The sequence below is a fragment of the Arabidopsis lyrata genome, assembly GCF_000004255.2.
Source record: "Arabidopsis lyrata subsp. lyrata unplaced genomic scaffold ARALYscaffold_6, whole genome shotgun sequence".
Lineage (NCBI taxonomy): Eukaryota > Viridiplantae > Streptophyta > Magnoliopsida > Brassicales > Brassicaceae > Arabidopsis > Arabidopsis lyrata.
This window is the reverse complement of record NW_003302550.1, coordinates 12080017-12149592: the sequence shown is the minus strand read 5'-3', so window position 1 is coordinate 12149592 and position 69576 is coordinate 12080017. Positions and strand designations below refer to the sequence as shown.

The 69576-nt window shown below is 33.4% G+C and overlaps 11 protein-coding genes and 1 long non-coding RNA gene across 15 annotated transcripts; 6 read left to right on the top strand and 6 right to left on the bottom strand.

Moving 5' to 3' along the window:
* The first annotated feature begins 1950 nt into the window (after positions 1-1950).
* LOC9310384 (F-box protein At2g35280) lies at positions 1951-2861 on the top strand. Its single transcript, XM_021020229.1, is given in 2 exon segments — positions 1951-2743; positions 2746-2861. Coding segments are annotated over 2 exon segments (627 nt in total). The 5' UTR covers positions 1951-2232.
* Positions 2862-18791: 15930 nt separating this feature from the next.
* LOC9308298 (transcription factor MYB86) lies at positions 18792-20491 on the top strand. The gene is made up of 3 exons (XM_021020580.1): positions 18792-19170; positions 19274-19403; positions 19531-20491. Exons 1-3 carry the CDS (start codon positions 19038-19040, stop codon positions 20327-20329), a joined length of 1062 nt encoding a protein of 353 aa, XP_020876239.1. The 5' UTR covers positions 18792-19037; the 3' UTR covers positions 20330-20491.
* Positions 20492-27225: 6734 nt separating this feature from the next.
* On the top strand, positions 27226-28356 carry LOC110227727. The gene is made up of 2 exons (XR_002331417.1): positions 27226-27382; positions 27944-28356. It is a non-coding gene; the product is annotated as an uncharacterized LOC110227727 (long non-coding RNA).
* A 4025-nt stretch (positions 28357-32381) lies between these two features.
* On the bottom strand, positions 32382-35462 carry LOC9310383 (pectin acetylesterase 10). Its single transcript, XM_021020203.1, has 12 exons — positions 34778-35462; positions 34467-34549; positions 34246-34375; positions 34103-34176; positions 33895-33981; positions 33684-33808; positions 33526-33586; positions 33382-33435; positions 33210-33287; positions 33015-33120; positions 32773-32918; positions 32382-32662 (listed from the first exon to the last, which is right to left on the bottom strand). The coding sequence occupies exons 1-12, from the start codon at positions 34974-34976 to the stop codon at positions 32555-32557; spliced, it is 1251 nt and encodes a 416-aa protein (XP_020875862.1). The 5' UTR covers positions 34977-35462; the 3' UTR covers positions 32382-32554.
* A 2260-nt stretch (positions 35463-37722) lies between these two features.
* Positions 37723-41832, top strand: LOC9308296 (flap endonuclease 1). Of its 2 annotated transcripts, XM_021020878.1 has the most exons (18): positions 37723-37839; positions 37935-38051; positions 38139-38197; positions 38298-38357; positions 38463-38516; positions 38631-38679; positions 38772-38819; positions 38935-39000; positions 39122-39172; positions 39312-39431; positions 39512-39596; positions 39706-39787; positions 40127-40241; positions 40330-40386; positions 40479-40525; positions 40608-40662; positions 41036-41219; positions 41434-41802. In XM_021020878.1, the coding sequence occupies exons 1-17, from the start codon at positions 37828-37830 to the stop codon at positions 41210-41212; spliced, it is 1254 nt and encodes a 417-aa protein (XP_020876537.1). In that variant the 5' UTR covers positions 37723-37827; the 3' UTR covers positions 41213-41219; positions 41434-41802. The 2 variants fall into 2 exon arrangements, with proteins under 2 accessions (XP_020876537.1, XP_020876539.1); XM_021020880.1 differs by lacking the exon at positions 41036-41219 and having other exon boundaries at positions 41434-41832.
* On the bottom strand, positions 41795-42634 carry LOC9310382 (heavy metal-associated isoprenylated plant protein 2). Its single transcript, XM_002872180.2, has 3 exons — positions 42459-42634; positions 42297-42372; positions 41795-42207 (listed from the first exon to the last, which is right to left on the bottom strand). The coding sequence occupies exons 1-3, from the start codon at positions 42468-42470 to the stop codon at positions 41951-41953; spliced, it is 345 nt and encodes a 114-aa protein (XP_002872226.1). The 5' UTR covers positions 42471-42634; the 3' UTR covers positions 41795-41950.
* A 1024-nt stretch (positions 42635-43658) lies between these two features.
* Positions 43659-45086, top strand: LOC9308295 (probable germin-like protein subfamily 2 member 5). Its single transcript, XM_002874268.2, has 2 exons — positions 43659-43833; positions 44417-45086. Exons 1-2 carry the CDS (start codon positions 43728-43730, stop codon positions 44950-44952), a joined length of 642 nt encoding a protein of 213 aa, XP_002874314.1. The 5' UTR covers positions 43659-43727; the 3' UTR covers positions 44953-45086.
* LOC9308294 (glutamate--tRNA ligase, cytoplasmic) lies at positions 44994-47824 on the bottom strand. Its single transcript, XM_021020877.1, has 6 exons — positions 47573-47824; positions 47402-47501; positions 47153-47306; positions 45988-47075; positions 45440-45907; positions 44994-45358 (listed from the first exon to the last, which is right to left on the bottom strand). The coding sequence occupies exons 1-6, from the start codon at positions 47710-47712 to the stop codon at positions 45149-45151; spliced, it is 2160 nt and encodes a 719-aa protein (XP_020876536.1). The 5' UTR covers positions 47713-47824; the 3' UTR covers positions 44994-45148.
* A 171-nt stretch (positions 47825-47995) lies between these two features.
* On the bottom strand, positions 47996-50142 carry LOC9308292. 2 transcript variants are annotated; one of them, XM_002872177.2, is made up of 3 exons: positions 49598-50142; positions 48741-49061; positions 47996-48638 (listed from the first exon to the last, which is right to left on the bottom strand). In XM_002872177.2, exon 1 carries the CDS (start codon positions 50009-50011, stop codon positions 49604-49606), a length of 408 nt encoding a protein of 135 aa, XP_002872223.1. In that variant the 5' UTR covers positions 50012-50142; the 3' UTR covers positions 47996-48638; positions 48741-49061; positions 49598-49603. The 2 variants fall into 2 exon arrangements, with proteins under 2 accessions (XP_002872223.1, XP_020876540.1); XM_021020881.1 differs by having other exon boundaries at positions 48741-50142.
* Positions 50143-51974: 1832 nt separating this feature from the next.
* On the bottom strand, positions 51975-53971 carry LOC9308291. Its single transcript, XM_021020528.1, has 3 exons — positions 53845-53971; positions 53497-53751; positions 51975-52669 (listed from the first exon to the last, which is right to left on the bottom strand). Exons 1-3 carry the CDS (start codon positions 53923-53925, stop codon positions 52169-52171), a joined length of 837 nt encoding a protein of 278 aa, XP_020876187.1. The 5' UTR covers positions 53926-53971; the 3' UTR covers positions 51975-52168.
* Positions 53972-59150: 5179 nt separating this feature from the next.
* LOC110227154 lies at positions 59151-60860 on the top strand. Its single transcript, XM_021020514.1, has one exon. It carries the CDS (start codon positions 59151-59153, stop codon positions 60858-60860), a length of 1710 nt encoding a protein of 569 aa, XP_020876173.1.
* Positions 60861-66253: 5393 nt separating this feature from the next.
* On the bottom strand, positions 66254-68081 carry LOC9310381. Of its 2 annotated transcripts, XM_021023335.1 has the most exons (7): positions 67899-68081; positions 67457-67498; positions 67341-67377; positions 66929-67245; positions 66760-66825; positions 66534-66670; positions 66254-66434 (listed from the first exon to the last, which is right to left on the bottom strand). In XM_021023335.1, exons 2-7 carry the CDS (start codon positions 67463-67465, stop codon positions 66428-66430), a joined length of 573 nt encoding a protein of 190 aa, XP_020878994.1. In that variant the 5' UTR covers positions 67466-67498; positions 67899-68081; the 3' UTR covers positions 66254-66427. The 2 variants fall into 2 exon arrangements, with proteins under 2 accessions (XP_020878994.1, XP_020878995.1); XM_021023336.1 differs by lacking the exon at positions 66760-66825.
* Positions 68082-69576: the final 1495 nt, after the last annotated feature.

Below are 69576 nucleotides of genomic sequence, written 5' to 3'. Positions count from 1 at the left end.
TCTTAAAACCCTTGTAAATCCTCTGAAACTCTTTTAAAATCCTTGTAAATCCTATTAAAAGTTTAAAACCCTTTGAAAACCCTTTAAATCCTTTTCAGAACCTTTTAAAATCCTTGTAAATCTTTTTAAAACCCTTTCTCGCAAAAATTCATGGGATCACGTTTCCTGCAAAAAAAAATGTGGCGGAAAATTTTTTGTCGGAAATTTTTTTGGCTGAAAATTTCAAAATTTTCATTTTATTGACTTAAATAATTTTCAAATTGGGGTAAAATGGTCAATATATTAAAAGAGGACAAATGAAAATGATTAGAAAAGGGACTTTTTTGCAAAAGAGTATTCAAAAAAAGGTATTTATAACAATTTCTCAAGTTATATAGCAGTTTAAGGGTCTGACTGGTTTAAACGCAGCGGTTGCGGTTGCGGTTGCGGGAGTTTGCGGAAGCGGGCGGTTGCGGTTTCAAGCGTTACCAAGCGTTTTGAACGACTGGTTTAGCGTTTGAAAATGGATGCATTTGCGGAAGTTTTATGACTGGTAAACCAGCGGGTGCGGTAGCAGTTAAATAAAAAATGACTAAAAAAATAAAAAATATTACAAAAAAAAAGAAATAAAAACACCAATATATTATTATGATAATATTAGAAAAATTGAACATGCTTAATAATTAAAACCATAAATAAAGTACTAAATAATTATTCAAAAATAAAAATTTTTTATAATAAGATAGTACTTTATGCTGGGTCGTTAACACCAAAAATTGTATCAAGTAATGGGACAAACTGTAAATAACGTTGAATTCAATCCAAAAGCAAGTAATTTTCTATTCGAGAAAACCAATCGAAACATATATTCAATCCAAAAGAAAAGCCATATATAATGAAAGAAAAAAATATTCAAATTGATTTTCATCAGTTTGGGTGGAAGACATTGAGAAAATAAGGTTTTAGAATATTGATTAGGGTTTCTGATGAGAACGTGATACAAAGATGAAAGATATATATAAGATTAATATATTTTATAATAATTATAAGTAAACGTTTGATTTTTTTTTTTTTTTTTTTTTTTTTTTTTTAAATCCAACCGCTACCGCCCGCAACCGCAAACGCTTGCGGGAAGGAGCTTTTGAAATTCAGCGATTTCGAGCGGTTTGAAGCGGTACGGAGCGGTTTCTATGATTGGTACCAACCGCTAACAACCGCAACCGACCGCTAGCAACCGCTAGGAGGGTGCTAGCGGGAGAACCAATCAAGCCCTAAGAGTACATTAAAACCTCTATAAATTAACAATTTTGGGATACCATGATATTTTGTTAATTTATAGTGATATTAGTTTATTTAGAAATTCATAATTATTATTTATCGTATAAATTGATAAATATTATAAATTTTATAGAGAGATTTGGTTTACTTTATAAATTTCTAAAAAAAATATGAAATTGATGTTTTGGATCTTAAATTATGGACTTTTGATTTGATATTTAGAAAAACGTTTTTTCAGCCATAAGTTACAAAGATTATAAGGAAATTCACTTATACAAACGATATACATAAATTCAAATTTCTGATCAATGACTTCGTGTCTCATATTTTAACATCATAAAAGACTATCAAATTGAAAATTATCCATATTCACAAAAATTATGGAAAAAGTTAGTTATTTTTATTAAGTAATCATAAAATATAATACAACACATTATACTAAAGGCACAAAAAAAACAAAAGCCTAACAAAAACAAAAACTAACATTGTTTTATATAATAAAAGTTAGAGACAATCTCTAACAAAAACTTAATTCTTAGAAAACTAATTATATCATGCATTAGTATATTCTATTTTATATATATATATATATATATATACATATATATTATTTATATGATTATTAATTTATGATATTATTGAGATTTTAAAAAAATATATTATCTTATCGAATTTGATTAATTATTACACTGGCCCAACTCGGGACTGACAAAATTTATTATTTAATTTTGTTTATTAATTTATCGAGTATTAATTTATAGAGGTTCTAATGTATTAACAATTATGACTTTTGACAGTGGAGAACATGGCCATTAGATCCAAAAATAAATTATGCACTAAAACATTACTTAAAACAGTTAATTTGGACGTTTCATGAAAATGAAAGATGGCTCACATATGTGATACATGTATTTAAATCATTGAAATAAAAAAATATCACAATTTGCAATCTTACTATAGTTCGATTTATAAAATATGGATCCAAACAAAGTTGAAATAAGTCAACTTGAAATGCTTCCTCGAGATCTGTTGGGCATCATAGTTTCAAAAGTGGCTTCTACCTCCGCCGAAGATTACCACAACTGCAAAGAATTAGGCGCATCGGCTAACGACGAGCGTGTGCTCAAAACACTCGACTTCGCTCCATTGGTGAAAAAACCGTTATAATCAATCAAATACCTTCTCCTCATGAAAAAATGTCTTGCAAACAACAATCCATATGCTAACTGTATTAAAAGTGTAATACGATCCTTCCTCTTTAATGACTCTATCGTAGGTCTCTACTATTTGGGCGTGGCAGCAAATTCAGGGAAGATAGAAGCAGTCTACTTGTATGCCATATTATTACTCAGCGCGGGAAGAACCGAAGAAGGGAAAAACTATCTCAGCCAGCTAAAATGGACCGAAGGCACAAGCATGGTTGACAATTGCTGGAAAAACATCAAAGCCACATTACATGGGATTAGAGTTGCAAGAAAGAGAAAGTACTAATTCATATCACTTCAACAAAATGAAAGCAACAAGCTTATGTCAGAGACCTCGACAACAAATGTGCGCAAAGTTTCTACTACAACCAAATGTATAAGTTTATCTTCGTGGTATAACTTAAACATTGTATCTAAAAGTTGGAACTTCAGCTTTTAAATTTCTCTAAGATGTTTATATAGCTGTGGACTATCACAGTGTCAAAGCAAAGTTGTTTTTTTAATATTTCTTTTCATTAGTTTTTCTATTCCTTCATGTTGTAAGGAAGTTTCTTAATCTAATAAATTCCAACTCTTACATTATTTAACCTACACATTACTATTGAATCAAATTTTAAGAACCTGGAAATGGTGAGGACATTGCTGTAGGGAGTTTCCAAAGAGCCTACCCAAAAAAATCTGAGGACAATGGGAAATTTAAACTAAAAGATTTTTTCTTTTCTAAATTAAGATTTCTACAAGTAGCTATCATATATAATACTGTAAAAATAGTGACGCTTGGAACGAAACTAATATTACATTATGTGGTTTCGGGTCTGGGAAGATTACAGACTTTGGTTCAAAACATCCTGACAAAAAAAAAATACTGTTAAAATGAGTAACTCAAAAAAAACTTGGAAAATGTGTTCATTTATTTCCATTACATACAACATATCGACCGGACTAAAGTAAAGACAAAAAAATACCTAAACTTTTTTTGTTGCGAGAAAAATATACAGATTAATTTATTTATGTAATAAAAGGCAATACTTTTTTTTTGTTCTGATTCCACTCTTAGTCGTAACGGTTATCAAAAGCGTTAATAAAATTGTAAACATTGTTACTTTTTCCACTTTTTTCCCACGTGATAAATAAAGATGGTTAGAAAACCGATTTTACGCCATTTGTAAACTCAAAATAATTTAGGATCTACCTAGAAACAATGCAGTTAGAAGAAGATAAATGTATTGGAAGTTGTAACCAAAAGATGAGATTCAACATTACAAAGAAAAAATGAAGTTCTTCTTAATTGGTTTAACTTATTATTGTTTGCATCGGATATAAATAGATTCTCAATCGATTTTGAATTTACAAAAATAGTAAAAATCGGTTTTTTTAGCCATCTTTATTTATCATGTGCCAAGTGAAAAAAGTAATTTTTGGTTGAACATGCTGGGACGGCGACTATTCGCTGGCTCTCGAGACCACGTGACTCCATCAGATCGTAAAGCTCATTGGGCCTAATATGTAAAGCTAATTATTGGGCTCTGTTTACCTGTTAAAGCTTAATGTGATTACCGATTAGCATAGGCTAGGTTTTAGATGAACAATATCTAGCCTTTTAGAGCCTCTATTGGAGTTTAAATATGTATGGGTCTAAATGGTTAGTCAATAATAAAATTAATAGCGTAAAGAGAGGCCCAAATAGTGTTTATTTTGCACATTAAAAATTTCGATGAAGATAAATTTTGAGGGGGTTCAAACTATTTTAAATGCATGATGTAAATTTATATTTACTTAAACATATATTTAATGTGTTAAAAGCTTAATTTAAAAAATTAGAGATCCAAATTATATATATATCCTTATTTAATAAATCACAAGTCACTTCTCTAATAACTGCACCCTTATCTTTCAACCACGTGTGTTAAGTCTTAAATTATGTACTTTCACTTTTTTCTTTTTTTACACTAATTTACGATTAAAATCAAAATTGACTTTTCCCCATCACCCCTCCCCCCCTACTACCACCCACGATCTCTTGCTTCCCCTAAAAAAAAAAAAAACTTCCACATCTTTTTTTTTTTTAAATTCTGTTTTCCTGCAACTTTTCTCGAAATAAATTTTTTTTTTGAAAGTTCAAAGATTTTGTTTCCTTCTAATTTACACAATAACTAGGTTTCTCATCCCGACTATGAAATTAGTTCTCTTTTACCTTGCAATATATCTTCAATAGAGAAACTAATGCTATTTTCGCCCGTGCAGAGCACGGTTCAAACACTAGTATATAAATAAAATAGGAAATTTTTTCTCATCACAACTATATTCGAATGCTATACTTGGCCATAATTAACTATTACATGTTTGTCAAAAAAATAAAATAATAATGAAAATCTTCAAATTATTTTTTTGATGCAATATATAATCACAAACTAATTTTTTAAAAGCAAAAACGACTTGCAAATCTTGTTTCTCTTTGGTCTGAACCATTGGTCTAATGCTTTCCCATTCTTAAACACAAGTTATATGTGGTTGACAAAAAAACACAAGTATATTATATGTATGAATTTATTAAAGTTAATAAATGAAATTAGAAACAAAGCATCAAATAATAATCTGACACGTATTACATACGCATCATATTGGAAGATAATTAAAGGAAAGGAAAAGAGGGATTAGATCGGAGAAAGGAGAGTGTGATCCCTATAATTGAGACATAGACTTGCATCAAAAAAAAAAAAGAGTGACTGATGGAAAGGTTTAAGAAAGTGAAGATGCGAAAAAAAAGTATTGATTAGTGAATAGAGTGGCTAATCAAAGATTGACTATTATTTTTCCTATTTCCCTCCACTTAATTAATTACCAAACACATCATGGCTCATGTTTTTCAACCAGACAAAATACCTTTTCATAATTGCTCTAAATATCTTTAACTCCTTTACAGTTTTTCTTTTTGTAGGGCAATTAGTTTTCCAGGGAATACCGACTGCAACAATTAGTCAATTAAGTAATTAACCAAACTGTCGAAACTTGGTAAACTAGTGGTACTTTCCACCGTTGTGAATTTTACTATAATGGTACTTTCCACCGTTGTGAATTTTACTATAATCAAATTTTCGAATTTACAAAAAAAAAAAAAAAAGTATACTTTTGTTCAAAAAGGAAAAACAGTAATAGACCATAAAGTAAAGGAAAAAAAACTGAAGGAAGATGAATGCATACCTAACATATATTAACGAACATTTTAAATTATATCGTATTTTCACTTCTACTAAAAACATTCATATATGAGTTCCATGATTCTAAGAATATGGATAGAAATATGAACTCGATTAGAAAAGAAACATTAAAAGAAAAAGATGTGGAAATTGAGTTAAGGTCCTACTCAATGTAATTATGCATGAGTAGGATCATGGGTCATACTTTTCAACTAGACAAAATCCCTTTTTATTATTACTTCTTTTTATCTTTTGAAAATCCATGTCACCTCCTTAACTATCTTTCAAACTTTACTTTATTTTAATTGTTGCCGTTAAAACTCAAAACTGCTATTTAAACTTCTAATCATTGCTTTTGCTTTGCTTAGAACTAAAGAATGATATATACCATCACATAGACATAAAATCTCCCTGAATAAGATGATAGCTTGAAAAGAAAAAATGTAGTATTTTCCACAATTATTTTGTTGAAATAATAATGCATATTTACACCTAATACCAAAGTTATAAAAAAAAATAGAAAACAATATCAGAATAATTATTGTTCTATCTTTTGGACACGTTTGGACGTTTTTATTAGTTGCATGAATATTTCCCATAAAATATATTTTATCTGTAAATCTAATTTATCAAATTAATCTTATGAGATTGAGGTTTAAGATTTTTTATTTTAGCGTTTAGTTTTTGATAAGGGGTCCGATTGGTTACCAAAAGATGTACAAGTTTTTTAGCTGTTAGCTGGAGATGTAAGATTTATCGGAATAGTGCAAAACTGTAAAAAAAAGCTGTACAAAAAAGCTGAGAGTCAAACTTTTAATAACGTTTTTGATAAAGCTTTTGTGATTGATAAGTATCAAAGTTGTACACTCTGTACTGCTTTTATAATGGGTTACCATTTAAACCCAAGATTTCATGCGATAAATTAGACAAAAACGTACTAACATTAAAAAAAATAATGTATCGCAGAGAAAATCTGAAGTCAATTGTTGATTGCATTTGATTAAAGGAAATCTTATATATATTAAAAATATAATATCTAGTTGCAATCCGAATTTTAAATTTGAATTTAATTTGTTATAATTATTTAAAAGCTGCCAGATAAAAAAAAAAAAAAAACTATGTTAATGACATGAATTGTTTTTCACTAAAAAAACATAACTTGAAATCATTTTAAGGATTCCGTTAACGTGGACCCAATTTTCCAAAAGTTACGAGAATTGCCTCAAGTAAAAGGCGAATACCTTTTCTTATAAATAAAATATTAAATTGTTGATAAAAAAGAATAAAAATAATAATGAACTCTATAGAATGGTTTTCTTAGAGGGATATTATAATTACTAACTACTCCATCCGTCAAAATTTAAGATGTTTTGGAGAAACTTTTTTGTTTTAAAATATAAGTCGTTTTCAAGTTTCCATGCAAATTATGCAGTCTCTTTTATGAGTCGCTGAACTTTTAAAAAGTAGATCTTCTTAATCGGCGTGCTTTTAACTAAAACGCTTTATATTTTGAAACGGAGAATATTGATTAACGTTGGTGATTAAAAAACGATTATCACTAATCGTGTTTAATTGCAATTTTGATTTCAGCGACGTCCTCATGTAAATCAGTAAATGAAATGATGACACTGACTTCTGTTAATTTCTCTCCGTCGGCGAATGCCTCCATCTTTGTCTTGACGACGTGGCATAACATCAGCTTTATAAATTACAAATAGTTTGTTGTGGTACGATAGAAACTTCAAAGATTTGGAAGCTTAGAAAAAACACGTGTTTATTGGTTTGTCTTAAGCATGATTTAACCATAGTGCTTCTCAGGGCCGGCCCATAGTTAAAGTCCATGAAGCAAAGGATTTAGGCATCAAATAATTATAAGTAGATTTAAGGGCATCAATTTTTAAAATGTTACTGTGGTCTAGTGGTTAGTTTGAAGTCTTTTGTTGTATAGGTCACGGTTTCGAATCCCAAACATGTTGAAACTTGTATTTTTTTTTTATAACAGTTTTTCTTAATGGGCCAAATTTTTTTTTGCTTTAGGCACTCAAATAGTTTGTACCGGCCTGCTTCTTATAATATAACTCAATTTCATGGACCACTTTGCATGTGAATTAGAGCTTAATTCATTTTCCGGTACCACTTCCAATCTATGTTTGTGAGCAATTGTAATTACTAAGTTCGATATCTTAAGAAACAAATGTATATATAGTATACCATAAATATATGTTTTTGTTTTAAGTTTTTCACATTCATGGGTTATTTATTGGTTTTGCCAAAAAAAGAAGAAGTTATTTATTGGTTATTTTCTTTATTGATTTATGAATGTTTTAAATTATGATTCATTAGCAATTCTCATTTTAATTTAACTATTATAGTTTTTTTAATTACTTTAATGCATTTTGTCTATTTTCTTAAAAATATTTGTAATTGTTACTGCACCCGTTACAATTTGGAAAATTTATTTTCGCCAATATATTCATTTCAGATATTATACCAGTCATAAAAACCATTTAACCTCAACCGTAAATTTTTTTACGTATAAACGAGTTAAACCCATAATATATTTGTGAATTAAATGTGGGGATTAATAGGTTTTTAATTACTTCAAAATTATTTGAATATAAATAGTCTATTAACACGCTTTTTGTTGTAAACCACATTACGGATGGACTCCATAACCGTGGCCCATGTCCATGTTCTAGAAGGCCCATTTCCACGTTCTAGAAGGCCCATGTCTATCTTTTAGAAGATTCGCCCAATGACGGTTTATGTTAGTCTTAGTGGGCTTTGGGCTTTAGGGTTTCCTAGTCCAATTGGGATTTGTCTCCCTTATTATGTATATATATATAAGTTGTAACCTCATTCATTAATCAAGAGAATACACGAGATTTATAACACGTTATCAGCACGATAGCTTCTAAATCCCTTAGCTAAAGATCTGACACATAAACCCTAATCTCACGATCTCTCTATCTCCATCAAACCCCTAAAACGTAAAGAAATCTGTCTCGGAACTTCAAAGAGGTCGTTCTCTCAAATCGTGAGGACCCAGAAAACGAGCAAGACATCAAATCGAAGCCCTCGCCGAGACAAATCCATCAGTGCAAACGGCTTGTCGATCTGACCACTGACGCGCCCTCACGCACAGATACAGTGTGCGCCGATTTGTTTTGAAAACCCTAGCTCGTCCGTCCGTTTGCTTTCTCCTTTGCTCGGCGATTCCTTCCAAGGACCATACGCTCGTGACAAGTTGATAACCGAGGTCTTTAGCTCCCGGTTCTAGTCCGTACAACCCCATAAGGTGAAAGGTAACATCAAAACCCTAAAGCTAAAGAACCAACAATCGAACTTGAAAGTTAAGCAAAGAGAAACTCTAAAAACGAACCTTACTTGATAAGCGATTGTTATTTCCTTGGATGATCCGATTGCTTGACTCGTTTAAGTTGCTAGAAAAGTTATTATTGCTTAATCTCAAACTCGCAAACTCGAAAACACTTAGCCATGGCCGAAACTTTTAAAACCCTAAATCGAATTGGAAACCTAAAACCCTAAAATATAATCGATTGGTTAAGGTTGTTAGGTTGTTTAGTTTGTTTGTTTCTATGATTGCTTCATGCTCAAATTGTTAGAAATCCAAATCCTTAAAACCGCATGAATCCCTAAACCCTAGAAACCTAGAAAAGGAAATTTCCTATTGTAAATAGGAAAATCCTAAAAACCCTAATTCCTATTCTAAATAGGAAACCCCCTAAATCCTATTGTAAATAGGAAATTATAAAAAAAAACACTAGATCCTAATTAAAATAGGAAATCTTAAAACCCTAAAATCCTAATCAAAATAGGAAATCTTAAATCCTAAAGAAAATAGGAAAACCCTAAATCCTAATTAGGAAATCTTTAAAAGAAGAAATTTAATCCTAAAGAGGAAAGTCAAATCCCTAAGTAAATCGATTCATGGTTCGGTCTCAAATACCGCATGACACTAACGATTACATGATTTTGACCCAAAACTTTTCCTTGTAGATGTTGAATTACAACTTGTATTTTACTGCCCTAAATCTCTTAGGAGATAATTATTTAAAATGGGCAATAGATACTAAGATTATCCTAAAAGTCAAAAGGACTTGGTGAATGTATCTAATAAGGCAATAATGCCAAGAGAGAAAGATAGATACAAGGCAATATTAGCCACCATCTTATTGAGAGTCTCATAATCCAGGACTATAAGTCTGTGGATGAGTCTATTGCTAGTTGAGCAAAATAATGACTTACTGAAGGGAAAAAGTAAATTAAGACCTCATAGATTGACCCCATTACCTGATGCCAATAAGGCCGCAGAGGTTAAGAAAGAATCCAAAGAATCTAACCACGCCTAAAGTAATAGACCACACGGCCGTAGCCGTAGTGGATGGAAAGGACGTGGTTGTGGCCACTATAACTCATCCGGCCGTGGGAACAACTATAACCGTGGATGTAGACCCAATTCCGGCCGTGGTCGAGGACGAGGACGATGTGGTATTTCCAAACCATAACACTCGACCTAATGAGTATGCCATAGATGTGGAGTGGGGAACCATTGGGCTAAGATATGTATGACTTCCAAACATCGTTGTGACCTCTATCAAGAGAGTGTGAAAAGGAAGAATCCTAAAGCCCATTTGGTATATAAAGATGGTGAACATGATCAAGATGATCTAATGGAGTATGAAACTCCTGATTGCCTAAAAGAATCAAGTTGATAAATCTGACTTCGACATCAAAACCTCTATGTTTTTCTTTGCATTTTATGTGTTCATTGATTGTTATTTACTTGAATTTATATTATATTACTTTATGTTTAAAACATGATTCTTGTCCATATAAGAAATGGCCGAGGACAAAAACATACTTGTGGTGGATAGTGGAGCCACACAATTTTAAAAGACAAGAGATATTTTCCTAAATCTCATAATGAAAAATGCCAATATTAACACCATAGCGGGTATAGCTAGTCTTATTGAGGGCTACGGCCAAGCCCATATCTTATCACCAAATGGCACGCATCTTGAACTAAGTGATGCCTTATATTCACCCAGCTCAAAGAGGAGCTTATTGAGTTTCAAAGAAATAAGATTGAATGGTTTCCATATTGAAACAAAGGGTGAAGGGAACAAAGAATTCCTAAATATAATTGAGATCACCAAAGGACATAAGAAAGTCCTAGAGACTATACCCGCATTATCCACTGGCCTCTACTATGCTAAAATCGATATGATCGAAGCTAATATGGCAATGAACAAAGAGTTCATCAAGAAATTCACTTAATGGCATGACCGGCTTGGCCATCCGGGTCATAGTATGATGCGTAAACTAATAACTAATTCAAAGGGGCACATCTTAAAAGAGAAAAGAGTTATCCCTAAGAATCTCACGTGTGAAGCATGTTCACAAGGAAAACTCATTATAAGGCCATCGCCGGCAAAGATAAATAAAGAGACATTAATTTTCTGGAAAGGATACAAGGGGATATATGTGCACCAATACACCCACCATGTGGGACATTTAGATATTTCATGGTCCTCATTGATGCATAGACAAGATAGTCGCATGGTTCGGTCTTAAATACCGCATGGACTAGTCTAAAATCGATTGCATGATTCGGTCTTAAATACCGCATGGCCCAGATCATAAGACTGAGAGCCCACTTTCCAGATTTTCCGCTTAAGACTATACGTCTAGATAATGATGGTGAATTCATGTCCCAAGCGTTTAATGACTATTGTATGTCCATGGGGGTAAGTGTGGAACATCCCGTGACACATGTACATACTTAGAACGGATTAGCGGAATCCTTCATTAAACGAATTTAATTGATAGCTCGACCATTACTCATGAGGTCGAAGCTTCCAGTAGCCGCTTGGGGACATGCTGTTTTACATGCATCAGAGCTTATACGCATAAATCCATCTAGTGAACATAAATATTCGCCATCCCAATTATTAACGGGTCATGAGCCAGACATATCCCATCTAAAGACATTCGGGTGTGCCGTATATGTACCGATTGCTCCACCACATAGAACAAAGATGGGACCTAAAAGGAGGATGGGAATATATGTTGGATTTGATTCTCCCACCATTATTAAGTATCTAAAGCCAACCATGGGTGATCTATTTAAGGCTAGATACGCAGATTGTTATTTTAATGAATCCGAATTTCCTACTATAGGTGGAGAGACGAACAAGTTGGTCAAAGAAATATCATGGAATCAACCATCCTTAAATTGGCAAGATCCTCGGACTCTGATGTGTGATTCAAAGGTCCATAAGATAATAAATTTGCAAAAGCTAGCTAATGAATTGCCAGATTCCTTTGATGACCCAAAGAGAGTTATAAAAGCGTACATACCAGCTTGTAATGCACCAGTACGTATTGATGTTCACAAGGAACACAATCAAGTTGCTACAGAGTCTAGACAACGTAAGAAATGTGGTAGACCAATAAGTTCCAATGATAAAAACCCTCGGAAATTAAAGAAAGGTGCAATAGGAATCCGAGGTTACTAAGGAAACCATCCCAGACATGGAGATAAGGCCGGCCGGCTCTAAGGTACAGGTACCATATAATGTAGCTTGGGACGCCAAGCTGCAAAGTATTAAAGGTCCTGACCATAATAAATCTCAAGTCAATTATATCATGTCTGGAACATAATGGAACATATAAGAAATGTCGACATAAGATGATTTTGCATGCAAGGTAGCACTTGAATTTATGAATATAAATGAGGATCAGGAGCCCACGTCTATACTAGAGTGCACTCAAAGACTTGATTGATTAAATGGTACAAGACCATAAAACGTGGAGCTAAGAATCATTAAGAAAAGGAATGAGTTTGGTCCGACCTTAAGGACACCATTCGATGTAAAAACCAGTAGGACACAAATGGGTCTTTGTGAAGAAGATAAATGAGAATAATGAAATCGTGAGATATAAGGCACGGCTTATAGCACAAGGATTCTCACAAAGACCGGGGATAGATTATGAAGAAACATACTCCCCTGTGGTGGATGCTAAGACATTTAAATTTTGCTAAGTCTGGCTATATAAAAGAGAAAGACTTGATTTGCGGCTAATGGATGTAATGCCTGCATATTTATATAAGTCCACTGGATAATATATGTGAGATTACCAGAGGGTATTGAGCTCAAAGATAAGAAAGATTCTCGAGAATATTACTGTATAAGGCTGGACAAATCCTTTCATGAACTTAGACCAAATGGGCGTATGGAATGTTATAAATGATCCCATTAGTCCATGTATTTTCATAAAGAGGTTTGCAAACAAAGGATTTGTAATCATAGCAGTGTATATGAATAATTTAAACCTCTAGGTAATCGACCAAACAGTTGAGTATATCTAAAAGAAAGACCTAGGCAATAATTAAGTTCTGTTTGAGATTACAACCTGAGTACATGAATAATGGAATCCTTGTGCATCAAAAGGCATATACTGAAAAGTACTCAAGGATATTTAATAAGGACCAGGCCCGCCCATTGACCAGGCCCAATGGTGGTGAGAAGCCTTGGATTGGATAGTGATCCATTTGGTCCAAAGAAGGACAAGGAAGAAGTTCTCGATCCTGAAGTGCCATACCTCAGTGTCATAGGAGCGTTAATGTACTTGGCTAGCCACACTAGACCAGGCATATGTTTTGCCGTGAACCTCCTTTATCTAAATTTAGTTCATGATCAATCCAAAGGCACTGGAAAGGTTTGAAGGAAGGTTTTGTTAAATTTTAAAGTTTATTCTTCCTACTTTGTTTATTTGGGTTTATTCTATACTAATCTAACCAAAAAAGGTCTAGTTTGCCTTGGTTTAGTTTGTTTTGCTGATGCAGGTAAGATCAGATTATGGCATGGTCAATAAATAGGAACTACGTGTGGCTTGATCCCTTCCAAGGGTACGTAGGCAGCCTTCTTCAAGGCGCATCTACTACAACATCAAAGACCATCATATGTGAAGACAACATAGCCATGTATCGCTCAGCTCAAGGCTGGCTACATCAAGGGAGATCGGACGAAGCACATCTTACCAAAGTTCTTCTTCACGCATGACCTACAAAAGGATGGTGAAGTTCAAGTGGTGCAAGTTCGTTCAAGCAACAACTCAGCCGATCTCTTCAGCGTGCTGTACTCTTTTTCCTTCACCGTGGTTTTGTCCCAATGGGTTTTCCTGGTAAGGTTTTAATGAGGCTACATCCCCAAGCGCATTACAAAGATCCTTTGGCATCTACACGGTTATGTCATCCAAGGGGGAGTGTTGTAAACCACATTACGGATGGACTCCATAACCGTGGCCCATGTCCATGTTCTAGAAGGCCAATTTCCACGTTCTAGAAGGCCCATGTCTATCTTCTAGAAGATTCGTCCAATGACGGTTTATGTTAGTCTTAGTGGGCTTTGGACTTTAGGGTTTCCTTGTCCAATTAGGATTTGTCTCCCTTATTATGTATATATATAAGTTGTAACCTCATTCATTAATCAAGAGAATACACGAGATTTATAACACTTTTCTATATATAATATTGGTATCTTCACACTTTTGATATGACATTATAACATGTATTTTAGGAATGCGGACTATTTATTAGCTCATTCATCTGTAACCGATTTTCATGGACTAACAATGCAAACACAAAGTGTGAAGATAGCATATGCTCCTATTGTTTGCTGGTTGTTGGATTAAAGGTTCCTAACTCATAAACTATAGTTTATTACTAGTTTTGTAGTTGAAACGGCTTCGTTGATTACGTGAATGTTCTTATTATTATTTTTGTGTGCAAATTTGTGAATGTTATTCTTCTACAATTAATTCAAGAAGAAAGACATGGATCATAAAAAAAACTTGGAAAATGGAAAAAAAAAAGAGTTTAAAATGAGTTAATGACTATTTCGGATTGCTAATTTAGATTAAAAAGATATTGGATGATGAATAATATGATCAAATTTAACAAATACTTGTAATTCATTTCCAAAAATAAATTGTCTCTACATTTTTAATTTATAAAGCTCATAGTAATAACTTAAACTGGAAGAATCCAGTTCTATTTATATATACCTAACTTTATTAGTTATAAACATAATATACTTCTTCACAATCTATATATATTATTCTTGTGACCAAATCATGAAAATTCAGTTTTTGTCCCACTTTTGCAATCATCATTCTACTACAAAATGATGCTCTCTTACTTTAGTTTCGGCCTTTTTTATTCGTCCTCAGTTTCTCCATTCATTGTTTGTTTGTTTGTTTTAACTAATTTATAAGTTTTCGAGAACAAGCTACTAAATTCATTGACATGTTGGTTTTGAAGATTAAATTTACTTTTATAGTACATTATATTGTTAACAATTATTATTTTGACTTTGCATCGAAATCGTCCTCTCTTTTCTTGCCACTATCGGACATTGAGCTCTTTCATTTTGCAGCTATAAAATTTTGCAACCATTGAAATGTTAGAAATACATAACGATTTAATTTACATTATGAATACAATAAAAGAAACAACATATGGATAGAATCGATAGATGTACAAGAATGTTATAAGTTAGGATTTGATATTCCAAATTCAAACCCTTCAAAAAACAAATTAAAAATAAATAAAACTACAAATTATAGTGATTCATTCGACCACTGCAGATGGGATTATTGTCTAAAATGCCTTTTTTAAAAAAAAAACTTACGAAAATGCCCTTTTTGAATAGTTTACGGATTTTGCTATTTTTAACACTTAAAAATGTACGTATTTATGATTTTTTTTGCAAAAATACATACTTTATACCAAATACTAAACCCTAAGAACAAATGGAACCGACTAAACCCAAACATAACGAGTGAAACGCATGTTAAATCATATTTTTGGGGTCCGAAAAAGGACAAAATCCACAAAGTATTCAAAAAAGGACATAATCCACAAATGCCATTATAAAAAAAAGGCAAAATCCGTAATTAATTCCACTACAGATTAACTAAAATCGAAACATATAAGAGCATGTGCAGTGGGAGTCTCTCACTAAAGTCTCTCGGGTAAAAGAAAAATAATAAAATAATAAAAAATATTATTTAATTATGAGGGTCTCTCCAAAAAATTGAAAAAGTCTCTCAAAGTCTCTCACTTGAGAGATTCTCACCACCTTTTTTAGAGACTCTCACAATTAAATAATAGTTTGTATTATTTTATTAATTTTTTTTATCCGAGAGATTTTGGTGAGAGATTACCACTGTCAATGCTCTAAAGGCTACATTTTTCTCTCTCTCTCACTCTTGACAATAAAACTGCAACAGTGATTTAAATAAAGAACATAAACTTTATATTCCACAACTCAACATTATATAGTAATAATATAATTTTTCTACTAAAGATTATGAACAATTATAGCCCAAAGAGTTTACGGATACAAATCCTAGTATTTTGATACATTATTGTCAATGATAAGATGCATATCAATGCATTGCATTGAGTCTACAACGTAACAACTTTTTCCTCCTAACAAAATGCATGATTAATTTACAGCTCATTTTCTAGTAATGACACTAATTTGAACGATATAGCCAAACCATTGGACCAAATTAATGGCCAAACATTTGATCTAAAATATCTCTTTTAATCTTTTCTTCCTTTTGTCTTCTTGTTTCTATAGCTATTGCCTATTGATCTTTCATTTCGAATAATAGTACTCTCAACAAGACTTTGAAAGAGGCAAGTCCTACTCTCATGAACATGGCTTCTCGAAGATAAAACCAAAGTCAATGTCAGCCTCTCTCCAACTTGAAAATTTTAAATGCTCAATCATTTGAAAGGCGGCGAGTCTTTTGTATTTCCATTATAAACTATACAAAAACATCACCGTGACTTTCTAATTTTCTATGCACCTAAAAACATTTAGCTTATACCAATATATATATATACTTTTTACAACCTTTAAGTCCAATTTCGACTACGCAAAGATGATTTTATTGAATTGGAAAACGACAGAAGAGGTTGGCATCGGCTAAATAGTTGCATGTTATAAAAATATAAGTGGATGACTTTCTCATTACAGTTTTTTTTTTTTATGACGCCTAATTTGATTTTATCCACTGCAGTTAGTTTCTTATAAGTTCATAATTAACTTCATATAGTATATATATACGTCAATATGTGTATATTATAATTGTTCGTTCTTCCTTTACTTGTCCTACTATTTTTTTTTATGAAATGGTAATATTCAAAAGTATACCATTTATTCTATACAATTATACATCTCAGGATTCAATGAAAATTAATAATATGTTATACAATATGTTAAAAATGTAAAAATAGACGCTAAAATACATGTAAATGATATGCATAAGACAAAATCACTTTTCAATTAAAAATAAAATAAGTATATCATTCGTGACGCAACTCATCACGCTATTATTAAAATTGAGGTAATCTATGAGATTTCTTCCTGTAACAACAATATGTCAAAGGAGACAAGCCAGTTGTATATACAAAGGATCGAGTGCTTTTTCCCGTTGTATAATGATATTCTTCAATTATGCTAATCTTTGTATAATTTCTTAAGACTCGAATTAAGCTAGTAGCTTTATAGAAATAAAATATATTTGTTGTAAACTAGTCATCATGATAGTATTAAATAAATAAATAAAACTCCATTCCTATGATACGATAATAATGAGAACGCATCTCCTATCATAATATGTCCGTTCTAAAAATTCTCGCCTACTCCAATTACTCTCCGCTTAATCGCTAGGTCCACCATCTCCGTCTCGATTAATGACTAATCCCTTAAAAAAATCAGTCATCCGATTACTCTCTGTCTAATCCGATTAATTACCGCCTAATCCAATTATTTTCCGCATTTTCTTATATATCCCAATTATTTTTTATTGCAAATACGATAATACGTTTCTAAACACTTATTTTTTGTTCTCGTGTAGAAACATGCTAGAAATTTTTTTTTTTTTTTGAAACATGCTATTTAATCAAACTTAACTATGTTTTTTTCGTTTACACGTTAGACTAGCCTCGTCGATGTGAGATCAAAGAAAGCTTACTAGTTACAAGTCCGTAACTATTAAAATTAATGTCTTTATAAATAAGAATATTGGTGGTTACGCGACCAAATTATTGCATAGTGGAAACATTGAAGGCTATCTTTCCACCATCACTTAGCGTACTTGAATTGAAGAACTCTTTACATTCTCAGCATATCAAGGTGTCTCCTTTGAGATTAAAAAAAAATAGGAAAAATAAATTAAAAAGTACTAAAAATATTAATTTCGTTTACAAACAAAAAAGTATTAAAATTCCGTCGACATTTTGGGGGGGACAATATTTTAGTCTCGTACAATGCTTTCATGGAAATGAGTTTGTTGTTGACCGATGGCTTCCCTCTATTTTTCTTTTTATCTTTTATTACTAATTAGGAAACTCCGAATTATGGTCATAATTTTCTTTGGTTTTTGAAACTAAGTTTTACTATTCTCTCTTTTATTTTATTTCATAAGACATTTTGTTTAAAAGCACGCATATTAAAAAAATCTTTAAAATAGCATTTAATATTTTAATTAAAACAATTCAATCAATCATAGACAATACTGCATAACGTAAATAATTAAAAATATTAAATATATTTAAATTTTGCATAAAAACCTACAAAACTTCTAATAAAATATGGAACAACAAAAAAAAAGGTAGAACTTATATATATTTAGGCTAGATGGAGTATTAACTAGTAATATTTATAGTCGATGTATCATACCTTAATCATATTCTCTCCAAAACGTAGCAAATAATTCAACTAGAATATATTGTCCCTGAATTAAGTTTCCCCTTTTCCTCTTATATGTTAACCATCATGTTATTTTTCTCGGTTTTAATAACCATAATATTTTATACTTTTAAAAAAAAATGAAATAAATTCAGACTACAATAATGATTCTTCTTTTTCATTGTAGATAAATTTCTTAAAAGTTGACTATGTTATGTCAGTATATGTCACGTTTTTTATATATCTTTCGAGAAAAAAAAAAAGTAAAAATAGTTTATAAGTGTTACCACTAAAGTATTAACTCTTTCTATTTTGTAAAGGAATCAAATAGTTATTTACTATGTTTTTAGTTCATCTCTTGATTTTTCTGTATAGGGTGGTCCCATAAAAGGTATCAATTAATTCACCCAACGATTATAAAACAAAAGTGTTTACACCAGAATATCGCCAATCATAGTTTCTCTCATTTTATAATAATTCTCCATCTTCTTCCTTCATCTTCAAGTTTATAGAACCTTCACAAATCATAAAACTCTCTCTAACTCTCTGCAACAATCTATACTTTCATTACTCATATAAAAAAAATGGGAAGACATTCTTGTTGTTTTAAGCAGAAGCTACGAAAAGGCCTTTGGTCTCCCGAGGAAGATGAGAAACTTCTCAATTATATCACTAGACATGGTCATGGCTGTTGGAGTTCTGTCCCTAAACTCGCAGGTTCGGTCTCCATGTACTTTTAATCATATAAAGTTGAAAAAATTGTACAAATATCGTTTATAATGTTTTTAATATGCATTGGTGGATATATATGATCAAATAGGTTTGCAAAGATGTGGAAAGAGTTGTAGACTTAGGTGGATAAATTATTTGAGACCAGATTTAAAGAGAGGAGCTTTCTCGCAAGACGAAGAAAGCTTAATCATTGAGCTCCATGCTGCATTAGGCAACAGGTTAATTAATTTGCGACACATTATATTTTTTTTTGGTAATTGCGACACATTATATTTATATATATAGTTTCTGACTTTATAATGTAATAGTTGAAAATTGTTTTCTTAATTCATATTGAATATGTAGGTGGTCTCAAATCGCAACGCGGTTACCGGGAAGAACAGACAACGAGATCAAAAACTTTTGGAACTCATGTCTTAAGAAGAAGCTGAGAAGAAAAGGCATTGACCCAACAACACATAAACCCCTAATAACAAGCGAGCTTCAATCTCTTAACGTCATAGATCAGAAACTGACGTCATCAGAATTAGTAAAGTCAACGGGTTCGATAAACAACCTACATGATCAGTCAATGGTCGTCTCATCGCAACCAGGTCCATGGTGGTTCCCGGCGACTACAACGACGACTAATCAAAACGCTGCGTTTTGCTTTAGTTCAAGTAATACTACTCCAACGGTTTCAGACCAAATCGTATCTTTACTCTCTTCAATGTCCACGTCATCATCTCCGACACCAATGACTACAAACTTCAATCCTGCTCCAAACAACTGGGAACAACTCAACTACTGCAACACAGTTCCATCTCAGACCAACAGTATCTATAGTGCCTTCTTTGGTAATCAATACACAGAAGCTAGCCAAAACATGAACAATAGTAATATTACTCCATTAGTACTGGATCATCATCAAGACACGAAGTCATGGGCATCAGAGATTCTTCATTACACAGAACATAACCAAAGCTCAGAAATTGGTTTAGAAGCAGAAGTGAAGCCAGACATTGCCAAGTACTACTGGAGATCAGCATCGTCCTCCTCATCACCAAACCTAGAAGCTGCAACATTACTACATGATGCTAACGTGGAAGTGTACGGTAAAAATCTACAAAAACTTAATAGCATGGTGTTTGATCAAAGCCTTTAGATTAACATATGTTTTAGAGAGTTTCTATTTCTATATTCACATTCATAGACCTGAGTTTATTGATTGATCCATACATATATAATGTTCTGCTTGTGTGTAAAGTATGTATATGGTTTTTGGTTTGTGTAAATTTTCTGTTCGTGTGAATTTTTTTGGTGCTAAGATGTACTTTTTTTCATCTCCTTGCTTATGACTTAGACCTTAATAGAGTTTCATATTTTTTTATTTACTTACATCTATATTTTTACTTAGGGAAAACGATATCACTGATCAAAATATTAAATAACAAGAAAATAAAATAAACATGCATGTCTCGGTCGTGGTGGATGGTCTTTTTTTTTGTTTTAAGGAGAGGTTAATAGATCCTAAGTTGGAGTGGAGACTTCTTCCTGGAAAGTGATTTCGGACAAAGAGATGCATGCGTGAACAATGAACCGAAAGAACCATAATTTTTTTTATATTAAAACATATGTAGGTCTCAAATATAATATAATATTCAAATTCTGGTAGATTTTTGGATTACATGTATACCGATCATGTTAGTATTTCAAAAAATTATGAATAGTTTATGAATATTATAAAAATTAATAATTTTTTTTTTTTTACAATATTCTCTAATTAGAGTCGTTGTTCTAAAAATCCCGCGTACCTCTGATTACTTTCCGTTTAATCGCTAGGTTCACCATATCCGCCTCGATTTAATGACTAATTTCTTAAAGTAATCAATACCTGATTACTCTCCGTCTAATCCGATTATTTTCTACCTAATCCAATTACTCTCCGTCTAATCTTACATATTCCGATTATTTTTAGATTGCAAATATAAAACAAATTTTATTTTTGTTATTCAAATATTTGAATTGGAAATTTCTGGTATTTTACAATAACTTGTGTTCAAATTTTAATAAAATCATAATTTTTTTTAACAAAAATCAGAAAAATTTGTCTCAAAAATACATTTTTATGTGTTTACTGCAATTTTAAAAATAATATTAGATTAATATATTTTAAAAATATTAAAATAACCGTAAAACTAGTTTCCGATTTTAATCCGATTTTTCGATTAATAGTTAGGCTCATACCGAACAACCAACTAGCGCATATTGATTTTTCAAACAAGGATTAGAGCATATGCATGTTTATAAAACTATGAATTTTTTTATACCATAACCTGAACTTGCTGTAGTTCCACTCGTTGTAAGCATAATCATCTCTTATAATTTATTAATATTATTTTAAGAAATTAAACCAGTTGTACGTCTTCAGAAATTGAAGTCAGTAAATGTTATATTTTTCCTATAGAATTTTCTTGATTCAACCTGTTAAGCTATTTCCACTGAATCATGAGTGAATTTGTTGCAAAACGTTTCAACCATATGTATCAAGTCATATTAACAGATCATTTTAGTATAATTTCCAGGTAACTGATTAAATTACTGAAAATTATAAATAAATTTTCCTTATAATCTTAATATTACTAAACTTCATAAAATAATATCTATATAACTAAGTACATTACAGTTGAAATTATTTTTGGTATTAATATTGTTCATACTTGTTTTGAAGTCAGGGATATCATCTATATATCAACTAGATAATTTACCAACAAAAAAAACAAAATATCTATCAACTATATAGATAAATTTACAAAAAGGACAATTCATCTTAGAATGGAAGTCCATCGCTGTCCCCTTTGATACTCATTGTTTTTACATCTCAGACATCGATCTCCCACAGTTTGAAAATGACAGATGAAAATTGGAAGATGTAATATTCAAAATGAGGAGTGAGCATGTGAAAAGACCAATATATTCGTGAGTTCAAGTTTTAATGCTTGAAAGAAGATTAATTCTAGATGTGCTGGTTTCTAGAATTTTAAACTAATTAAACAACAACAAAGAAAAATTGAATTTATTTATTTAGTTATATCTGATTTTTTTTTTTTTCGTTTAATTGTTTGCATACCTTTTTTTTTTTTGCAGCAATAGTTTTCATTCCTTAATTTATCAGAAAATAATGATATATTACAACTATGATCAACTTACAACAAATAAATTTTAGGATCACATAGTGATGATAGTCCAATGGTTAAGTTGATCGTCTATTGGTATATATCATTGATCTTTTTGATACACTATTTTTTTTCTTCTAACTTCTAGGAAAACTAACATACTGTAATAAGCAATTACAAGCTCCACATATTGATCCTAAATTTCGGTTTATGATCATCGTTTGCCATAACAAGAAATAATTCATGCGTATAGAAGAAGGGACCCTTGACCTTGTAAGATGGTGAACGACGAAATTCGAAGGTGGTGTAGTCTTCTGACAATATCCCAATATGTTTCACACGAGTGCAGCTTTTGAGTTGTTTTTTTTCCTTTGAGGTGGACCAAAATTAAAGTTCTATGCTTGCAGAAGCAGGGCCCCTTGTTGCTGACTTCTATAGGGTTGATATAAGGAAAAAAGATACCGAGCTACACGAAGTATAACGAAATACATGGCTACACATGCCAAGTTTAGAAATGTACAATCAACTACACGAACTAAATATATTGCATGCCCACATATACCAACTATATGATGACATGTGATCAACATCACGAACATTTTATTCTGGTACACCAATCATTAAAATCCGGCGATGACCATCGTTGATCGGTATTACAACAAAAATATTCAAAAAAATTATTTTTATTTGTTTTAAAATTCTATTGAATCTTTTATGGTACTGTATAATTAAAGAAGAAATCCCATTCTATATTCAACATAAAGAAATTTTGTATTAATACATTGATTATTATAATTAGTTAGTTTTCTCAATTTCAAAACTAAAATAAAAGTGAAATACAAATAATTAAGCGAATTACTTATTTTTACATTGTCAATAAAAGCCATGCAAGGGATAAGAAAAGCCAGCAAATGTTTTTATTTAAAAAAATAAATAACTCGAACAATTTTACATTTATCGATTTTAGTAAGGACAAATTATGATCCCATGTTACATGTAGGAATATGGATTTTTGGTCATGATCATGGACATATGTAGGCCTGGGCATAAAACCCGAAATCTGAAAACATATCCGAAACCGATCCGAAAAATCCGGAACCAAACCCAAACCGAATTGTCACAAAATCCGAACGGATAATGAATTCTCCTATCCGAATTACCCGAACCGAACCCGATCCGAACCGAAAACCGAAAGGATATCCGAAAACCGGAAATAAAAATTATATATCCAAAAATATTAGTTATATTTAGTTGTAATTTTATAGCAAATAACAAAAATATCCTAAATATCCTAGATTTGGGAAAAATTTTAGTTATATTTGTTAAAATTATACATATTTTAGCAAAATTTAACCAAATTTTAGTAAGATTAAACAAATTTTTATTAAGATTGAACTATTTTAAAGTTTTTTTTTCCCGAAAACCGATCCGAATCCGACACCTATCCGAACCGAAACCGAACCGATGACTCATAAAATCCGAACGGATAATAAATTCTCCTACCCAAATTATCCGAATCCGAATATATCCGAACCGAAACCGAACTGAAAAATCATAAAATCCGAACGGATAATAAACTCTCATACCCGAATTATCCGAATCCGAATATATCCGATCCGAATCCGATTTGAAATCCGAATGCCCAGACCTAGACATATGGATGTGAGTTACCGAGCCTGATGAAAATGATGTGAACAACTATATGGTTTTTCGTAAGCCAAAACCAAAATGCGAGATATATATACTATAGTGATCATATGTATTGTTCATTTTTTATCATACATTTCCGTACTTGTGTTTTTTTTTTCTATCTTCTTCGACATTTTTTATTTTGTACATTGTTCATTGGTACTTTGGAATCAACATGTCAAGTGATCATATGTAAAACGTTATTATTTTTCAAATATTTAACATTTTACCCAAAAAGAAAGAATTACGAGACGAAAAAGTAACTTATTGTGTCGGCTATCATTAGATAGACAGACGCTTATATGGCTTCTCTTGATCTCTTTATGATAAGGAAATACCTATATTTTCGGTCCGACTCTAGTCTTCAAATTTAATTATGATGCTATCTTTTAATTATAATCAATTCATTAATGTTTCTTTCAAATCAATTAAAGTTTGAAAATGATTAGAATGAATGGTGGTAATATAATGTAATATAATGTGTGGTGAGCATCTACATCTAAAGTGATAAGAAAATACAATTTTTGTAAAGATGGTTTAAAATCTACACATGTGACTAATATTCTTACATTAATTCTCATACGTACCAATTCCATATATTAAAGGGATCGGAGAAACTATAATTAAAAAATAGCAGAAAATGATCGCAATTACTATCATGAAAATGTAATAATCATATATCACAACTATTTTAGTTTGTGACCAAAAAACAAGATTTGTGACCAAAACCTATTTGCTGTTAACAATATAAAAACTAAATTTTTTTGATAAAAACGATGAAGTTCAAATATATTTATGTAAATATTTTTATAGACGAAAACAATTTTGGATAAGTAGTTCTAGTTCTTACGAACAAAAGTTGCAATAGTATTTTAAGAAATTTTCAATTTTTAGTATTAGAAATCTCTCTATATATATATATTAATTATAATCATTTCTATATATATTTATACATTTATTTATGGATAGAGAGAAATCGATATTCAAAGCCAGAAACGGGCTATTAAAATTAATATACATACATTGTTGATTGTTGAATGAGAATATAAATACAAAGGATTCTCTAGAATTTTCAAAAGCAAACGTTTTATGAGTTGATCATTTATATTTTGAAGACTTATAAAAAAAAGGCATTTTTTATCCTTACACCTCATAATTTGCATGTGAGCCAAATAATTGAGGCCCTACTTTAATCATGACTTTCATTTCTATATTACAAATCACAAAAATATCACTATAGCTCCATTGTATTTATTCGACCATTGTTGTTTTAAAATTTCTCAACTTGTCTATAAATGTAAAGAGCATGTACATATAAAATATGTATGAAAGGATTTTTTTTTGTATGAGATTTTTCAAAAGGATCGTTGTCGTTTAATATAGAGATAGCGATAACGTAAACAAGAAAAACGAGTTTAGTGATAAAGACAACGATGATGGCGGTGTCAAGACAATATTCTAAAGTTGCATTATTAACCAGTCATGGGGACTTAATATTCAAAACTCGAGGTTGTATATCAATATTTCATGAATGTTGTAAAATTTATAACACTAGATGAATACCCACGTTATGCGTGGGTTTGTTTTAAAAATTGTTAAAAACAAATTATTTTGATTGTTCTTATTTCTAGTTGATCACCCGCTTTACGCTGTGTTTTTTCCGGGTTTTTTTTTTTATTTTGATTTATTTGATGTTATATTTTGATAAATGTAATTTTTAACTATCTAATCATTTACTCATGCAAAGAACAACTACTCTTAGTATTAAAATACATTTTCAACCAACATACTCAACAATGCATAACTCACACAATCCGTAAACAATTTTTGTCCTAAACCAATTTTATAGATGGTAATGTTGGGATTATAGAACCTCAAAAATTTGATGACCTTACGTACTCCTCACCCTCAGTGTCATATATAGATCAAAAATTTAAGAGAAAAACTTACTCAAACTATTAGCTAATCCATTATAATATTATCCACTCATACTTTGAGTTAAGATTACAAAAATTAGTGAAAAAACGTTGGAGTATATAAAACCAATTAAATAATTTCATTGAAAAAACATATAATAACAAAATAAATTAGTATTAGTAGAAATCAATATGTAAATATATTATTAACTTAAGCAACATGTTCAAGTTTTAAGTTTAAATTAAATAATTCAAATAAACTATGAAAAGAATTATATATTTAGTTATTTACAATATTATTAATATAATTAATTAATTAATTAAAGTAACATATTGGATTATCGGTTCGGTTTGGTTTAAATCCATTTGAGTTAATTGAGAAGGAAGATAACTGAATGGTTTGAGGCTAAGCTTGAGTTTAGTTTGGATCGGTTGAAGTTCAGTTGGTTCAGTTTGGTTAAAATGCCCACCCTATTTTTTGCAAAAACAATGGCCGCAATATTCGTTAAAAGTTTTATTTGTGAAAGTTGATAAATAATTTTCTTGGTTAACTTACAATACAACAAACACAATTTGTCTACAAAATTTAAACTTGTAGAAAGATTTCTAAGAGAGTGTATGTTTTTATAAAACATGTTAAATAGAAAAAATTAGTTGTTCTTCTAAGAAATATAAAAAAAAGAAAGATATCAATCAAAAAGATAATTAACTATATAAACTCAAGTATTTGTGTTGAAAACAATCGAGCAATATATGCATTGTAGTACTTTTAAAATGATTACGTGTTTTGTTTCTTTCAATAGAGAGCTCTTACCATGAGACTTTCTCAAAAATTTTAATATAAATTTTTTTAAAATGTGAGATAAGAACTTTTGCATTTTTTTTATAAATTTTTCAAAGTCCAATGGTAGGTTCTCTAGTGAGGTTCTCTTATGAAAAAAAAATTTATTAAAAATTTTATTTTATAAAACTTAATGATTATTACAATTCATACAATATTAAACATACATGATTTTCATAGATGTGCATATAAAAAAAACAGAATAAAGATTAATTGTAATTTGGGTTGACTGATTTTTCAGCCCTATACAAATTGCAATCTCAGCTTTCCAACCCAAACTTTTTGCTTCTGAAAAAATCACCACAAAAAAGTTTAATCTCAAAGTAACTACATGTACTTTCGGATTCATCCTTAAAACTACGCCTCCAATTGAACCGGCCAATAAACTGGTAACCACATATCCCGGTTTGATTTAATTCAAATTTAACCAAATTTAAACCTGATTTTGACCCGAATCTTCTTCCTCTTCACCCGATTTTGATCAGAATTTTTTTTCTTCTTCTTCCTATTCATTCCCAGTTCGATCGGAGACAAATTGTGCCTGGCGAGATAAGCATCTTATCAAGATTTAATTGATCAATTAATCGGCAGGCACGGTGGGTGTTTCCTCTTTTCGTTTTTTCTTGAGTGGTGACTCTTTGTCCTTTGATAAAATGATTAATTTTAGCATTCTTTGGGATCATTTGTTAGACTTATTTTCGTTGATGGGTTCTGTGAATTGGGTACCGAATTATTCAGCTTGTTGCTTCATTTGGAGATCCTCTTGACACACTTTGCTATTGATTTTCTTATTTAGGATCTTTTATTGCTGCAGGCTTTTGTCGTCGTTGTATGATTGATTTGAAATCCATCCATATTAGTATTAGGTTGTATTTGCACTGATTAGATTAGAACATTTTTTTTAATTGAAAGAAACAAAATTTTCCGGTTCACATTTGATCTTTCTAGATTTGATCATTCAAGCAAAGATGTCTAAATGTTGAATTGTTGGCGATAGATCGAATCCGTTCTTCTCATATAGTAGTGTTTAAAGGCTTTTACTTGATCCATTTTGAAGAGGATTGACTTTGGACATGTTTCATTGTTTTCAAATTCATTCTTGATTCGTGCTTATAATGTTGCATTAACTCTAATATTATCATTTCTTTATTTCACAGGCTCAGAGAATACTTGCAAATTTGATTGTGATGGGTTTTGGGATTATTGGTCGTTCTGGAAATGAAGAGGAAGAAGAAAAAAAAAATCGGGTCAAAATCGGGTGAAGAAGAAGAAGAAGATTCGGGTCAAAATCGGGTTTAAATTTGGTTAAATTTGAATTAAATCAAACCGGGTTATGTGGTACCGATTTATTGGCCGGTTCAATTGGAGGCGTAGTTTTAAGGATGAATTTGAAAGTACATGTAGTTATTTTGAGAATAAATTTTTTTGTGTTGGTTTTTTCAGAAGCAAAAAGTTTGGGGTGAAAAGCTGAGATTGCAATTTGTATAGGGCTGAAAAATCAGCTAACCCTTGTAATTTTGATTCGTGCCAAATTTTTGCCATATATGTTCAACCAAATGAGCTTTCTGTTGTTGTTGATGCATATCTCGATTTCTAAAACAGGGTGTACTTGTCATATTATTTACCTTCATTCATGTCTAAAGCCTTCTCCACTTTCATTATATCCTAAACGACATATAATATATATTTGGGAAGCTTGTATTTTCTGAACTAAGCTGCATTAGAAGCGGATATGCATAAGCGTTTGGAAACAAGAAAACAAGTTTTTTGAAAATATGAGGAAACGCGTACTACATATAATATATATATTTATTGAATGGATTTACTCTACACTAAACATTGGATATGTATCATAATTCAGAAAATTTTAAACCAAACGAAATACATAACATGTAGAATAATAAATATAGTCATCAAAAGTAAAAAATTGCATTGCTAACAATAAAATATTTTTGGATGTCTTAATAAAGAAGGATAACGCACATAAAAATGTGGCCATATAAACAAAAGAGTGAATTTGTGTAGAGACGTTATTTGGGATAATAATTAGGAAACCAATATTAGTGAGGGGCTTCAGAGACAACGTTGAAAAAATAGTTGCAGTAGTTGGCAATATTTACGAGACAACCAGTCTTTTTCCTTTTCACTCCAAAATTTCTTGTTTTGTTTGTGCTCTTAGTCATTGTCGTTGGTAATAAATCTACTGTTTCTCCATTGTTTGCAAAAAAACTCTAGCTATCTATATTGGTCTTTTCTTCTTCCCAGATCCACTTACGTCTTTACCTATTTTCTTAGATACGGTTTGGACATTCACAAATCTACATAGATCTATACTTTCGTGTTTTCATGTTCATAAGTTTTCTTGCGGGTCCATTAACTGTTCATCCCCCTCGTAATCCACATCCAGCAAGACCAACCTTGTTCTGTCTCCACATGTTCATGTTTTTAGCAATTCAAGTTAATACATGGATATTCACAATTGGATAAGACTCATTATTTGCAAACGTAGAGCTCTATATTACATTGGCTATGTTACCTTCGAGGTATGTGTCATCAACCACCGGTGCTGCGTCCCTAGCAAAAGTTTGCACAGGTATTTTAAGCAAACGCAACATTTCCGATAAAGGTATCACCACAGTGTGCTTGGTGTTGGGGTTTGAATAATAAACACAACGCTGTTAGAATAGAGTTGAGAGAGATATGAACATAAGATCTGCATCTATACTTTGTAGATCTATTTGTGAAGATCCAAAAAATATTTTAGATTCTTATTTGTATCGTGAAAGTTATCTTTTCCGATGAATAAACAATGGCGGTGTGAATAATAAACACAACACTTTTTTTTCTTTTCAGTTTGAATGAATTAGAACAGAGTTGAGAGAGAGATGAACATGAGAATAAGAGAGGTGTGTGGGGCCCCATCCGGTCCGGCCCGGTCCGTAAAAATTCCGAGCCTATATTTTAAAGCCCGGCCCGGACCTAACAGGCTACATGGCTTTTCCGGGCTTTTTTGGGCTTTTCTTCCGACAACAAAAAATAAACTTATAATTTCTAATATCTCTTAAAAATAATATATATACTAAACAAGCCAATCAAAATTTAAATAACCACTAACGCTAATTTAGTTTTTTAAAAAAAGAGTTAAAATCAAATAAATTGTTTAAACTTATACAAGATAAAATATAAAATCAAAATAATTCAAATTAGCTAGTAGAGCTAATATTTGCTTTTCCGATTTATAGTAATACACAACAAAAAAACTAAGTTTAGGGTTTCCAACTCTATCAAAAAATTTTTTTACAACAAATCTTACAATTAAACGAAAATATTAACAAAAAAGGTCAAAATATTTTTTAGAGGGCTTTTCGGGCTACCCCGAGCCCGGCTGGGCTAAGCCCAAAAAACCCTTTAGCTCGAACGGGCTTTACCCGAAAGGCCCGATTTTTTCTGGACATATATTTTGAAGTCTGAGCCCGCTATTTTTCAAGGCTGGACCGGGCTACCCCGCGGGCTTTGGCCCTAATTGACATATCTACGTGGGGCCATGAGAATGAGAGAGGAGCATGGGGCTAAAATCGGGAAAAATGATAGCTAATTATTATCATTGTCTTGAGTCATATGGCCTAATACCAAAAATTTAAATAACCCAAAAAGTAGCGTCTCTCACCCAATTATCTCTAAACAAAATTGGGTTTAAAAGAATAAAAAAAAGTAAAGCCCAAATATGGCTTGTGGTAGTTCGTCGGAGACGACTTGAGAAGAAGAGTCTTCGATTAGATATTTAGATCTAAAACTGAAACAACCGAGGACAACTTGAAAAGAGGAATCCAATGAATCATGGGCATTCGATATTTTTCTTCATGAGTTTAGGAGAATTTATATGATTTGGAAGAGGCAAGAAATCACATTCACTCACCAATAAAAAACTAGGCGGGGAAGAAGAAGAAGAATGTTGCGCTTCCAAGTCCGAATCGAGCGCTTCCATCACGATTCCGGTCGCTTCTGGTTACGAAGCGAGAATCGGAGGTTGGACGGCTTCCCGAAGAAAAAAAAAACACAAGAGGATTTTTTTTTGTAAATTTAATCAACCAATCATCAACTGCCACGTGTGCGGTTCTCTCTGATTCCCAAATCTCTTTTAAGAGAGCCGACTCTCTGCATAATTAGCCCACAAATATTATCACATAAACTTTCCATTAGAGATGCTCTTAGAAATTGGTTATGTTTATGTTTAGAACCGGTCCAATGTTTTTAAGAACCCTAGTCGCTAGAGTACACTTGAACTTCGGGATATCTTTAAAAGAAAAACCATATTTATGAGATTTTTAAAATATCTATGGGTCTTGGGCTTCTGCACTCTTATCCCACTCACTTGGACTAGACCTAGTTTTGTTTGGTGATATTGAAAGAAATTGTAACTGAAATCAATCTAAATTGTATTTACCTTAATTAATACTAATTAAAATAATACTCCCTCCGTTTCAAAATATAAGGTGTTTTGGAGAAACTTTTTTGTTTCAAAATATAAGTCGTTTTCAAGTTTCTATGTAAGTTATATATTATTTTAATATTTTATGATTATTTTTATTATGCAGTCTCTTTTATGATTGGCTGAACTTTTAAAAAGTATATCTTCTTAATCAGCGTGCTTTTAGCTAAAACGCCTTATATTTTAAAACGGAGGGAATATATATTTAAACATAGTGTATAAAGACAATTTTATTGTATTCTATGAAAATAAAAATAACATCAAAACTATTTAATTGGTATACAATTTATTTTATGATTTAAAAATTAAACGGGAACCACTTAAATTTTTTTTGTGCAATGTCATTTTATGATCATGCCATTTTGATGATCAAAAACCAAAGGATTGTATTGTTTAAGTAATTTCCAACTTATTTTCGGTGTTGTAACCGGCATAATCTCTTGGTTTTGTAACCGTGTTTTTGGTGAAGGTCCAAAAGCCAAACCCCAGTTAGAATTTAATGATAATATTGAAAAGAAAAAAAAAATAAGTTTCTCTTATCCCACTAGATTTCCACAATTTTAAATTTTACCAATTAGAACTTTTATTTGTTGAGGTTATTAACTCTTAAATTGTTTGATTGATTTGGACCATTCTTTCTTCGGAGTTGTATCTGGTAATAATACGAGGACAACATTAGTACAAATCACTAGATTATAAATTCCTATATGGGACTAACCTTTTTTTTTAAGAAGCATTTTCGGACTTGCCTGGAAAGTTCAAACAATGTCAATGGGTTTACAAAATATTTTTCAATGTGTTTTATTCCATACACTTTTTTATATTTTTACAAAATATTCCATACGATATATAGAGTTACAAAGAGTACTAGGGATTACATCAAAGGATAAAAATGGAAATATACATATTCTAACATGTGAGGAGACACAACAATTCATTATCCAATAATTTTATGATCATGCCATTTTGATGATCAGACACCAAAGGATTGTATTGTTTAAACCAATGTCAATGAGGTTACAAAAAAAATTTCAAAGTTTTTTTTTCCATACACTTTTATATCGACCCAAAAATATTAGTTATGAAATTTGTTACAAACACAATTGTTGAAGAAAAACAAAAGCCTTTCTTCATTATATCCAATCTCTTTAGGAAAACTATTTTCCAATGAAGATTGGTACGTACAAAAGGATACAATACAACAAGATCACTGATACATAAAAGAATTGAAACTTTTTGTTCACTTCTACTTCGTATAGGAAAAAATAAATGAGATCATTCATCTGAAGACCAGATTGTGGCAACTCCTATCACACGGATATGGACAATCTATTAGCTTCACTTCAGCTCTATCAAAATACCAATCTCCAACCGCTATCGCAACAGCCTAAATCGCAATTTTAAAACGTTAAGAAATTGATTATTTCAAAATTCTACTTATGCCTCTATTGTTGGTAAATGTAAACACATAAATTGTTGTGAAGATGAAGTGGTTACCATTTTGTGGATAACAGGAGAATCATCGGCGAACCAAGTGTCTTGTCTTTCGGTTTGGCAATGAGCAAAACAAGAATTGATAAACAAACCGTTCTTTTTCAAATTCGAAAAACCCCTCACAGCTCTCAACATTTGATTTCTAAACCCTGTTAGATAGGACAACATCATAAGATAATAATGAGGTTGAGTCATTTTGAAAATGATAACTTCTAAACATTTGGAATTTTTCAGGTTCTTTCGACCTTGCAAGAACCGGATCTGTGCTGGGGTGCATCTTCCATGGTTTAATCTGCATTCATGCCAATAACCACTAGGATCTGCACTTGGCGGAGCGATACTACTTTGAATCTGTTAAAACAAACCAAAATGGTTACTTTTAACAATCTCTATTAGCATAAAACATGCATGGAGTTAATTTCTAGAGAAGAAAGTTATACCTGCCAAATATCATAAGCTGCATTGACAATAAAAAGAGGAGTTTTCATCTGACTGATCAAGTTTTGAGGGAAGAAACACTGTCCCCAATTGAAACATACAGAGTTTACGGGTTCGCTTTTGCGATAATATATACAAAAAAGAATCGATTAGACTAAAAGAAGAAGAGCTTACAGAGGTTGGATTGAGATGGTTAGTGCATAAATGTGGCAAATTGTTCTTCACTCCCTGATTCATTACCATAACATCAAAATGTTAAATTAAAATTTTTTTAATTTATAAAGTTTATAATATGAAGATTGGTAAACAATATCACACCTGCAACTGCACAACGCCGTTATATAGGTTCCTTATCGTGTGGCCACCGGATACATCGGGCCTTTAATCACAGAAAACAAGCGATTTAGTAACAGATAATCAACTGATTTTTAGCAATAAAAAAAAAAAAGAGGAAAGATTCATATGAACTAACTTACGTGTCCAAGAACAAGCCTGCATCACTTAAGCATTTGACTCTGGTATTTCCTGAAAACAAGTTTCTGAATTCGTCACAGCGTAAAATCACTGCTAGCCCGCCTGCAGAGCATCCAGATAGAAGTGCCTGAAAGAGTATTAAACAAATTTAAAAAACTGTTTCATCAATGTATAGAAAAGACTATTAGCAAGAGAAGGACAAAGATAAAACACCTGTTTCGCATTTCGCATTCCCTTTGCTTTCAAATCGTCCATTGCGGCTCTCCATATCTTCTCTCCTCTAAACTGAAGCCCTGCAGCCTGAAACATTACATGTTTAAGAGAATGAAAAGAAACAACAACTCAAACCCCAAAACAGAGAAAGCATAGAATCAAGAAAGTGAAATGTATGATCTCTAGATTCATCGGTATCAATGAGAACCTTGTTCTGACTATCTCCACTGAAGGAACCACCATCGCAATAACGAAGCTTAACTCTATTCCAGTTAAAAAAATCTGCAAATGTAAATGAATGAGCTATTGTTTCTTCAAGATCATTACTAAAAAAAGCCTAAAGAAAAAGACCTGGATTTTCTTGAACTTTATTACTAAGTATTCCTGTAAACTGTATCTGTTTCTCCATATAGTTAGAGGAACCACGACGCGACTTCTTTCGGTATACACAGTTCCTTATGTTGTCACACCATCCTCCTCCCTTTCCACATTCCCAATTTCAACACACATTCAAATTTTCAGTAACAAAACAATATTAAAAACAGAAACTTCATTTATATTCTTTTGCTAACCTCTAATTGAATGAGCCAGCTATTGTCTCCAGATCCATGTCCACGATGTAAGTGATATCCAGGCAATGTTCCATCCAAACAAACTGTAATTAAGACACACAGATCTTAGATTCAAACACTGTTCTGTTTTTACATTTTTTTCCAGTGACATAAAATTCACATTTCAGATGCACATAACACAATGTACCTCACGTTCCAAAATCAGAAAGCAACACATGAGTGATAGTGTGGCACTAATATATGATAAACAAACAAACAAAAATCATTTTTTGTTGAAGTAAAAAGCAGAGAGAGATAGAGAAAGACAGTACCAGCTCCTTTGGAACCAGCTCCTCTGATAAGTGTGAGACCAACCATTAATGGATTGAAATTGGAACTAAATTTGGAGAAACCAAACTCTAATTCTTCAATGTGATCTAACTCAGTGACATTGAACTCAAAATACCCTTTTGCTTCAGTCACCAGAATCATTCCTGCAACTACAAACCCTAACAAGAAAAGCTTCCTCATTGCTTCTAAGAACTGGGAATGGAGAAAGAATGGTTAAAAGTAGAAAAAAAGGAACAGACTTTAGAAAAAAGGATATAAAACAAATGCAGAAACTGGCAATGTGTTAGTGAAAGAATTGATCTTTGTGTTCAGCTTTTAATGAGAAAGAAGAAGAAGAAGAAGAAGAAGAAAGAGACAGAGCAGAGAAGTGCAGTGAGTGAAGAAGACTGTTTTAAAAAAGAGTTTTCATGGCTGGATTCACGTTTAGAATCTCGATTTTCTTGATTAATTAATTATACTATAAAGTTATAATTATACTAATCTTTGATTTAAGAAAACTAATCATAATTAATTTAACTCTCATAAGACAATGAGAGACCATCTTTTTTTTTTACTAGATTTTGGTTCATACTTGAAACACACATCAACATACAAAAGAGGTAACCATAAATACAAATTATGATTCTATCTTTATATTTTTTTTCTTTCATTATTTGTCTTTTTGGTATTTTCTAAATCACGCATTGGAAAGTATTATTTACTCAATTGATATATTGAATTGTATTATTTATCTATGATTTTTTATTCCCTACACGTACCAATCTATCTAATGATTTCCAGGAAGCAAAATAAAATCATGAGCGATAATTACGGAAGTGGTAATCATGTAATTTGGATTTAAAACATTCTTTTAAGATATTTCATGTTTTCAACACATACTAATACTATCATTCTATTGATTGAGTCTGAAGTAATCAAGGATATCAATTAATATACAAACACTATTTTGTCAAAGAGTGACAAATAAAAATCCAAACTATTAAAATTCAATTTATTTTCTGCACCAATAGATCCTGCACATGAATATAGATCTCTTAATTTTAATCATTCTTTTCAAATTTAGTAATTGTAGAAAAAGAAGAAGGTTATTCTCTCGTTTCCTTGCCGAAAATAATAAACTCTTTGACTAACCAAGAAAATGTCACAATTTATCGGTTTGAAACTAATGGATAGGAGAGAAGAAGGAAGAAAGTGGTGGGGGCTATTTGTAAATCCGATGCACATGTTACGCTCCGACAAAACAAATTAAATTCACTACCGAAACGGTACGGTGCTATCGTCCACTGAACTCTGTATTTTTTTCTTTTGTAACAAGGACCTTTGTTTCCATTTATTTGCGTATGTGCCCCCAGTCACGGGATTTTAAACATTTTACACATTTTTTTTTTTTTGTTGCTAAAGAAACATTTTACACATAATTCAATCACTGATTCCTACTTTTGAAGTTTGTAAAACTAATAATTTTCCAAATATCTTATAATCAAAAACATGCATTCAGTTTGTATTTTCTTTCGTCTGTCACTGTCACATGGTAAATTTGCAAATAAACAAGAAAAATTGTTCTCTAGTTTTTTTTTTGCGTTTTCCGGCTATATCTTTTAAGTGAAAGTTTTAAAATTTAAACAATGTAGTTTCTTTTATCTATTCTAACATTCTTCTTTTTATGCTCGATGCCTCCGTATGAGTATCACATTAAATTACATAAATTTCATGAAATTTAACTTTTTCTTATATAAAACATTATTAACTAAAATTAATTCAACCAAATAGGAAAACATAATGCTGAATATAAATTGTCAAAATATCAACAAATTTAAATGTTTTCATAAAAACTTGAAAACATCATTTAAGTTGAAATAAATAAAAAATCCTAAAACATAACTTAAAGTGATACAAGCGAAGTATTTGTCTTTGTAACCGTTTTTGTTATATCGTCATTTTGTTAAAATAAATCTATATTATATATATATATATATATATATTGAATTAATACATGTCATGCTAAAAAAAGGAAAACGTACGAAGATGATATCCAAAAAGAAAATTTCTAGATATAGATGTTTGTTTGTTTACGATGAGTTCTTGTGGTGTAAAGAGAGTAGGGTTTTGCATTTTTTTAGGAACGTTATTAGGATGTTGCATAAAGATAAAGTTAAAAAGTTTTTTGAATTAATTGTAACTTGGAGAAACGTGAAGGTGTTAACTAAGGACGTATCGTCATGAATTGCCTTGGATTTTTCCGTGATGCGTAATGAATATATGTACGTAATTCTCCATAAAATCCTGTCGGTGAGAGTTGTTTAGCGTAACTATATTTAAATGATCACGTACCACCACCGTTTCTTATACACAAAGATCATCAATAATGTGTTCACATAAAATAAAAAGCCCACGTACCACCATTCACCACCATTACGTTCTTTGGTTTGTACTCCTTGACCCATACGATCGATTCCCATGCACGAATAATGAAACCTCCCTTATTTATAGTTATAATTTGGCAACTTAAGTACAGTTTCGTTTGCTAGATATATGTACATGATTTTATTTCCTTATTTAACTAATGAACCATCCCACACCGTGAGGAAACCAAGAACAAACCTCCCTTATTTTATTTTTTTAAGGCTTCAGAGATCCAAAATCGGATATTAAAATGGATTTGTCTACAGCAAAAACGACAATACTGTATTGGTAGGAAAAAAATGCCAAAAGAAGAGTGCATGCACCCTTACATATATAACGAAACTCAAAGCATATATATGGACTAACAAAAAAAAAAAAAAAAAAAAAAAACATCTATGGACCATGACGGATACTCATACTAGCGAGGAATATAACCCATGGGCCTAAACCATATGATGGGCCCTTAACCACCTGATGGGCTCATGAGGTTTAAAGGCCTCATAAAGTTGACAAGAATCTAGCGCCCACACGTGTTGAGGAGGCGGGAAAACAACATCACCACCGGCGTCAGAGAGACCAAAGTCCCCTGAGAGAAACCTTCGCATTCGCTGCTTTCTCTGTAACCACCATGGGTATTAAGGTCTGATGGATTAAACATTAACCTCTCGTTTCAATTTTAGATAACGATTCCTGAATTCGATCTAATGCTTGTGTTTTTTTTGGTCGGATTTTTAGGGTTTAACGAAGCTTTTAGCCGACAATGCGCCAAGTTGTATGAAAGAACAGAAATTCGAGAGCTATTTTGGTCGGAAAATCGCTGTTGATGCTAGCATGAGCATTTACCAATTCCTTGTTCGTTCTCTTCTTCCCCTTTTGTATCAATCTCATTGCACACTTAATCACTCAGCGAGAGTTGTAATTTTTGTAATTGTGATTCAGATTGTTGTGGGAAGAACTGGGACTGAAATGCTCACTAATGAAGCTGGTGAAGTCACTAGGTTACTATTACTACTCTCTCTTTGTTTCCACATTTGTAAAAGTTTGGATCTTTTGGTTTGATGTTGTTATGTCTTTGTGTTTTTTTTTGGGTATATGTAGTCATTTACAAGGGATGTTTAATCGAACGATTCGTCTTCTTGAAGCTGGAATTAAGCCTGTGTAATGCCCTCTTACTACATTTTTTTTGGTACTTCCTCTGTTGGTGGAAAAGGTTTGCCTTTTACTATTAGTTTTGCTAAATTGGTTTTGAATCTTTTGGTGCAGCTATGTTTTCGATGGAAAGCCGCCGGAGTTAAAGAGACAAGAACTGGCAAAACGGTAGATTTTTATTATCCGGAGTGCTGCTTAAATTGAGTTTTAGCTTGAAGATGCTAAGATGAGTTTCTGAACTGTTGTTCACTATGGTTTTATCCAATTCTACTCTTGATTCAGTTACTCCAAGAGAGCCGATGCAACTGCAGATTTGACTGGTGCAATTGAGGTTTGTCACTCTTACTTGCCTTACGAGTTGCTTACCTAGCTTTATTTTACTAGTGAAAGAGCGTAATTCTTCAAACTATTTCATGCTGATAGGCAGGAAACAAGGAGGACATTGAGAAGTACAGCAAAAGAACTGTGAAAGTAATCTATTCGTTTCAATCTATGAATCATTGGACTCCTTAGTTTTTATGTCATCCACTTTAAAGCAATTGAATCTAGGACTCTTATTATACATGCATAATCTCCCACTCTCCAGGTGACAAAACAGCACAATGACGACTGCAAAAGACTCTTGAGACTCATGGGGGTGCCTGTTGTTGAGGTACTTATGTTATGTGCAGAGGCCCGAGGGTCTAAATCTCTTCTATTAACTTGTCTTTTTGGTAATCATATGAAATGGCTAAATTCTTGAAAAGAAGACTGATGTGGCTTCTTACATACAGGCCACTTCCGAGGCTGAAGCGCAATGTGCTGCACTTTGCAAGTCAGGAAAGGTCTGAATTCTTTTGTTTGTTCTCTTTTTGGTGTTTACTGACAGTCTAGACTCTCGAGTGACCACTGTCTTCAATCTTGTGTAAGTGGAAGTTTACACGGTATGCAATGCTTCCTTATGAAAAGCTTTTGTCTGTTTAGGTTTATGGTGTGGCTTCTGAAGATATGGATTCCTTGACTTTTGGAGCTCCTAAGTTTCTTCGCCACCTGATGGATCCTAGCTCCAGAAAGATTCCTGTCATGGAATTTGAAGTTGCTAAGGTTTCTCTCTCACACTCACTATTCTTTCTTCTACGTGTTAAGTAAATGAGATCATCTCTTATCTTGTGGTCTTGTTTCAGATTTTAGAAGAGCTTCAACTTACCATGGATCAGTTCATTGACTTGTGCATATTGTCTGGATGTGACTATTGTGACAGTATCCGAGGTATCAAGAGACCTTTTTTGTTTTATCCCTCTCAACTGTGGGCGATATAGATCAACATTGTGTTGGAATGGAGAACAGGTTAGAAACTAATATGTATTTTGTGCCACAGGTATCGGAGGGCAGACTGCGCTAAAGCTCATTCGCCAGCATGGATCTATTGAGACTATACTCGAAAATCTAAACAAAGAAAGGTTTAATTCTGTTGTATTATCTTAGACTAATTCGATTTGGGGCCTATATACTGATTTTATGATATAAAAGTTCAGACCAACCAATATGAGTGAAGGTTATAACTTGTGAATTTGTCTAGCTGGCTGTACATTGCATGTGCCGTTTGCTGAAAAAATTTCTCAGCGCGATGCAGTACCTTAGCCACATATCTAAGAGAAGCAGTTATCTGTCAATATGTAGTCAAATCTAAATTAATCCATCCTGTCACCTGTGTTGAGTTCTATCTTTCAACATCTGTTGTTACAAGAAACAATAGCCATAGTGCGATAAAGATGTTTACAGTTTGGTATTTTGTGTAGGTATCAAATACCCGAGGAATGGCCATATAACGAAGCTCGAAAACTTTTTAAAGAACCTGATGTCATAACAGATGAGGAGCAGCTTGATATTAAGTGGACCTCTCCAGATGAAGAGGTAGAAACCTAGTTCTCCCCTTTTCTGCTCCACCCATATTTTGGATTCTTCGGGGAATTTTCTTTGTTACTTCTTTTTTTCTCCCCAGGGTATAGTTCAGTTTTTGGTGAATGAAAATGGATTCAACATAGACAGGGTAACCAAGGTATGCTTCATGTAGTGTTATCATACTTTGTTCCATATTGGTGCAATGCTTTATTCTGAGAATATCGTGGATGATCTGAAATTCTTGTATAGGCGATAGAGAAAATTAAAACTGCGAAGAACAAATCATCCCAGGGCAGGTTTGCACCTTTCGAACAATATAGTAGTGATTATTAGCGTTTATTTCTCCTTCTATTCATTTCTTTCTTAAACATATTACAGGCTGGAATCATTTTTCAAGCCAGTTGCTAACTCATCCGTGCCTGCTAAGAGAAAGGTTTGTCTCTTTCAATCTTATATATGGTTGAACCCGTTAGTTCTTAAGCTCCTTTCTTTTCACTTGTACATGAATGTGTACGTCATATAATTCTTCAAGTGCAAAAGAAACACTGATTAGTAAATTAATTGGTATCTCTAAGGCTTTCCAAATATATTGTAAAACAACTCCCGATTCGTGGTACTTAAAACATCGATCCTCTTCATGCTTTCCGCCTACATCTTGTTATTATCAATTCACTGTCCATAGCCTGCCACAAACTCTTAACACATGTCCACAAATGAATGGAAATATATGTACACTTTACACACTTTAGGGAAACCTTATATGCCTAGTTGTCTCTGAGGTGATTCCTCAATATACTGGATCACAGGGTACCAAATGCTTGCTCCGGCAGTATAAACCAGCTATCAGCAATAAAGTCTCCTCTCTGCATGCTTTTGGATGGAACTCCTCCAAAAACATTGTTAGCATTAGGCTGTTTTCTCTATCCTGGGGTTTCAACCTTTCGGTTCAAATGGCTGGAGCTGGCATAGGCACAAGAATCTAAATATCCGGTGAACATTTAAAATTAATCTGCCATAATTTCTGTAGTTCTATCTAGCTATATGTTAATCATACAGCTGTGAGCAGGAAACTATTTTACATAGACTAAGTGCCTCCGTTCTTAAGATTCCTGGGATCAATATAACACTTTACTTTGTGTTTCACATGTTTCTGGATATACATCGATAATTTGGTGTTTATGAACTGTTTTTTACTTGCTACTAGGAAATCCCAGAGAGTACCACTAAAGGAGCAGCAAACAAGAAAACCAAAGGAGCTGGTGGAAGGAAGAAGAAGTAAATCACAGTTCTGCTGCAAAGATCTCATAAGAAGATCAATAAACTGTGATGCTTTTTCCTAGGTCTAAGTAGTATGTTTGCCTTTTGTTTTACCATGTCTCTGTAACGGTGGTTAGTCTTTGCTTTCTCGATGGTAGTATATTTAGTCAGGTCTGGACTTCGTTTGCATTGTTAGCGTTTTTGTGAAGGTATGATCATGAATTGTCTTTTGACAAGGAAAATGCTTGTGCTTTTGTTTTCATGCGCTAATTGTAGAACTCGATGTGATGTAAAAGAAAGACTCCAGGTTAAATGATGTATTATCTAATGATATTACTTGGTTCAAGAGGAGCCACTAACAAAGATTCATCACATAGTATGATATAACAGGATCACAAAAAAAAAAAATTATCGACTAAAGATTGCAGGATTTTACATGGAGACAAAGAGAAGAGAGACAGGATTCAAACGATGGTGCAGCCGCTTCCGCTCTCATAGGTATTGACTGATATCATGTCACGGGGGGTGTAATAGTAGTAAGGGAAACAAGGGTCCTTCTTGGGGTCTGGTTTTTTTGGGTCTGGTTTTTTTGGTGGTCCGACGCTGATTACTACTGGTTTCTGTTTAACCTTCCTAAGCTGTTCCGCTACGCAGACCGGATCCATAGTACCCACCACGGTTAGTATACCCTTCTCTTGATCCAGTGAAACTATATTCACACCTGCATTTCAAATCTCTCATCTTTTAATCGCATCTCTCATATATCCGCAGAATTCTTAACACGCTTTTTTTTTATAATTGAAACCATACCTTCTAGCTCTGTAACAGCCTCCATGATTGCATGTTTGCATTTCTCACAATCGATATTCACTTTGATCTCGATTTTCTGCACAAAACCGCGAATGATTCAAGAAAAGGGAAAAAAAAACTCGGATTCATTTCCGTATAAGTTAGTATGAGCATGTTTTTTACCTTAGTCGTCATGATGGAGAGATTAATAAGGATTATGGAATATTGATATGAATAGAGTAGAAGAAATTAGAAACATATAAATAGAGAGATTGATGATTGATCTTCATTTCTCAACATCTTCCTTTAATATAAGAATCGTCTTTGTAAACAGTTTGAGATTAAAAATATAAGCGACTTGACTTCGATTAAGTCTTTCTCCCAAACTGTTGCGTCAACGAACTTACTCTAGTTATATTTACTTAAATCTATTCATTTTGTATACACATATATCAATATATTTAAATAGAAAATATTAAATTAGGGTTTTACGTAGTTGATATTATAAATCTAATATGGACTCAAGTTGAACTTAGGACTTTTATCCATGAGGGAATTTGTTTAGCCATAAGTCTAACCATTTTGTTCACTTGTTCCTCTATTTAACATATTAATATGCTGTGTACTTGATAATGACAGTGACATTTTAGCGAACAATCTCTGTCGGCCTTTATCAGTCAGATACCGATGTAAAATTAAAACCTTCCAGAAACTAGACCTTAAATCAACAAATCTCCCCCGTTCGGCCTACGACTTAGGTTTTTCGGTTCGGCTAGTTCGGTTATTGGTTAGATTCGGTTCTCGGTTAATTTTGGCTAAATTTGATTTTTAGGTTAAGGTATTGGTAAAAACGGGTCTAATTTTGGTATAATCCATTCAAAAAATATTAATAATACCCGTCCTTCGGCTCAGCCAAGAGAACCAAAACCGGCCCAAAAACCAGAAATCTCGGTTCGCTTATTTATCCCAGCCCTAGATAAAATAAATGATCAGTTTGGATTTGGTTTGAGTCGTTTGACCAAAAACAAAACAAAAGTAGCTGAGTTATAACGAAATTACCAGCCAACTTCTACTTTCTATTTATTAATCCACACAAGTAATTTTTTAGAGTTTGGTTCTTAAAAATTTAATAATTTCCAGGAAAGATAAGTTTAATTTAGGTGAGTTTCCTCGTACGGTACTAACTAAAGCCAAATAGATTTGATGAGATGTCTCAATTCTCCAATAAACAACCCCCCTCTTAATCACAAAAATTGAAAATTAAAAACCTAATTTTGGCTAAATTAAGAATCAAAACCCACCTCTCACAAATTGGCCTAATAATATCCTTTTAACGCATCCTCAATGTTTATAAGAATACCAAATTCAAGGCATTTCTATTGTGAATTTATTCGTAATTATAAATTCATCAAAAACAAACTCTTTTCTGAAAAATTAACAACAACAACAATAATGGCGTCTTTTGCAACCCATCTTGTTGTTGTTGTTACCATGATGGTCGCAGCCGTGGCCGCCGCGGAGATGCTTCAAGATGTTTGTGTTGCTGATTTGTCTAATGGTATTGACCTCAATAACACCTTTTGTTTGAATCAATTTTACGTACCCGTGACATGCTTTGATTTCTTTGTTTATTCTTCGTTGGAAAAAAACGACTAAAGCTTTTCTTATAAACATTTTCATTATTTCCCTATCTTCATAGTTGAAAATTATATCATTAAGAAATTTGACACCAATTGTGATATTATGAAGCGAAGTTTTCTCATTTGTATTATACTTTATTTCTCTCATTTCGAATTTAGTATTGTATTATACTTTATTTCTCTCATTTCGAATTTAGTATTATATTATTCAAGAGTTTCCTGGAAATTTATGAGGATTTATAAAATGATATACTAGTATTAATCAAAATGCTAAATTAAAAAGTAGGTGGAAACATAGGATTGAAAGAAATCTTCAAACATTCTTTTTTTTCAATAGTATCATACCAAATATACATAAATTTTTGGAGTTAAATAAACTTTTTTTTTTTTGTCTTTTTTGTTCTTGTCAAAATTTATCTTTTGTTTTTTTTTTTTTGGGCAAAGTCAAAATTTATCTAAATATGTTTTTTTTGGTTCTCTTTTGATTTCTGAAAAATGAAGCGGTCAAGGTCAACGGATACACTTGCAAGGACTCAACACAAATAACACCGGAAGACTTCTACTTCAAAGGCTTAGCCACCATCGCCGCCACAAACACCTCCACCGGCTCAGTCGTGACCGGAGCCAACGTAGAAAAGCTACCAGGACTCAACACTCTCGGCCTCTCCATGTCCCGCATCGACTACGCCCCAAATGGCCTAAACCCACCTCATATCCATCCACGCGCCTCCGAGATCATTTTCGTCCTTGAAGGTCAGCTCTACGTCGGCTTTGTAACAACCGGCGGAAAACTCATCGCCAAATACCTTAACAAGGGAGACGTTTTCGCCTTCCCCAAGGGACTCCTCCATTTCCAGAAGAACATTGCCAACTCTCCAGCATCTGTACTCGCAGCCTTCGATAGCCAACTGCCTGGAACACAATCACTTGTGGCCTCTCTCTTTGGAGCTCTTCCTGACAACATTCTCGTCAAATCATTCCAGCTCAAACCCAAACAGGTTAAGAAGATCAAATTGAGATACACACCCAAGAAATGAGTTTGTTTTTGTCTCTATTGTAAACACTAAGCAAAGAAGAATGAATCAAGATAAAGTTTGCAACTTTAAACTATTATGAGATGAAAAATTAAGCACAGAACTGATAAAAGAGCTCTGTTTTTCATTGTCTTAAACCTAAGTAGCAAATTCTCAACACAATTTTCATAAAATGGGAAACACAAAAATAGTTCATTCATCACTTAGCCGCTCTTCCATCTGGAATCGAGAATAAGACGATGGGCTTTGAAGATTTGACAAATGGAACATCACATCTGAAATAGCCTTTCCTCTCAAGCTGAATCACATCTCCACATTTCAGATTCCTCATATTAGAATCACCAAGTGCCAAAGTTTCCTTCTTTGTGTTAGGATTCACAAAATCAGCAACTTCATCATCATCTTCGAGCTGTATTACAGCAAAAAACAAAGCAGCCATTTTGAGAGATAACAATATTGTGTAGAGATAACTGTATCAACCGATTTGTACCTTCTTCTTGGTGATTAAATAATCAAACTCAGTTAATGTGAGATTGACCAATTCATTGGTATCGGGAAGCCATGTGAGCTTTAGCTTTGTAGTCTTTACAGAACCTTGGAGATTCAGAACGCCAGATAATGCAGTGACACGACCCTCCTTGTCCTTTGTGATTTCCTTAACTATGGCATTTCCCCAATCCATCAAAGTTACTTCCTCACCAACGGATATTGCACTCGCATCAGCTTCCTCAATCCAAATGCTCTTGGTGAAAGTGGTCGCCTTTTCTCCAGCACCTTCGAATTTCTTGTGCTTTGGTATCAGGCGAACAAACGGCTCATCAGGACCATCTGTTAAGGTAAATAGTACACGACGCTCTGCAATCACAGCCGTGTGTCTAGGGCACACAGGATCAATTATTCTCTTATTAATAGACCAAAGTTTGTCCCATTCCATCAAATTTAGATTCTTCGAAGCCCCCTGTAAAAGAAAGAAATGAACAGAATTATTAGTACAGATCATTCGTAAGATACAAGCAACAACGAAAAAGAAAGGCTTACCTGCTCAAGAATGAACTGAATCAGAGCCTCGATTTTCAAACCTCTACGAACAATTCCTTGGACTGTCGGGAAGCGTGGATCATCCCACCCGTCAACCAATCCAGTCTGGACAAACCAGAGAAGCTTGCGCTTACTGAGAAGTGTAAAAACCAGATTTAACCGGCTGAATTCGTAAAGCTGAACCTGTCGTAATCCCATGTCCTCCAGAACTTTAAAGTACTGAGCATTCCGGTCATGATACTCACTAGACCGAAGGGCATGCGTTATCCCTTCAAGGGAATCGACAAACGGGCAAGCAAAGTCATATGTTGGATATATCTTATACTTATCCCCAATACGGTGGTGAGACATAGGGTTGCATCGATAATAAACCGGGTCGCGCATGGCTTTGTTGGGATCTTGCATGTTGAATTTCCCACGAACGCAGCACTGTAATCCTCTCTCACTTCCCGCAATCATTTCCTTCCATAGCTTCAAATTCTCCTCGACGCTATGATTCCTACATTTCGAATCAATCCCATCCATCCTCTCTTTCTGCATCTGCTCCCTCGGTGTGTCATCAACATATGCCTTACCCTCACGCATCAGTTTTTCCGCCATTTCCATCAGTTCAGGAAAATAGTCCGAAGTGTAAGTCACTCTCTCATACTTGATCCCCAAGGTCCCAATATCCTTCACAAGATTATCCACAAACTCATTGCTTTCTTTAGCAGGGTTAGTATCATCAAAACGCACAATCACTTCCCCTTGGTAACGCTCAGCGAAATACTTGTTCAGCAACGCAGCCTTAGCATGTCCAATGTGAAGATAACCACTTGGCTCTGGAGCAAACCGGAGTCGAACCTTTCCAATTTCTGCTTCCGGCAAGTCCACTTCAGGTTTGCTTTTATCCTGAGCATCTCCTTTCAAAGCTTGTTGGCTGTCTTTAGACTTAGGTGCAGCAACAGGCTTCCCTGAGCTTTTCTTCACATATGTTGCTAGAACCTTGTTAAGCAGCTCACTGTACTCGTCTAATATAGAATTGAACCATCTAACTAAACTCTGATACTTTTTCGACTTCCTCAAACTTTCCCATCTTTGGCCAGTTCCTACCAAAAGTTCAACTAATCAGCTTCAAATACAGAGAAACTCATAACAAAGAGTCAAAGATAATGAATATTCTTACCAGCAAGAGCTGACCAAATAGCAACATCAGCAATGGAAAGAGAATGACCAACAAGAAACGTACGACTCTCGAGATACTTATCAACACGACCACAAGCATTCTCAAACTCTGAACCAGAAGAGAAGACAGAAGCGTAATCTACCCACTCATCAATCTAATAATCACCCACAAGAAGAAGAAACAAAGTCAAAAGATTTTAAATTTACATCACAAGATTCATCCTTTCATGTTAATACAAAGAACCAAGACCTGAGAAGAATCAAAAGCATTGTTGCCATAGAAATCAGGAAGCGTATTCGCTGATCGACCAACATAGCGAAGAAGAACGGTGGTTCCACTCAATTTCCTCCTAAATCAAGAAAAAGGGTTAAACTTTCATAGAAATCAAAGAAGTAATCAGACAGAGAAAAGGGAAAGTACCCGTCGGAGAAGACAAAAGAAGGGACGGTGGTTACAGAGGCGGAGGAATCAATAGTGACCGGAGAAGCTGAGAGAGAAAGAGCAACGATGACTGAAAGTGGTGGACTTTCCGGTGGGAACGAGAGCTTTATCCCATCCATCTTTGGATCTAGTAAATCTCAAAGATCAATCTCAACAGAGAAACGAAATCGAGTTTGGCTAGAGAACGCCGGCGCTTGAGCTTGAAAGGGTTTTTGAGGTAAAACAAAATCGAAAAACGATTGGTTTAAATAACCAGACATAACCAGAATCCGGTTTTAGATTTTAGCTGTGGGCGGCTCCAAGTTATAAACTTTTCCTATGTTTAGTCCATAAAGTATCAATTTTTTTTTAACTCAACTTGGATTGAAGTAATAAAGTAGATAAATTTGGTATTCTTTGGTGTATTCAAAACTTCAAATGCATTCACATTCAAGCTATACAAATCATTATAGATCATTCCAAGTATACGAGCAGAATAATGCTTGAATCTATATATCATTTGCAAAATTCACAACTAGTAAGGGTATATAACAAACGCGCATCACGCAGGTTCATCGATAAGGCTTGAATGTCTATAAGAGTATGGTGACTGGACTATATCCGTAGTTATGACTAGTTTCTGTATCAGTATCTCTGCAGTAAGTAAACACGACCAGTTAACGATTTTACTTCGTGGAGGATGAGCATTGCTCTTCATAGAACTCCAAGGCAGAGGCAATTCAGAAAAGGTAAGAGGCATTACATATAGTTGAACTCAGTGTGCCATAGACTCATATATAAGAAACAATCAAAACAGTTAAAACTCTGCTCCTGTAGACCTAAGAAATCGGCAGTATCGATACTCAGTTCCGTTCAGGCCTACTGGAGTATTACAAAACAGAAAAACTCTGCCCCATTTACTCCCAAATCGTAAAGTAATCGTCTTGAAGTATTTCTTGACCTCATTAATTAAGTGATTTCAAAGGTTTTTTGTCTTTCCACAGACAGGTAAGCTTTTATCTTCTTTTGTGTCCATCAAAGGATTCCCATTCAAGTCTTTTCTTATCTATAAGAGATATGTGGACACCAAATTAGTCATGAAAATGTAGTAAAACACAACAGGTGATACTAAATCTTCCATTTTTTCAGAGAAGAAATTGTTTCTTACAAGATCGAGAATCTCTTGGTATGCTTCGGCATTGAAGTAAGTGTACGAGCTTCCACTATAGAAAACTAAGTTAATGCCTCTAACACCTGATCCAGCCATGTAGTTTTTACTAAAGAAAAAAGTCGCTCCAGTAGACCTAAGAATCGGCAGTATCGATACTCATTCAGCAATATCACTGAAATCCAATTCTTAATTGTTTCTTCCAGTCCCTCTGCTTTGAACTAATATGCTAAGAACTTAAGCTTTCTTCTTCAGTTCACAAAACCAGAAAGACTTCCTTCATTAAGGCTCTCAACTCTCACCAAATCCACAAACCAAACCCTACACAGACCACACGTCGTAAACAATCTCCCAAGGCATCTTATAAACCAACTCATCACGAACTGCTTTCTAACCAAGTCACAACAGGCCATACTCAGTCTTACAATAGTTATAGTAGACCTATAGACTTAGGCTTGAGCACCTAAAATTCTTCAAATAAACTCACTGCATTATCATCTTTCCTTTACCACAGTAGACATAGACAACAATCATCCACATTTACTATTATGAACTGAAAACAATCCAAATCTATATGTGTTAGACTTCCTAGAAAGCTAAAGAAGCAAGCTCAATTCAATGAAAACTACCAATAACAACTCTGCTATACGAATCAGAATCAAACACAAAGGCTCTGCATAAAGAATCACAATTGGACTAAAACATAAGAAAAAACACTCATATGCAATTTGATGAATTTAATCCAGAAGAGAGATTCTATACAAATTGATCCAAAAACAAAAACCAAAACCAAAAAATCTATAAATAATAAGAATCAACCAACAACCCCAATCCCAATCCCAATAAATCAAACTTACAAATATTCACCGATGTGGATTACACTCATCAGAGCAGAAATCATTAGTCTCTAACATAACTCTCATCATCTCATGACTAAACCTTTCATCATTAGGATCAGAAACTGGAGACAAAACCGAATCAGCATCATCATCATCATCACCATCCCTCTCTCTCCTTCGAGGTCGCATCATCACACGAAAGCATCCACCTTTACGCGACCCTTTTGGCGATTTGGGTTTCTTTCGAAACTTGGCTATAAATCGATTCTTACTCTTCGTTACCAATTGATTGGTGCTATCCAATTGATTATCATCATCATCAACGATTGTTACATCTTTCTTCTTCTTCTTCTTCCTTGTCGTCTTCGTATTGGTATCGTTATCGACTCTGTTTTGTTCATTTAACGAAATCTCACTGTGGTTCCCAGGCATTAACCAAACTCAAGAAAGATTCCGACTTTTTCAAAACCCAGAGAGAGATTTGATCGGTGAGAATTGTGTTTGCTTTTGTGTTGTTGTTGTCTTGTCTCTCTTCTTCACTTAGGTTTTTCCCCAATCAGAAAAAATCTTCGCTGGCTCACAATTAATTTGTGAATTTAACGACTTTATTAATTTATTAATTAATTCATTAGATTCGGTATATCGCTGTTTTTTATATGGAAATGTTATTTATTATTATTACTGTTTTTTTTCTCTCCATGAAAGATAAATTGTTGTTGCCTGAGAAAGAAGATTTTATTACTGTTTTAGGTATCTTTATTTAACCAATTTGAGATATAGAACACGTTTATACTTTGCCATTGTTGTTTGTTTAATTAGTTCTTCCAAGCAAAAGTTACCAAAATTGAACCGGATCTCGATAAAAGGAGTGAGTAGTTACGCCGGCTTTATTCTCTCTATATTCGATTTCAGTTTGATTTTCTGTAGCATTTTTTAATGTCAAGGGGATATATTCTATTAGAGGGTGTACATACATTTTTCTTGTTTACGGTTTGGTTTTTGTTTGGTTAGTCCAACCATGAACAGAAATCTATTAACTTGAAAAAAAAGTTTCTTATTTTCGTCATTCTTCAAGTTTAAGTGCACACTTAACTACACGGGTTAGTCTAGTTTTTCCCCGAATCGAAAGCCTTCCCCTAATAATCTGAAGGGAACGGGTGAGAATATAGTTCAGACTAACCTCAATTCTATATAGAGTAGTCCACACAGTTGTGGTCTAGTGGTAAGGGAGAATTGGGGAAAGGTTGGAAGGAACTAACCAAGGTTCGATCCACCTTGGAAACAAAAATCACATTTGTGTGGAAAGTCTAGGCTTAGGCCTTGGTCCAAGCAATTCACATGGTATCTGGGATCATGCTAACTGGATATCCCCGGGCATTAGTCGGAAAGCATTCCAAACTTGGGGTTAGGCAGTATAGTAGTCCAATACGTAGGTGTTGGCGACGAGTCCACATGGTATCACTTTAGTGTATTCCCCCGGAGCTGACCGGATCAACCGATCGGGTATATCAAAAAAAAAAAAAAAACTATATAGAGTAAACCAAGAGAAAACATATTCTTTCGGACTGTCATATTTAAAGTAATTATTGATTTCAAATCGCAATTTTAGAGATTAATTGGATAGAATTTTATAGATTAGGTGGAATTTGGAAGATGAAAAGTATATGGTGAATTGAGTAGAAGTTGAAAGTACAATATGATCCTAGTTGAAGGCATATATTACAGGTGGATTGCTACATACAGTTTTTATTTTTTTTATCAGCAAATAATTTATTTTTTTGTCAACGTAGATTTTAACTCTAAAATTTGGTGGACGCAACAAAATTTACGCTCACTAGTTTACTCTAATATAACATACCAGTGTTGGATTTGTCCAAACAAAAACATATTTTCATCCGTAGTAATATGAAAGAGGGAAATTGTATAGCATTAATCAGGTTAATCTTATACAATTTTCATTGGTTTAATTTGGCTTTATTTTACTAATATGTTCTTTTAGAATTTAGAAGAAAAAAAAATTCAAATTTTACTCTTTTATATAGAGTTTGGTTAGAGTTTTAATTTGTTGAAAGTTTTTGTTTGTTTATCTTAGATTGGTTTTCACAACACTATTTTGTAGTTGTAGACCTAGGAATGGATCTAAAAGTATTTTACTGGTGGGAAAATAGGTATTTTATATTTATAAAATTGTCGATGATAAAAAAATATTTTCGTATATCTTAGGTGAAAAACTTTATCATCATCTTCGTCCCTATATTTACGTACTGCTGTTTCTTTATTTGTGTGCCCTCTTTTTGTTAATGCGAAGTTTTTAATTTTTGTTCTGCTAGTTTAATTTTCTATTGGTTGATTAAATTAGTTAGGTAAATATAACATTATACAAAAAAAAAAATGATTTAGGTAAAGCACTTAGAGGGTGAATTATATTACCATTATCTTTGGAAATAAAAGTTTACAACAACATATAGTCTAAAGTAAAATTGGCACACTTCAACTTGTACATGACTTTGAGAAATCTATAACACTTATTTTAGAAACATTAGAAGAGAATCTCACATCCTCCGAATCTTATGGGACAAAGAAAGATCTTCAATGCTTCAACGAAGTGATGTTTCGACGAACGGATGATAACATTTTCGTTGACATATAGTTTTGGTTGAATGCAATAACGTCACTGATTCCATGGCAAGATATACGAGAATTCTGACAAACATTAGGAGTAACAATCCTCGCATTGTTCACATAAATCCCGGACCCTCCAGATTTTGTGATGGTGAACATTTTATCAGAGAGGCTACAAGGAACAAGAGTTCTGTTTGGAAAATGAAGCATGTGATTGATCATAAGCCATGCCGGGATGGTATGTTTTAGGATAAATGTCTCAAGATTCTCTGGAGTAATGTCTGCATGAGAAATATCGTTGTCGCTAGGCATCAAGAAAGTAATATCTGTGTTCCTGAAGTAATTTGTATCGTTGAGGAAACGGAGAAGGATGACAAAACCGTTGTAAGATTGCCTTCTCATGTCGGTCATGGCAGAGATGAGATCGGTTTGGTTGTAGTTGTCATGTCTCAATATGAGATGTGGAGGCTCGGTGGATGCAAGAATCGTAAGAAAAAAGAAAAACAAAGGAACTATAACTAGGGAAAGATTTTTCATACTAGCTGATATTAGAATCATCACTCTATAGTTCTAGAATTTGAAAACAAAGTTATATACTATGTGGGGGAAGAAGAAGTTCATGATCTTTGCGAGTTAATACTAAACCGGCAAGAGTTTCGTAGTAATTAGTTGATCCATGGTTGATTCATGACTTCAACTTTTTTCATCTTTTAAGTGTGATCAAGAATACTCGTGTGGATTTTCTCTCTCTTTCTCATACTTCATCCATTTCATATAAATATATCTCATTTTATGATTTCATTATAAATTTTGACTGATAAAATATATGATTTGTCCATACTTAAAACTAATAAAATATGTAAAATATATATTTTAAAAGAATCAAAAATCAATATTATTTTTAGAAGTACAATGAAAAGTTTAACTTGTTTTAAAATCCGTTCGAAAACGTTAAAATGACACTTATATTGAAACGGATAGAGTCGTAGCTTTTTGATTGAGAAGCTCTTGAGGATATGTTAGTGGTTATAACTTCCCTAATCTCCCACAAACGCTTTTAGGAGTGGCCATGAGACAACAAATTAAACCCTAGGCCAGAATTGCACCAAACTATATGTGCTAAACTACATAAAGAATCTCTACTAGAGATAGAAAAGAGAAAACAAACACAAAACTGCGTTACACCATAAGTATAACCGAAATAAATACACACATATATATACATCCACAGTCAAGAAAATAAAAGAAAATAAAGAAGAAGAAAATTAGGAGTTGAGAGAGGTTTAGTGAAGAACAAGATCATTAAACCCGCGTTTAGAGGCTAAGCCGATTACACACAACATGTAAAACACTTTCCCACTCTTCACTTTTGCTTTTACTATTGCCTTTCCTTTCTCCACTTTCATCTTAGCCTTAATCAACATTGGCTTCTGCATCTGCGAGTCTCCTAACCGCTCTCGCTCTTCTACTTCCGGTTCCTCTTCTATCGTCTCGAGCCTCCCCTTAAGTATCTCCTCCAAGTCTTTCCCCAACTCACATATCCTCTTATTCTGTCAAAATCACAAAACACTTCTTTTAAAATTACATGTCTAATATTGAAAATATACGAATCCAAAATCTCGAACCATTTTTGCTACATATACCTCACAATCACGATTTAAGTTCCTCTTGCTCATCCGTCGATGTACAACCCACCACATCTTCCTATACACCAAACTCCTCATATAACCTTTCTTGCTTCTTCAAAATTCTTTCTTCTTGTCACATCAGTTTCTTTTAAAGATTGCAGAAAATGTGATGGCTTTCACCAACCCTTTTACAGCTTTATAATGATACCTATTGATTCTCTCAAAGTGACCAAAAAAGTTTGTTACTTTACAGACAAGCTTCAATCTTTAAATGTGTTGCTTCTCATTATAGCACATATTAAAAAAAACGAGGTGGTTGTCACAAATCATCACATTCTGTTTTGTAAAGTCTTTATGTTCTGTAAAGTGATCATCTCCTTTATCATGCTATCTCTCTTCTTGCCTTTTTTTATTTCTTTCTCTTCCTTAATTGATGTTTTATTAGTCACGCTTAATCTCCAGCAATTACATTAAATAATCTTTTTGCGAGGATTTACTAGTCTATTGCTTATATTGTCATGGACTAATCCGAGACATAATAAGGGCATCTCCAACTCTACTCTATTTTAGAGTAAAAATGCAAAATTCTTCTCCAACCCTACTCTATAATTGACTCTAAAATAGAGATTTCTGCAGATTGACTCTATATATAGAGCAACTCTATTCTCAACTCTATTTTTGAGTTCAACTTTTTTATTTATACTTTAGTCCCTCAAATTTAAACTTTTTTATTTAATACATATAATCATTTTATAAACAACAATTACAACACATAGCTTTATAAACTTAACAAGCAAACAAGTACTAAATTTAAAATAAACAACATAAGAAAACTAAAACATAAAACTAGTAATTTAATAGTCCGATAAATTGCTTGTAGATCCGCCAAGATAGTTAAAATATTGTCCAAATGAAGTAGATGGAGGAGGAGTTTTTCTATCTTGATCTTGTTGTTGGACACGTCGTTTTTGTAAAATCCGTGCTTGTTCACTCTCAAAATATGCCCGAACATATGGGTTTTGAAAGGAATTCAAATCACATTTATTTTGTTTTCTTCCCTTAGCTCATTCAAAGCATAATATCCGGTTTCAAGAGTTTCTTGGTAGATTTAAAAAAATCAAAGATAAAGAAGCTCATTTCTCACTACGAAATGTTTTAATTGATCATATGTAGGAAAAATATTCTAATGGTGTTATTTAAAATAAAATTTGTAATGTTTTATTATTGTTATATGATGTAATGTTTTTTTTAATAAATAATTAGTGTTTAATTTAAATAATTTCATATTTTATGGAAATTTTGCAAATTTATAATATATGGGGTCAAATTGTAAATTATATAATTAAAAGGCATTAGTATATAAAATAGAAATAGAATATTTCTAAGAATATTCTTTTTTAGAATAAAAAATAGAGACATTGGAGAGAAACCCTCCTCTAAAATAGAGTAACTCTATTTTAGAGTAAGATATAGAGCTCTATATTGGAGATGGTCTAATGCTGTATAATGAACTTGGAACTCGAAGAGCATCACACACGCTAAAAGGGTTTCGGTGATTTGCAAAACAACAATCTACATAAAAAAATTCTGAAATGAAATAATAATTTAGTCATTTATATAGGTGAAAAAGCATATTTACAACTATATATAAGATATGTATTTTCTGAGACTGGTAGTCGATCGATTGGTGTTCCTTACAGATTTTGCACTTTTGTCTTTCTCGATCAGATGCTGAATTCATGTTCCTTAGCCCCCAGACTGTCTCCTAGATTTATATTGTGGAAACTATTATGTCGTTGGACTAAACCAATTTGCACCAGAGGCCAAGCCACGATTCCAACATCCATTTTAAGATTTGGTTCCTTTATTGGTTGTGTTTATTTTCTCTAGACTTACCAATTTGAGAATTAGTTGTATGAGAAGATAGTCTATACTTGATTGTATCAAAAGTTTTGAATTTTGAAGATAGGTTTTGCTGAAGATTTTATTTTCAGCATCTCTTTGCACTTCTTGTGTTTTATAGATCAGTGGATAGACTTCTAACAAGTACACATGGTTAATGGCTCATAATGACTCAAGTAGAAATTAATTTTATTCTTTTTGTACCTAAAATATTACAATTTTTTAACATAAATGAATAAATGATCTTATGTCATCTATAAGATAAATAAAAGATCATATTAAAAACTAACTATGTGTTGTTGCTAAGCCCATATATGAAGTTTCTCTTGACCAAAAGATTTGTGTTATGCTAATCGCCTAATCAGGAGCTCTCTCTCTCACGTACGTTAGAATCCTGTGGGTTAGTGTATTTTTTATAACTTACATCAACAACGGTGTTCATGTGATGTTAATGTTACAAATCATAAAAGTAAAAACGATATTATGTATATGGGTATTATAAGGTTCTTTGAGGACGAGACAGGATTTAGATGTATTTCAAACTGAAGATGCATTTAGCTATAAACATAGTGCTACGTTCCTCTTAGAGATGAGGAGGTAAATATCTTCTGTTATTTATTTGGTTTCAACACCCAATTTAAGCAAGGTAAAACTATCAAGTATAGATAAAGATGCAGCCAAAACCTACAATATTTAGAATAAATTTTTGTTAGTATAATCTATATATATAATGGGAGAGTTCTCTCTCCATATAAGGTGTCCACATCAGCATCCACATCATCATAACTTATTTATGGAACACACATAACTTATCTATTAAAATTAAAGAATATGAAAACTAAATTTAATTCCATTTTTATATTATTATTTTTCATGAAAGAAAGACATCAATTTCAAAAAATAAATCAAAGTATAAAAAATGAAATGATAAAAATACAACACAAAAAAATAGAGAAAATAAATGTCAATAGAAAGTGAATAAACATAAAAATTTAGATAGTTCGATCTTTAAATTAGATAGCAAATATAATAGTAATGCTAGATTGTAGAGATTTTAATTAGAAATAAGGAAAAATTGTTAATTTACACATATTTTAAATTTAGAATAAGTTACACATTTTAGGAAAATAAATATATAGAGTACTATTTAGAATTATGATATACGTAAAATTATATGTCCGAAGAGCTAAAGTGTAAAGTTTGATGTTGAAATTCGATGTCTTTGAATATGAACAAGTCCATATATGAGATTTTTAATCTAGGAAGCAAATTTTACATACATCATAACACGATAAAAGATATATACGACAAAGTGGATATATCCACAAGATTTTATGACGTTCACTTCATCAAGAACCTCATGCAACTCATCAAAAAAAAAAACTGAGTATTGCAAGATATGAAGGAGGAAATATTTATAATTTGCCTTGATAATAAATTCACATATCAATATATTATATGTGAGCCAATATCAAGTGAAAAGAGAGTAGACTGTTGGAAGCGAGCGCATCGTGGAAGATGACGGAAGAAATGGTAATGAAAAAGTGTTTAAAAAAAACTATTTAATCTTAGAAAGATAATGCACACGACTAAAGATGTGAAAAAATGAGTTCTAAAAATATACATGACATAGATTAGTGGACGAATTATCGGATTCATCGCCGGACTTCTCTACAACATACTATGTATTGAATTGTTACTTTGCCAATAAAATAATATTGTCGCTAATATTTCTGTTGTATATAACTTACAATAAGTTTAGTTTTTAAAATTTGAATGATTATATTTATATTCAACAATTTACAATGATAAAATATTTTTAACTAAAAATCCTGCGCATTGCGCTGGGCACAAAATCTAGTATTATAGAGTTCAAAAGTCATGAACATTTAAATAGACAACTATTCATATAAAAAGTTATGAAGAAAAAATAAAATGAAATATAGTGAAGAGACGTATCTAAATGAATAGATGCAACTATAAAGACGCAACCATAAACTGAAAAAATACGATTATAATTAAAAAAAAATAGAACTGTCCCAAAAAAATAACCATCAATATTTTAATGAAAAGATGCGATAAAAAGACATAACATAGAAACAATAACCGTAAATATTTTATCGGAAATTTACGATAGAAAAAAACACAACCAAAAAAATATTTGTCAACGAAAATAGTAACCGTCAATATTTTAACAAAGAGTTGTGATAAAAAGACATAACCGAGAAAAAATAACTATCAATATTTTAACGAAGAGTTGCGATAAAATGACACAACCGAGAAAAAATAACCGTCAATATTTTAACGGAAAGTTGCAATAAAAAGATATAACCAAAAAAATAACCGTTGATATTTTCGCGGAAAGTTCCGATAAAAAGATACAAACGAAAAAAGTAACCATCAATATTTTAACAGAAAATTATGATAAAAAGACACAACCGAAAAAATATCCGTAACGAAAAAACTAACCGTCAATATCTTAAAGAAGAGTTGCGATAAAAAATACAACCGAGGAAAAATAACCGTCAATATTTTAACGAAGAGTTGCGATAAAAAGACACAACCGAGAAAAAATAACCGTCAATATATTAACGCAAAGTTGCGATAAAAAAAAGACACAACCGAGAAAAAATAATCGTCAATATTTTAACGGAAAATTACGATAAAAAGACACAAATGAAAATAGTAACCGCTAATATTTTATCGGAAATTTGCGATAAAAATATACAACCAAAAAATAACCGTTAACTAAAAGTATAACCGTCAATATTTTAACGAAGAGTTGCAATAAAAATAAACAACCAAAAAATAACCGCCAATATTTACAAAAAGTTGCGATAAAAAGATGCAACCGTTCAGATGTGCAAAAGGCATTTATTGAGATTGCTTGATTAATAGCAAAAACATTTTACTAATAGATAAGAGAAATACATGTATGCCTAAATGTGTACATATTTTGGTAGTTTAATTTCTAAAACTTTATATAATTGCTTTACTAATAAAAAAATCTTTAATAATATAAAAAATAAGAGAAAATCACACATCATATTTGTAATATGTTTTAAACCAAATTTTATCATATAAACTTTTTTTTCTTATTAAAACAAAATCTTAAATAACAGAAATGATACTAAAATTATAAATATAAGAAAATTTGTGTTAATAATAATTTTTAAAAAAAACATTATAGTATGTTTGCATTACTAATAGCAATCTATAGCTACTTAAATTACTAACCCTAAAACTATATTTAAACAATCGTTAACAACAAACCCCAGCGTAATGTAGATAAATTATACTAAGGATATCAAACGGAGCTTTCTCTCTCTGGAGAACCTTTTTGCGATTAGATTTTCTTAACCCTAATCGCGCAGCCGCCGCCGTCGGCCGGCCCCCCGCCGGCAGATGAGAATCTTCCAATGCCAAAGAAGAAAAAGTCTTCGAGGTCTGTTCGGGTTTCTGTTCCTTCTAAGTTCGCTCGCGTTCTAGCTTGTTCTTCGGGGTCGGGTTCTCAAGATGAAAGGACTTCTGTTCCGGTCATCGATGGGTCCTTCTCTCCTTCGGTTGTGGCTGCGGATTCTCCTAATCCAGTTGAGATGAAGAGTGAGCTTACTCCGTCTCCTGGGGTCTCGTTGGGGTCTCCGATTTTCACTTCAGTTTCGATTCCTCAAGTTCCAGCCGATTTGGTTGAGGCTAAGGGCAAATCTGCTCAGCTTCCCGAATCAAAGGATTGTATGTCTTCGGCTTCTTGCCTAGTGTCTGAGATCTCCTCCACTGTGGCTCCAAGCAATGCATCTCCAATTGATGTTCACAATTCCTCAAGCAGCCTACCTCTGTTGGCTGAGACGATTCCTTCCTCAATTGATCTTCCGTGGGCTTCTAAGTTTAAAGCTTCCCTCAGAAACTTGAAACAGATGGATCCTCCTTCCTTCCTTGAAGATGGTACACCAGTAGTGGTGGCTCCTCCTTCAGTCCTTTTGAAATCGGCTGCGATGTGGAAAGGACATATTGTTGCCCAGTTTCATGGCTTATGTCCTCCTCCAGGGAAGATATTCACCGACTTGAATCCGATTTGGGGTAAGTTTGGTAACATAACGGTCAGAATTTTCTCCGACACTGCAGCGCTCATCTACATACCTTCGCCAAATACGAGACAGTGGGTTGTGGACATTGGGTTTTGGCAAGCAGGTAACTGTTCGTGTACTTGTTATCATTGGTCCCCAGACGGTCCTCTCGAGATAAAGGAGCTTCAGACTGCTCCAACTTGGGCAATTTTAAGGAATGTCCCTCCTCAGCTTTACTCATTAGAAGGAATCAGTGTGATTGCTAGCGGTATAGGCGAGCCACTGCATACGGAGAAGTCCTGGTTGGACCCGGTAAACATTGGTTTCACAAAGGTGAAGGTGGTTATAAACTTGGAGTCGACCTTGCCTTCTACTGTTGTTGTTCGGGATGTGCAAGGTAATATTGCTAAGGTTAAGGTGGAGTATCCTCGACCTCCCCCGAAGTGTTTGAACTGTGGGAGATATGGTCATTTGCTGAGTCGATGTCCAAAACCACTGCAGAAAAAACTCCCTTACAAGAAAGTCAAGCCTGCAGGGTCTAAGGAAATTAATCATCCTACTATCTCTCTTAATCCTTCACAAAGGACTGTTGGTAACCTGGGGGTTGATGAGGGTTCGAAGGGTGAAGCTGCTTCATCAAAAACCAAAAGGAGACGTTCTCGGTCCAAGAAGCGTTCTTCTAGTTTGCCGCCAAAGTTGATTGGACCATTACTTGATCCTAAGGCAAAGAATAGTTCGGGGACGGCTACTGGAGCAAAGCTGAAGTGGGTAGCGAAGTCGGATATAAAGCCTACTTCTCATATCCAATCCAGTAGTAAGCCCATTCCTGTTGAGGGTCTGAAGTTAGTGGTTCAGAATCAAATGCCGGTGGAGAAAGTGGAGAGTAAAGCAGAAATAGACAAGGTTCAGGTTCCTGCTTTTCCCTTCCCTCCTGACTGGGACAGTTTGTCAAATAAGTCAAAGAAAAAACAATTAAAGATCTGGCATAATCGGGTGCGGTCTGCAAATCTGATAGCTCAAACAGCGGTTCGGGATGAAGTCCCGATTGAACCGTCTCTTATCTGAAAGCAGGGCTTTCACAAAACCTTTTGTTATATATATGACGATATTTTTTTGGAATATAAGAGGCTTAAATAGCCGTTCTCGTCAACGTGTTGTTAGAAGCTGGGTGGCTTCAAATAATCTTTTAGTCGGTTGTTTTTTGGAAACTCATGTGGCTCAGAATAATGCTAGCGCTGTTTTGGCTGCAACTTTGCCGGGATGGCGGATGGATAGTAATTATTGTTGCTCTGAACTTGGGAGGATCTGGGTTGTGTGGGATCCGTCAGTTTCAGTTTTGGTGTTCAGCAGGACTGATCAGTTGATGATGTGCTCTATTAAGATACCTAACATCTTGCAGTCCTTTGCTGTTACTTTTGTTTATGGAAGAAATACAGAGGTGGAGAGGAGACCTCTTTGGGAAGACATTTCTAGGTTGGCTGCTTCCTCTCCTTTGTGTGAAACGGCTTGGATTTTGGCAGGGGATTTCAACCAGATTGCTTCTTTAAATGAACATTACTCAATTATTCATTCAAATTCGTCGCTGAGGGGACTTGAGGACTTTCAATCTTGCTTGAGGGACAATGATTTGGAGGACATACCTTCCCGAGGTCTGTTCTACACTTGGTCTAATCACCAGCCCGATAATCCTATAATCAGGAAACTGGACAGAGTAATAGCTAATGGAGAATGGTTTTCTACATTTTCAAGTGCTACTGCTATCTTTGATCCACCAGGCGACTCAGACCATGCCCCTTGCATCATCCAACTTGACAATCAACTGGCAGTCTCTAAGAAATGTTTCAAATATTTTTCCTTCTTGGCTTCTCATCCTCAGTTCATGAGCATCATCAAAAACGCCTGGAGTGCTGAGACTACAGTTGGTTCTGCAATGTTTACGCTTGGTGAACATCTCAAGGCAGCAAAAAAGGCGTGTAGGTTGCTAAATCGGCAGGGTTTTAGTAACTTGCAACAGCGCACTAAAGAGGCTCTCACTGCCCTAGAAGATATCCAATCCATGATGATGACTAACCCTTCTGCTTCCTTATTCAGGGAGGAGCATGTTGCTAGAAAGAAGTGGGATTTCTTTGCGGTTGCATTGGAGTCTTTTTATAGACAGAAATCTCGTATCAAATGGCTTAAGGAGGGAGATGCTAATACTAGATTTTTCCACAAGGCGGTTTTGGCTCACCATGCAAAAAATCTGATCAAATATCTTAGAAGAGAGGATGGGGTCAGAGTTGAGAATGTTGATCAGATAAAGGGTATGTTGGAGGTGTACTACACTCATCTCTTGGGGTCGGCTAGTGACAATGTTACTCCCTTCTCTGTGGATAGTATCAGGTCTCTTCATCCTTTCAGGTGTGATCAGGCTCTTGCTGAAAAAATCTCAGCCATTCCATCTGATGAAGAAATCATCCAAACTATCTTCTCCATGCCTAGAAACAAGGCTCCGGGGCCTGATGGTTTTCCGGCTGAGTTCTTTTGGGATGCTTGGGAAGCTGTAAAAGATTGTACTCTCGCTGCGGTTAAGGAGTTTTTTAGAACAGGTCACTTGCTCCGGAAATTTAATACAACGGCCATCACTCTTATTCCAAAGGAGATTGGAGCAGACCAATTGGCTCAGTTTAGACCAGTTGCATGTTGTAACACCATCTACAAAGTCATAACCCGTCTAATTTCTAAGAGACTCAAGCTATTCATTTCTCAGGCTGTTCAAGGAAATCAAGTAGGCTTCATTAAAGGACGTCTGCTATGTGAAAATATCCTTTTAGCGTCCGAATTAGTGGAGAATTTTCAACTCAATGGGGAAGTAACTAGAGGCTGCTTACAGATAGACCTCACGAAAGCTTATGATAATGTGAATTGGGAATTCCTAATCAACATTCTTGTTGCCCTTGATCTGCCTCCTATTTTCATCTCTTGGATTAAGGTTTGCATAACTACTCCTTCTTATAGCATTGCCTTAAATGGAGAGCTTGTTGGATTTTTCCAAGGTAAGAAAGGAATAAGGCAAGGAGATCCTATGTCGTCCCATCTTTTCGTCTTGGTTATGGATATATTGGCCAAGTCTTTGGATCGAGGAGCGGTCAATGGGCTTTTTGTTCCTCATCCTCGATGCTTCGCTCCTCTGATTACGCATCTTAGCTTCGCGGACGATGTGTTGGTTTTCTTTGATGGCTCTGATTTTTCTATTGGTGGGATTCTTAATATTTTGGAGGATTTCAAGAAAGGTTCTGGTCTGGGAATTAATTTGAGTAAGACTGCGCTGCTTCTTGATGGAGGAGACTTTGAGAGGAACAATTTAATTTCGGAGAGTTTTGGTCTCACGCACGGCGCCTTGCCTGTCCGATACTTAGGGGTCCCTCTTAGTGCGCAAAAAATGAAGAAAGTGGACTATCAGCCCCTCCTTGATAGAATTAACAGCAAGTTCTCCTCTTGGACTGCGAGGCATCTTTCCTTCGCTGGGAGACTTCAGTTATTGAAATCTGTGATATACTCTACTATTAATTTCTGGCTGTCTATTTTCTTATTACCAAATCAGTGTATTCTCAAGCTTGAGCAGATGTGCAACGCCTTCTTATGGAAGGGGGCTCCTAATTCGGCTAGAGGTGCTAAGATTGCTTGGGAAACTGTGTGTACTTCCAAAGAATGTGGTGGTCTTGGCCTCCGGAGATTAGCTGCATGGAACAAGGTTCTGGCTTTAAAATTGATATGGCTTATTTTCACAGCTGCGGGTTCTTTATGGGTTTCTTGGGTGAGGATTAATCTGATTAGACACAGAAACTTCTGGGAATTAAATCCTTCTAACTCTGGCAGTTGGATTTGGAGAAAACTATGCAAATTAAGGCCATTGGCTAGGCCTTTCCTTGTGTGTGATGTTGGTTCAGGAGTCACTGCGAGTTTCTGGCATGACAATTGGACAGGTCTTGGCCCCCTTCTCGAGTTGACTGGAAGTAATGGTCCTTCTTCTGTTGGGCTGCCTATAAATGCCGTGGTGCGGGACGGCCTGCGAGGAAGAGATTGGTGGATTTCCTCGAGCCGCAGCAGAAATCCAACCATCAACTTAATCAAGAGGGTCCTCCCGGATGTCGAAAGTATGATTGATTGTTTACAGGATGATGTCTATCTTTGGAAGCCGGATAATCATGCTCCGTCGAATGTATTCTCTACGGCTAAGACGTGGTTAGCTCTTAACCCTAATGGGGCTGTTGTTCCTTGGCATAACTCGGTGTGGTTTAAAGATAGGGTGCCAAAGCATGCCTTCATCTGCTGGGTGGTTGCTTGGAACCGTTTGCATACGAGGGACAGATTGTCTAGTTGGGGTTTGATTACACCAACTCTGTGTGTTCTGTGTAATACCAGAGATGAATCTCGCGATCACTTGTTTTTCGAATGCGAGTATAGTGGTGCGGTCTGGAGATTCTTTATGACTAGAGCGGGGTTATCTCCTCCAAATCAGTTCATGGATGCTCTCCTCTGGTTAAAGACTGCCACTACATCCAGGAATTTGTCTCTTATCATCAAACTCATCTTTCAGGCAACGATCTATCTTGTTTGGAGAGAGCGAAATGAGCGAATTCATTCCGATTCTTCAAGAACTCCTCAGCTGATTATTAAAGAAATACAATTGATCATCAGAGCGAGGCTGGATCCTATCTCTAGGGCTCAGTCGTCTGTTCCTCTCGGATCTTCCCTCTTGGTAACTTGGTTTTCTCTTTTCCAGGATCCTTAAAGGCGTCAGGTTGGTGTTCGTGCTGGCTCAATGCTGGTTTGGTTTGCTTTTTCTGGGTTTGGGCCTGTCTTCTGCTCTGGTTTTCTTTTGTTTGCACCTTGTGGTCGTCTGGGCCTATGGGTTGTGTCTGTTGTTTCTAAGTTTTCTGTTGGGCCTTGTGGCCGTCATGGGCCTTCGGGCTATGTATGTTTTTTTCTTTTTAATGGAAATTAAGTAATTTAAAAAAAAAAAAAAAAAAAAAAAAAAAAAAAAAAAAAAAAAAACCCAGCGTAGCGGGGGTTAATAACCTAGTATATACAATGGTAAAGACGTAAAAATAAGTTTTAAGAAAGTATCACTTGGATCAGTTGTCGTTACAATTCCTGAATTATTGAAAATAACATGTCCATAACTTTCTCCCGGTACGCTGGTAGTAAGAGTTCATTGCACTTGAAGAGACTTGGGTTGGTCGTCCGTCCGCTTTGATTGAACTGCAGTCATTGAATTCACATGCGAATTCATTCAAGGTTCAGTAGAAGATCAAGCAAAGCCCTTTGCCACACACCAAGTGGTCGTCCCGTTCTTCGTAGATATTGCTTGTTGGACGAAGATTGGACTTGTAATAATCCACTTGCCAATCATTTTACTTTGTTTTTTTGTATCGTTTGATTTTTTAATGCATGAATTCATAGCCCCTTTTTTCTTATAATCATCAATTTAAAGTATTTTAAACTACAAGTCAAAGTAAAATTGTGAACCTTTAGGTGTCACCACCTCCCTCACGTTTGTTATCCACCTATATTTCCCTCCCGTTAATATACTCATAAACATATATTTACACAAACATTAATAATTCGAATTAGTTAATCTATTTTAATATTAACTATTAGTTAACCAAACATGCACGGCTGGATTTTAAGCTATTTATTTTTCTAAATAATCTTATGTATAATAAAAAAAAAAAATTATTAGCTAAATAAAAAAATTCATTATTTACAATTTATATAGTGGTTGTGTTTGGTTTCATGATATGTTTTAAATATAATATAGAAATCAAATTGGATTATTTTCCTGGTCACCAAATCTCCAAATTGAATTGGTTCGATCATGTAATTGTGGATGAATATATAGCTTAATAGATTTTCTTAAAAATTATATAAATATATAAACATAATTTAAACAAAATTTAAGCAAACACTACAAAAAAAAAGAATCATTATGACGTTCAGTTGAGACGAAAAAAAATTGTCACAAATTTGTGACTTTTTTAGATACTATGTTGTGACGATTTTTTTTTGTCATAAATTCGTAATTATTTCGTCACAATATTGTTACGCACTAAATAGTAACTGTAAATTGTCTCGATGAGTGACAAAATAGTGACGTTAATATTAGTCGTAACAGTGGTGACGTTTGTATTACCAATATGTAGTCACAAATGGTGACATTAATTTGGGACAAATTATTGGTCATAAATTTGTGACTTTTTAGATACTTCGTTGGAACAAAATAAATTTTGTAACAAATTCGTAATTTTTTGGTCATAATATTGCTACGTACTAAAACATGACAAAATAGTGAAAATAATTTCAGTCATAACAATTGTGATGGTATTATGACACTTTTCTCAAATATATATAGATTATCCAGTTAAAATACCTATATATAGTGAATATTCATTGTATTTTAACGTGGAATATATAAATTTTAGAAAATAATTAAAAATAAAATAAAATAATCGATTACATCTTTCACAATTCATAATTATCTTTAAAACTTAAAATGATTTTATTGTTTTATAAAATAGATAACAATTTGAACTTATAATAAAACATCCATTTCAAGCTTGCTTCATGTCTATCCATCTCGTGTCTAACACTTAATCCCTGAGACAACATGAATATAAACAAAAAAAAAAATTAAAAATAACACTTGATGATGCTCCAAATATAAGCTGAACACAAAAATTGACATATATAGTTTACCTTTTATAGTCGGTATTGGAACTAACTAAACGATTAATAGTATCATTCAATTTTCTTACTTCGTCTTCTAGACATTTAACTCGGTTTCTCAAGAAAATTACTTCCGTTTCATCGGTTATTGTTGTTGTAGTGCCATTCTGAAAGAAGATCGACAAAGTAAGACGCTTATCACAATTTTTCCTCGATAAAAATACAACGTGTTCATAGGAAAGAGAACATTACTTACTTTGTGGGCAGCTAATTTTTCTTTGTAATCATTTGAGTTTGCCATGGCAAGATAAGCAGCTTTTTCCTTCATAGTAAATCGAAAAAGAAGATCGACAAAGTAAGACGCTTATCACAATTTTTCCTCGATAAAAATACAACGTGTTCATAGGAAAGAGAACATTACTTACTTTGTGGGCAGCTAATTTCTCCTTGTAATCCTTTGAGTTTACCATGGCAAGATAAACAGCTTTTTCCTTCTTAGTAAATCGAAAAAGACTAGTAGTGTTTTCTTTTCCTTCCTCAATGTCACTCTCGTCAACGATTAACTGATCAAGATCCTCATCAACATCGATTGTACTTTCAAAATTTGTGATCTCTTTCTCGATTATCGTCTCTTTTATACATTCATCTTTTCCAAAAACAAACAATCCAAGATCATCACTTGTATCCAGCATTGGTGATTCATAGACGTAGCTCGAAAACCAATTATTTAAATTTGGAGGTTCTGGGAATCAAATGAAATAAATGAAATTAGATTCTCGCACAAATTTACAATAATCAAATAATTTTAATTAATAAGAGGATAAGCAAAAAGAATACCAGAAAGGGGTGAATCATAAAGACTATCATCTGAAATCTGCACAAAAAGTAAAGAATTTGAGAGGATTCTAATAAATCAGAAACAGAAAACCTACAATGGTGAGATATAACTATACCTGTTTCATCTTCTCGTACTTTAGAAAAAACGGAGGTGAGGTCTGTATTAAAACATCATCAACTTATCAATCACATCATAAATTTCTTTTATTCGGTTTACTAATTTTGTTTTCAGTTTGTCAAAATCATGTTTCTCAATCAAATCCAATAAACCCCAATCTAATTAAAATCTGGAAAAGAAAAGAAATAGATCCAAACGCCCACATGAACAAAAACGATTGCACTGAAATTTATCTAACGGTTTGTAATGATAAAAATCGTAGATTTAATCAAATCCCCGTGGGAGTGTAACTCTGTTTCTGTTTCAATATTATTGATAGTTTGCCCAAAAAATAATCAAATCCAATAAACCCCAATCTACAAAAAACGTGGTGACTATCAAATAGCTAAACCTTTAATTCACATCTAGAGGAAATCACACTAATTGAAGAACATACATACCTTGATAGTATAGGATATCGCATAAAAAAGGATGAATAAAAAATTGGGGAAGATTCTATATAAACGTGAAACGGATGCTTCCACAAGCTTTTATTCTATAAAACGTGAAAGAAGGTATTTAATTTTTCATTCTTTTCCATTATTTTTTTGTTTAGTTTCAATTGGAAAAATTGGAGTTAGGGTTGAAAAATACTTTGGGAAAAATAGAAAATAAATCAAGAATTTTTTTAGGGAAGAAAAATATAGGCAGAGCAGATAATAAAAAAATAGAATATATCTATATATATTATATATTGACGATAAGAACAGAAAGTTTAATAAACATATATATAGTGCTTTGTGGACGAGAGCAATTAACGAACAGAAAACTCATATACAAGAAAGTAAGTTCGTTCTCATTCAAGTTATTTAATTCAAGGTTTTGCTGTTTGACTTTGTTAGTGGATCATCACATATGATTCACGAATGAATTTTTAATTGAATCCAAGGTTCTTTATTCTTTTGCGAGTGATAGACTTCTGTTTTGGCTTCAACATAGATACGAGCCACTCTGCTGTTTGACTTTGCTTGTGTCCATATAATCGTAGATACTTTTAGATACTACCATCGTAATCTTATACTTTTACACTAGTTATTTTAGATTGAATTTGAATAAGTTTCTGAGATATATTTTTTAATATTTCAGGTCGAATTTGATGTCGTCAAATAACAATAATTATGCTGCAAGAAGTTGGATGTATGATGAAAGAATCGATCACACAACTAATGAAGTATCAAAAGAATTTTGCCAAGGATTGGAAAATTTTATGAGATTTGCAAAAAATCAAGCTTTATTTCTCGAGAAAGGCAAACTCTTTTGTCCATGTTTCAAATGCGAGAATGGCTTACCATTATTGTCCGAAGAGATCGTGTCCAGACATTTATATAATAGAGGGTTTATGCCTAATTATTGGGTTTGGATTTCTCATGGAGAAGAATACAATATTCTAGACAATAATTCTGTTGAAGATGCTTTTGAGTCTGCTCCTCACACGGAGCCAGTGAATCCTTATGTGACAATGGTTTCAGATGCGTTTGGTGTTACGGAGTCAGGATTTGATCAAAACATGGACGAAGAGCCTAATGCTGAAGCAAAAAAGTTTTACGATATTTTGGAAGCTGCAAAACATCCAATTTATGATGGATGTAAAGAAGGTCTTTCGCAACTCTCTTTAGCGGCACGACTCATGAATTTGAAGACGGAGTATAATCTGCCACAGAATTGCATGGACGCGATTTGTCAGATCATGAAAGAATATTTGCCTGAAGGTAATAATTCATTGGATTCTTACTTATGATTAATTATAACTTATGATTAATTTGTTAATATAAACGTTTTTTTGTTGATTTAATTAGGTAGAAAATACTTGGAGTGATAGTTTATATCCAAAGTGGTTACAATCATTTGTTCATGGTCCGTTGATAAAAGTTACTAGTTGGCCTATTTACTTTTGCCGTGGATATATATTTCACACATACGACTATGGGAAAGACAAGAAAAATGTTAATTATGGAGTTTGTGTTAAAAGTACATCACCTTCCGGCTCAAGTGAAGAACATGATTTCTATGGAGTTTTGAGAGAGATTTTAGAGTTTCATTATCCTGGACCTGTTGATCTTAAAGTTGTGCTTTTCAAAT

Bases quoted from the DNA above. Each gene is read 5' to 3' on its own strand.
- LOC9308298 (XM_021020580.1), top strand. From the start codon at position 19,038: ATGGGAAGACATTCTTGTTGTTTTAAGCAGAAGCTACGAAAAGGCCTT. The intron at 19,171-19,273 runs GTTCGGTCTCCA...ATGATCAAATAG, and splicing joins TTCTGTCCCTAAACTCGCAG to GTTTGCAAAGATGTGGAAAG. The intron at 19,404-19,530 runs GTTAATTAATTT...TTGAATATGTAG, and splicing joins CATGCTGCATTAGGCAACAG to GTGGTCTCAAATCGCAACGC.
- LOC9310383 (XM_021020203.1), bottom strand. From the start codon at position 34,976: ATGAGGAAGCTTTTCTTGTTAGGGTTTGTAGTTGCAGGAATGATTCTG. The intron at 33,436-33,525 runs GTGTGATATTGT...GTAATGAATCAG, and splicing joins ACGGCGTTGTGCAGTTGCAG to GGAGTGAAGAACAATTTGCC. The intron at 33,121-33,209 runs GTATAACTTTCT...TTGTTTTAACAG, and splicing joins CAGCTTATGATATTTGGCAG to ATTCAAAGTAGTATCGCTCC.
- LOC9308296 (XM_021020878.1), top strand. The intron at 38,358-38,462 runs GTAATGCCCTCT...CTTTTGGTGCAG, and splicing joins GAAGCTGGAATTAAGCCTGT to CTATGTTTTCGATGGAAAGC. The intron at 39,173-39,311 runs GTCTGAATTCTT...TTGTCTGTTTAG, and splicing joins CACTTTGCAAGTCAGGAAAG to GTTTATGGTGTGGCTTCTGA.
- LOC9310382 (XM_002872180.2), bottom strand. The intron at 42,208-42,296 runs GTATGGTTTCAA...TTTGAAATGCAG, and splicing joins GGCTGTTACAGAGCTAGAAG to GTGTGAATATAGTTTCACTG.
- LOC9308295 (XM_002874268.2), top strand. From the start codon at position 43,728: ATGGCGTCTTTTGCAACCCATCTTGTTGTTGTTGTTACCATGATGGTC. The intron at 43,834-44,416 runs GTATTGACCTCA...TGAAAAATGAAG, and splicing joins TGTTGCTGATTTGTCTAATG to CGGTCAAGGTCAACGGATAC.
- LOC9308294 (XM_021020877.1), bottom strand. From the start codon at position 47,712: ATGGATGGGATAAAGCTCTCGTTCCCACCGGAAAGTCCACCACTTTCA. The intron at 45,908-45,987 runs GTAAGCCTTTCT...TTTCTTTTACAG, and splicing joins TTCAGTTCATTCTTGAGCAG to GGGGCTTCGAAGAATCTAAA. The intron at 45,359-45,439 runs GTACAAATCGGT...GCTGTAATACAG, and splicing joins ATTTAATCACCAAGAAGAAG to CTCGAAGATGATGATGAAGT.
- LOC9308292 (XM_021020881.1), bottom strand. From the start codon at position 50,011: ATGCCTGGGAACCACAGTGAGATTTCGTTAAATGAACAAAACAGAGTC.
- LOC9308291 (XM_021020528.1), bottom strand. From the start codon at position 53,925: ATGAGGAGTTTGGTGTATAGGAAGATGTGGTGGGTTGTACATCGACGG. The intron at 53,752-53,844 runs GTATATGTAGCA...TGATTTTGACAG, and splicing joins ACTTAAATCGTGATTGTGAG to AATAAGAGGATATGTGAGTT. The intron at 52,670-53,496 runs GTTCTTCACTAA...GCATCCACCGAG, and splicing joins AACGCGGGTTTAATGATCTT to CCTCCACATCTCATATTGAG.
- LOC110227154 (XM_021020514.1), top strand. From the start codon at position 59,151: ATGCCAAAGAAGAAAAAGTCTTCGAGGTCTGTTCGGGTTTCTGTTCCT.
- LOC9310381 (XM_021023335.1), bottom strand. The intron at 66,826-66,928 runs GTAAGTAATGTT...TTTACTATGAAG, and splicing joins AGAAATTAGCTGCCCACAAA to GAAAAAGCTGCTTATCTTGC. The intron at 66,671-66,759 runs GTAAGTAATGTT...ATCTTCTTTCAG, and splicing joins AAAAATTAGCTGCCCACAAA to AATGGCACTACAACAACAAT.